Raw genomic sequence first — 72089 nt, 5'->3', positions numbered from 1 at the left:
TCCAGGCATGCTGGGAGTTGTAGTTTTGAAACATCTGGAGGTCCACAGGTTGAAGACCACTGCGGCCTTCGTCATCATCCAGACCCCCCTTTAGTTTTCTACTCCCCTCGGTGGGAAGGAAGGGTGAGCTGGTCCGGGCCATCTATGCTGCAGGGACCGTCCGGTGGGGAGGGTTAGTCATTCCGGGCTGTCCCTCTTCACCGAGAGGCCCTGTTCTCTGCTCCGGGCCCGGCCCCGGACTAGTGACATTGCCTTGACGACGACGCACAGGGATGTTCATGCACAGGGACATCACGGACATCTGCTGTGCGTCGTCATCAAGGCAACGTCACTAGTCCGGGGCCGGCCCAGAGCAGAGAAGAGGGCCTCCTGGTGAAGATGTATGATAAGACCCATCTTCTTTTTACTTTGAATAGATCTGCATTGCACCTCTACTCCCTGCTGAGAGGTAGAATTCACAGAGACAAATTTGGTAGAATTAAAATTAATTGTATATTAAAGAGGGTTGTCTCATGAAAATTAAGATATAAGGACGAATTAGAGATGAGTGCCCTGCTTGGGACCACACTATTATAACCAATACTGGTGAGCTCAAGCCATTAATGTCATACATTTACATTCAATTATATAAATAGCTGCCATGTAAAACGAAATTTTCCTTACAGGGTATTCCATTTTTTTCTTCAGCTTTTGAGACCATAATACTGTGCCATTTGCCTCTATTACCTCATTGTGCCGCTTTGCCCTGCTTTTATGCATGGGGCCTATACCCAGAAGTGTTGTAGTGCAAGTCTTTTTATTTTATAGTTGTCGTTGACCTTTCCCAGAATTCCATGTGGTCAGAGACACAATGGGGTTTATTCACTAACCTAATCCTGACTCTTTTTTTGTTGGGTTTTGCGCCCAAATTGTGTCGCACGTTCCATGCAACACAATTTGTGACCCAAAAAAACGAAACCCTCCATTTTACAAAAAAAAATCCGAAAAGGGGGTGGGGTCCTGACAAAATGGGGGTGTCCCCCACAGTTTTGAAAAATCCCAACATATTTGCTAAGGTTTCCACAGAAAATGTGGTGGATTTGAGCTAAGGAAAACCAGACAGATCAGAACATTTGTAAAAAAAAATAAAATAAATAAAATAAATTAAAAAAAAAAATAAAAAAAAAAGCAAAACGTAGGTAAAAGTGCAAAATGTAGGGAAACCTTAGTAAATACCTTGGGAAAATACCTGTCGGAAATCAAAACCCACAAAGAAAACTACACTCCACTCGTAGTAAATGAACCCCAATATGTCCCAAGTTACATGATCTCCATGGGGTGTGGCTATGCTGCAAAGGCTGGGTGCATGGCAGAGTAGAAGGGATTTACTGGAGTAATGCTATACAACCCCACAGCAAAGAAATGGTGAACATTAATTCTAGTTTTCATTATTTTGATTTGTATGTAGACAATAAATAAGGGGGTAAGTTACTCAACAAAAGTCTGAAATATTTCCACTAGCCACATTTTGTGGGAAAATGTTTAATTTTACTAATAGTTTACCCTTTAGGCTAGGTTCACACTGTGGAATTTCTGGGCAAAATTTCTGCCGGAGATCTAGCTGGCAGCACTAGGACCGTGCGGACTACATTGTCATTCCCATAGATGGCAATGCATTTCTGAGCAGATCTCCCAAAAGATCCACCCAGAAATGCATTGTAGTCTATGGGAGCAGCAATGCAGTCTGCTCGGTCCTAGTGCCGCCGGCTCGATCTCCGGCAGAAATTCTGCCCAGAAAGTCTGCAGTGTGAACCTAGCCTTACTCTGCCAGCATCACTTAAAAGTGGCCTGGTCTCTTGCTGCCCAGCAGATTTCACATAACTTACACCAGAAATCTATATAAGTTATGTCAGAACTGTACTTTAGCTCATGGCTGGAGTTCACTTCACAGTTTGGCACACAGGGAGGAAAAAGCATCAATCAAATTTATCAAGCTTGTGACTCTGAAAGGGACGCTGTCATCACTTTCATGTTGCCTGAATCATACGTCATTGGGGCAATACCTGCTAGATCTTTTCCTTTTTGGGTACAGAGAGAAACCTATCAATCAATCAAGGTTGGCAGGGAGAGAAAAAGCCACCAGGGACTGCTCCAATGAGATTCAGGAAGCAAGAAAGCGATGAAAGGTTCCCTTTAATAAATCTAGAGCATTATTTTAAAGTGCAGTTTAAAGGGGTACTCCCGTGGAAAATCAACTGGTGCCAGAAAGTTAAACAGATTTGTAAATTACTTCTATTAAAAAATCTTAATCCTTCCAGTACTTGTTAGCTGCTGAATACTACAGAGAAAATGGTTTTCTTTTTGGAACACAGAGCTCTCTATTGACATCATGACCACAGTGCTCTCTGCTGACATCTCGTTCCATTTTAAGAACTGTCCAGATTAGGAGAAAATCCCCATAGCAAACATATGCTGCTCTGGACAGTTCCTAAAATAGACAGAGATATCAAAAGAGAGCACTGTGGTCATGATGTCAGCAGAGAGATCTGTGTTACAAAAAGAAAACCATTTTCTCTGTAGTATTCAGTAGCTAATAAGTCCTCATAGCACACCTATCCTGCTCTGGACAGTTCCTGACATGGACAGAGGTGTCAGCAGAGAGCACTGTGATCAGACAGAAAAGACATTCAAAAATAAAAGAACTTCCTGTGGAGCACACACCAGCTGATAAGCACTGGAAGGATTACGATTTTTTAATAAAAGTAATTTACAAATCTGTTTAACTTTCTGGCACCAGTTGATTTAAAAAAAAAAAAAAAAAAAAAGTTTTCTATGGTAGTACCCCTTTAAGACTGTTATGTGAAACACTGGTCTTAATAAATTCCCCCAGTGTGTTTGGTCTTTTCTAATGTTGTAACAATTTATTTTTTCATTTTCCAAAACCTTCCCATGGAGCTGCCATATTGGGGACACGCTTTTTCCAGAATTTCCTGTTAGTGAATGCACCAGGGGGCATGTACGGCTAAGATTAATGAGTCAACTGAAAGAAAAAAATCTTATACATTATACAGACTCCAGGAAGTGCATACAGCATCCTCCTTCGGATAGGGGGGGGGCGGGATGCATACAGAGCTTTATCTTTATACACAGTATACCGTGTTAATATATAGCCTTGTCCAGGCTCCCAGCAATACAATGGAGCTATCATTAACTTGCTCGCCCCCTAATGATATTGAGATGTGTTTTTTTATTCTGTGCCTTTTCAGTATATACTAAGAAAAACAGAAGATGTGTCATATAGTACCTAGAAAATTAAAAACACCAAAAAGAAAAGAAAAAACAATGTGTACAGTAAAAACCTGATATAAATAAAGTAAAAATAATGTGTGTGCAATGGTAAGGCAGCTGGGGTGAAATGCTTTCTCCCATGGAAATTAGCATGCAAAATAGCTCCAATGGGGTTTCTGTTTATGTAGGATAACACATTTCTGGTTAACAACTTTTTATACAAGCTGCTAATGTGGGATCTGTAAGTCAATTATTTATCATTTTTCAGTAAATTTACTTCTGGTTGCTATCTGTGTGTGATAGAGATGGGAGATGAAAAAGGGAGATGTTCCAGCCCCTGGCACTACAGGGGATCGGGACGCCTCTATGACTCTTAGCACAAGAGAATGTGATATGGTTAGGCCAAGTCTGTTGGAGCAAAAGCTGACATTTCAAAGTGACTCTTCCCTCTACAGGTATCCTGGGTTTGGGATTGGACTTTCTAATGTGCAAATGCCCCAATAAGGCCTATGATCTGGGGTTCCTGCCAAGAGACAGTTGATTTAAAGAACAACAAACACGGAAGACAAGTTGGCTTAGACGCTAAAGCTAATGCCACAAAAGCTAATGCCTAACTAATGTCACTGAGCAATTTGCATATCAAAATGAAGGTAGTTGAGTCAATAGTTATTAGTCATTTTGTTTTGAAAATATTCTAACTGTCAGTATTTGCGGGTACCATCTTCTTAGCTAACATATCATTTGTTGAATGGACTATAGATTTTCACACAACTTCTCATGGTATGACAACTCAAGAGGAAATAAATCTAAAATTTTTTGTATTTAAACATATTGATTTGTTAACTGCTAAAAAAATTTGTCTAACATTTAAATTCCATAGAATTTGCTGTTCACTGCCTGTTGTTAGGCTTAGTTAAAGACTCACCAAGACAAACTGCAGGAGATGAGAGTGAGGCAATGCTTATCACAGGCTGCTGTTAGTTACATTTATCTACACTCATGTATGTGATATGGTTTGTCAGTGTATTTGTTTTATAGGCTTTTTTCTTGCTAAAAGTGACTGTCTATGCTTTGGATAGGATGCAGGTTGTAATATTAAAAACAAAACAGAAGAAGGAGTTTAATTATATCCAGAATACTCAGAAAAACCAGTCTAACAGCAATCTATGCATGTTCCCAATTTCAGATCCTGCTGGCCAACCCCTTTGTGTCTATGTTCCTTGTTTCAGCTCCTGATGAGGCCCCTGGTGTCCATTCTACTGGTTTAAGCTCTGACTGCGCCACTTATGTTCTTGCTCCTGGTTCTGGCTCTGAGTCACCCCCATGGTGTCTGTGATTCTAGTTTCAGCTTCTGGTTGTGCCCCCTGGTATCTGTACTCCTGGTCCCTGCTCTTGCCCATGCCCCTGCTGCCTAAGCATCTAATTCCTATTCACCCATGCTCCCACTTCCAACTCCTGGAACACCCCTGATGTATTTGCTCTTAGTTTCATCTCCAGGCCGCATCTCTTGTGTCTTTTCTCCTAGTTCCAGCTTCTGATATTTTTATCATATTCATGCTCATAGTCTGGAACCAGCTGTGTTCTTGCATGTTTTTTATTCTGTTTCACGTTCCATATCTGGCCTTCATGGTCCTGTTCCATCCTTTATGTCTGGTCTTCTTAGTTGTTTTCAATGCTTAACATGTGGTTCGATCCCTGTCTTGATATTAGTGCAGCATCAAGGGGCATAGCTATAGGGGTTGCAAAGGTAGCAGTCGCATCAAGGCCCTGGTGCCTAAGGGAGTCCCAAAGCACATCCGCCACAAAAAAAAAAACAGTATTATAATTGGCACATGGGGCCCTGTTGCAGATTTTGCATCGGGGCCCAGAAGCAACAAGTTACACCTCTGGCTGCCTCCAGCTGCCAAACAGTGACATGGGGATTACCCAACCTAATTTGCAGATGTGTTAACTATTTTTGATTAAATTGCACCTTTATTATGTTTGTATAAGACAAGAAATTACATTTTGAGCCCTATTGGGATAATTGACTCATGTAAATGGACCCTATCTCGTTACAGCTATGTGGAATAAATAAAGACGTGAAAAATAAATTGATTTATTAGCTGGTTTTGTCATCATGTTACAATTTAAAAATGTTTAAATATTGTGTTTTAATTAGTAAAGTTCTAACTAATTTTATGTGTAATATTAAAACTAAAAAAGGAAAAAAAATTACAAGAATGTAATGCCGGACCGGTCTCCAGCTACCCGAAAGGTATAGGATTTTGTAGAGGAAAATAGAATTGTACTTCAACATAGCTCTAAGTAGGAAAATCGTGCACATTAACAGTGGAATACGGTTTAAATTATCCATCTCATGTAATGAAAGGGTGAAGGGCACGCTTATGTGACCTTCACTAAATGCCGTAAGCCTTGATGGTTTTTTAATGTTGTGTGATTATACTTTTCATCACACTGATCTTCTTTACCTTCACTGCCAACCACACAGCTATGTTGTAAGCCTCTGAAATCCCCCCAGGTTGTAGATGGATTCCCACTAACATACTGAACATTACTTCTTTGATCCGTGCATACAGAGCAACCACTGTAAATAATGCCTTTTATTAATCAAAGAGAAGCGGCATCTTATTCTTTTCATGTATTCTTTCAACTTATTTTCCTGAAGTGAATTAAAATTTCCATGTGCCATGCTCTTAAAGAAACAAAGTGTCACTATTTATTCAAAATGTTATCTTTAGGAAACTAAAATGACCCTTATTATTTTTTTTTTCAATGTGAACAAGCTGAAAAGTTGTCTTCAATAAATACCTGACTATTCAAGCTCAGCGGACCGTAGAAAGTCATCCCCCTTAACTTCATCTTAATTATTCTCCTTAAAATGAAGTCGAGTTTAATGGAATTGTTTGGGAGTAAGCAGGAGCTGGTGAGTGATGACTACCGGTCTTATATTGGAAATCTCATTACATTTTTCTTCATATAATTTGTGAAGGAACTGAAAATGATGGGCACCGCAAACAACATGGCTTCTGTCCTGCTGGGAAACCAAAATAGAATAAAGACCTCACACAGAGTACTGGACTGTAAGAGACACTGGGGGTGATTTATCAAGGCAATTAACCATGTTTTCTCATGTAATTCATTGAAAAAAGTGATGTTTAACAGGTAAACCATATTTATAAGAATTTTACACAAATAGGGATTGTAGGGGATTGTGGCAGAAAACAGGGCATGGCCTTTCCTAACATTTTGCCAGCCGCATGTCATTTTGTAAGAATTAGCAAAGAATCAATAGTGGGCACAATTATAAATAGATTGAATGGATGTACGCCATCATGTAATAAGAAAATGCAAAGTCCAGCTCATCTTCCGAATAGCCGTGTGCACGGATCAAACACTCAGGTGTCAAAGCACAATGGGGACATAAGGAAAATTATATAGAAAATCAAAGGAATGTGCGGCTTTATTGAATTTCCATTTTATCTTTAGCATTGTGCTGTTTTCTTTAGGTACTACACTACTGCATATGACTTGTTATTCTGTTATTTGCATGATTGTCATCTAGAGTGTGGCAGTGATGTGCTGTCTAGCATTATAGCTATCTGGAGATTTATTGCTCTTTGCACATACATTCCCTTCATAGCACCAGGAATAATTCCAGGATTCAATATTAATATATATGTGTAATGCATGCACCTTCGTTTATCCAATAGGACCATGTGATTTATGCTTACACTCTTATTATCCACTCTTCTGCCTGAGTATTCTGCTGTGCCTTTGTGTATGTATTTTTATGTATTTTTTTTAAATCATTTTTGTAATCCAATAAAAACGTCAATTTTATGAATATTGGTTCACTATGGTCTCAATTGTTAGTGTGGATAGTTGTGAGGACCATGTGATATAAGATCTCAGATTGCCACTGATCCTTTTTGGGTAACTTTTATATTTAAATACTTCAGACATTTACACACACATTTATGTTTATGTTTATTTTTGTTTACATAATTTTTTTGGGGATAAATATTTATTAAGGGAGGGACTTATTCACATTTATTTACTCTTTTTTTTCACTATATTTTAGTTCCCATAAGAGACTATTATTTGCAATCTTTCGATTGAAAACCCTATTCTATGCCAAAGCACAGCACTGATCTGTCTTATCGGCCCTCTGCTACTCTAGCCTGCAGAAGTAGCCTGAAGGAGCAGAGAGAAGATTGGAAGGCATGGAGGTAGGTGGGGGCACTCCTGCCATGATGCAGGAGTCCAAATCTGCCCACCAAACGAACTGGCGACACTTTCATTTTAGGTACAATATTAGGTGTCAATTTCGATTGCGGTATCTGAAGGATTTATGTTGAGCATTGGCAATTTCACCAATGATTGGCATTAGCTGTAAGTCTCAGCTGCTGGTTGACTGCCTTGACTGTTAGATCTCTCCCTATAACCTATCACCTCTATATACAGTAGAAGCTGCCAAGAATTAATCCAATTCAGGCAGCATGAAAGTGATGACAGGTTCCCTTTAAACGGGTACTCCCCTGGAAAACATTTTTGTTTAAATCAACTAGCTCCAGAAAGTTAAACAGATTTGTAAATTACTTCTATTTAAAAATCTTAATCCTTCCAGTACTTATCAGCTAGTGTGTGCTCCACAGGAAGTTCTTTTATTTTTGAATTGCTTTTCTTTCTGACCACATTGCTCTCTGCTGACACCTCTGTCCATGTCAGGAACTGTCCAGAGCAGGATAAGTTTGCTATGGGGATTTGCTCCTACTCTGGACAGTTCCTAAAATGGACAGAGGTGTCAGCAGAGAGCACTGTGGTCAGACCGAAAGGAAATTTGAAAATAACTTTCTGTGGAGCATACAGCAGCTGATGAGTACTGGAAGAATTAAGATTTTTAAATAGAAGTCATTTACAAATCTTTTAAACTTTCTGGCTCCAGTTTATTTAAAAAAAATGTTTTCCAGTGGAGTACCCCTTTAAGAACTACACTGTAAATTTTTGATGCAGCAAAAATGGCAAACTATAGATGATGATGTATAGAAATGATGAGGATGTTTTATCATTTTAAATTATACAATCAGCTGTTCTTGTAGTTTTCATTGGTATTATTTTTGGGACCATACTACTTTTTTTTTTTTTTTAGTTGGAGGTGAGATGGACCGAAGATTGTGCTTTTAGGGTACATTCCCACACGGCGTATTTGCTGCGTATTTGCTGCTGCGTATTTTATTTTCTCTGTTGAAGTCAATGGGTAGGAAAATACGCAGCACCAAATACGCAGCAAATACGCAGCAAATACGCAGCAAAATACGCCGTGTGGGAACGTACCCTTAGAATGTTTTTTTCATTTCTATGGCTTTCACCAAATATTATCCATTCAGGGATAAGTTTCCCTCTGTTGTTGCAACTAGTAGGGGTCTTAGAGGTCAGACTCTGAACTATCAGCTTGTTATACCCTATTCTATGGATAGGGTCTACCTTTTGGAGATGGAATACCTCTTTAAATGGTTAATGCACTCCTAGCCTTGGCTCAAAATAAAACACTATGTGCAAAACAACTTTAAATAGTAATTGTTATTTCCACCAACTTCCCTCTATTTAATAGTCTATGTGATCTGTAACATATTTGTAAATCTTTTCACTGAAAAAGAAAAAAAGACACCTTACAGAAAAAAGTCTACAAGCTTTGCCACTAGGAGTCTTACTTCCCTGTTCATTGCCTCTTATTAAGATCAGTCTGTGTCATACAATTAAGTGTATTTAAAGGGGTACTCCGGCTCTTAGACATCTTATCCCCTATCCAAAGGATAGGGAATAAGATGCCTGATCGCGGGGGTCCCGTCGCTGGGGACCCCCGTGATCTTGCACGCAGCACCCTAGTTAAAATCAGTCCCCGGAGCATCTTCGCTCCGGGTCTGATTACCGGCGACTACGGGGACGGCAGCATGTGACATCACGCCTCCGCCCCCGTGTGACGTCACGCTCTGACCCTCAATGCAAGCCTATGGGAGGGGGCATGACAGCTGATTTTAACTGGGGTGCTGCATGCAAGATCACGGGGGTCTCCAGCGGCGCGACCCCCGTGATCAAGCATCTTATCCCCTATCCTTTGGATAGGGAATAAGATGTCTAAGTGCCGGAGTACCCCATTAATACTATGAACTCTTTATTTCCACATACCAGATAAAACCACATTTCAGCTGCTTCTTGCAACCTTTTGGTAACAGAGAAAGCAAAGTGCAACACAGGATGTGGGGAAGGCTTAGCTACAGTTATGCACAAGAGAAAGGGAGAGAGCCTTACAAAGCCTGGGCTGTGAACCTGAAACATGTGAGCCTGTCTGCTTCCTCCAGGGCCCACATTATGATTGAATGGTAAAATCAAGCCATTCCTCTTATTTCTGACCCCCCATAACTCTCTGGGCAGCTGTCCTGTGTTTAAATACCAATGTTCATATTACTGTATGTCAATAGTGCTACCTCCTGAAGGTAATTTACCTCTCCCCCTCCCCCCTTCCCTTTACTCTGAAGGCTTATTATCAGCAGCTGCAGCAACAGCAGTTTAGTCTTTAATGTAACCCCTTCCTTCATGTTTTTTTTCCTGTTGTGGTGGGCCACCGGTGTATGGCGGGACCACGAGTGTAGCAGTGTAGGTGGTGGGGCCAGATGGTACTAACCCCTGGGACAAGATGTTATTAACCCCTAGTTTTCATGATGCCAGAGTGTTTTTTGGTACCGGAACCACATGAACCGTATCTCCGCTATAACCAGTTATGGCTTAATGGAGGCTTTACTAAGTTAAGACAGCTGGAATTATCTTCAAGACTAGGACCAATTCCCAGAGAGGTGGCCAGGAACCCAGAAGGACCTCACAGCTTGCTGGGACCAATTATAATTGTAATAGACTTGAGACAATTATCTTGAGGCTTTACTATATGCAAATATATATTTACTATCTGTAGTGACAGCAGACATAGACTTTTGACTTACTGGAATGACTGTAGCTTTGTGGCCTCCCAGATGCTGGTCACTAACACTGAGACATCTGTACTGGCTGGTTCTCTGTAAAGGAAGAGAAGAGAGAAGAAAGTGAATTGTAATTGCCGCCCTTTTATATAGTGGAGGGCTGGACTAAGGCCCATTGGTCAAGCTGCAGCTCATAGGTTAAGCTGGTGCTCTCTGGGTAACATCATGTGACAACAAAACATGCAACTCGCAGATCCTTTAGACTAGCTGTACATTAGGACACTGACTACACATAAGGTAGGATAAATAAAATTATAGAAACAGCAGGGGAGACCCTGCAGGGGAGCCCCCAGGTCACCGAGGGACTCAACCTGACAGGGCCTAACTGCAGTGCAGGACCATGTCCTGTACTGGGACATTTCACTGTCTGTTCACATAGCACCTTGAAGACCCAGTGCATCAAAAGCTCTCTTCTATAGTAGTGGACTATAAATCATCCCCCAGCACAGTGCCAGCCTGTATAGTCCAGAGCTCTTTATCAAGCAGTATATCAGGGCATAGCAGAGATTAGTATGTGCTTCCCTATTATTAGCCAGACGATTAAGAAAAAGGAAAAGCTTATGTGTGTACTGCTGACAAAAAACCTAGCTCTAGTACTGTCCCCTTAATGAGAAATAGCTGTGCACCACAGTGGGGACTATTAGGTGCTCAATAACTAAAATCACCCTTTTTCACATCTATGAAGGGTTAATACAACAGAATCAAGCAGGATGTTCGAAATGTTTTAAAAGTACAGGTACACTTTAAAGTTGTATGCTTTCTTGTACAGCAATAGGAAACAGGAGCCCTCCTTAACATGTTAAGACCCAAAACATCAAGGCATAATAAATTCTGCTGAAGTCTCAAGAATGTATTTGGCTCTGGAATGATACTGTGGGAAAGTGACAAACACACCGTACGAGGACCTTTCTAGATCTACAGTGATTATAAACTATTTATTTATGGACCATAAAGTGCAGCTGTAATCCTTTGTGTCCAGTTCAATTGAGTATACTAAATCTTCAATACAATCTATTGGTTTAGAACTGATACATGAATAATGGCTTACTCAGTGATATATCAGATTTTCCCTTTAGTGTATATGTACTGACAAGAGATGAGCGAATCGAAACTGACGAACCCGAATTCTTTACGATTTTCACGAAATATTCGATTTGCAAAGAATGCGATTCAATCGCGCAATTCGCTTAATTATACTCCATTTATAGCGGTCCAGGCTACAGGGCATCTAAAATGGCAGATCCACGTCAGTACATGCGGCAAGGAATGCTGGGAAGGCGAGAAGGCAAGGCGGGAAGGGAGTTAGGCGGGATGACCCTGAATCATATGCAGGATGCAGCCTATCAGCAGGACATCGCTGTGTGTGTGTTACACAGAAAAGCTCATTCCAGCAGTGTTTCACATCCTAGTCCCAACCTAATAGTCTTTGACAGAGTGCAATTTTGTATTTAGTACACAGCTTTTTTGTGCTGCAGCACTGTTATGTACTGCTGGTGAAGTGCAAAAATATGTTTTTTTTAAGCATGCTGTACCACATTTTCTGCCCTCATAAGTGCATACCACATACCTACATCTAAGTAGTGTACTATTTTGTACACCTAAATCTGTCAGGGGCCTAGATACTGTGAAAGTCCAGGCAAAAGGACTCCTCGGCTGGTGTTTTTACTCAGATACTTTTTAAGTGTACTGTAGCGTATTTTTCTTCCCTCATAAGTGCATACCACATACCCACATCTAAGTAGTGTACTATTTTGTATCTGTTAATCTGTCAAGGGCCTAGATACTGTGAAAGTCCAGGCAAAAGTACTCACCTGCTGCTGTTCTAGACAAATACTGTTTTAAGCATAATGAAGCGTATTGTACTCCCCTAATGTACACACTAAGTATGTCAGGCAGAGAGATGCACAGAGGAGTGGTAGAGCCCTAAATTCATCAGGTAGTGGTCACAGCAGATTAGGGGCGAGTGGCAGCAAGAGTCGCAGCAAGAGGCAAGAGCTCGCGGTATCAGCTATCGGTCATGTCTCGACCAGCAATTCATCTGCCGTCATCGATTGGTTAACATAGTCATCCACTTTATCACAAGTGACATCTGATACCCCCAGTCAACAGTCGGTGGATTCTTCAGACACAACCATCAGTTGGCATGGCCCAGGAGCAGTCCCTGTCCTCCCATTGCCTCTGTCCTATGCTGTTCCCTCCCCTATAGAAGTATCTTATGCTGTGGGTTCAGCTCAACTACTAACTGAGGACGATCTAAAAGAGGACAGTCAGCAGCTACTGCCCAGCCAACAAGTGCAGGAGACATCCACCGCTTCCTCCGCTAGGCGGGCAAGTAGTGATGAGGAGAGTGACGTTGGAGGCGGTGTTGCCATGGTTCAAGGTCCTGAAGCAGACACTGTTGAGGAACCTGAGGAGGACATCAGTGACGTGCAGACACATGATGATGATAAAAACTGATCGCAATTGGGAGCCGGGTGCAGAAGGTGCTTCATCACCATCAGGAGAAGAAAGTTGCAGATTTCCCGTGAGGCAGCAGCTGAGCCAGAAAGGTGGTAGCATGGTTGGCAGTCAGCATTGTGGCTGAAGGGGAAATTCTGGAGCCAAACGTGCTCGGGCAAGACCACCTGCTTAGTGGCAGCCTACCTTCCCGGGAGATAGTGGAACAGGGGTGCCTGGAGACGGTGGAAGTAGCAGTCAATTAGTGCGGACTGTTGGAGGGAAAGTCAGCTACTCGGTGGTGTGGCAGTTTTTCATCAAGCATCCGGAGGAGGTTCACATAGCCACATGCAAGCTATGTCGGCAGAAGGTGAAGCGTGGCCAGGGTCCCAATGTTGGCACCACGGCCCTGCGTCAACATATGCTTCGCAACCATAAAGCAGCCTGGGAGAACTGTGGCTCCGATGTAGTGGTCCAGTCTGCTGCATCACCCAGTGGCACACCGCTCCCTGTTTCAGCCAGCCAAGGCTCCACCACCTCAGCCGAAGGGAGCTGTGTGTCATACCCTCCTTCTGTCGCTCCAGATGCTCCTGCTCCTCCTACTTTTAGTCAGCCATTCCGCCAAAAATCCATTGGTGAACCCTTGTCCAAGAGACAACCGTATGCACCAACTCATCCAATGGCGCAGAAGCTGAATGTGCTCATGTCCAAGTTGCTGGTGCTGCAGTCCCTTCCTTTTCAAGTGGTGGACTCTGCACCTTTCAGAGAACTGATGGCTCGTGCCGAGCTGAGGTGGAGAGTGCCAAGCCGTCATTGCTTTGCGAAGTAGACAGTACCAGCCCTGCGCAATTTTGTGGAAGAGAAGGTGGGCCAGTCCTTGAGCCCTTTCGGGGTGTACCAAAGTGCACGGCAGCACCGACGTCTGGAGCTGTAACTATGTTCAGGGACAAAACATGTCTTTTACGGCTCACTGGGTGAATGTGGTTCCTGCACAGCCAAAACACAAACTTGGACAGGTCATGCCGCTTCCTCCTCCATGCTCTCAGGCCGTTGGTCCTGTGACAGTGTGCCTCCTCAACCTCCACCGTGTCCTCAGCCTCCCCTGCCCAGACAAGTCTCAGTGGCCCTTCAGCATACCATGTGTGCAGGGCACAGCGGTGTCATGCTGTCCTTCACATGGTTTGCCATGGCGAAAGGAGTCACACAAGGGAGGAACTGCTAAAAGTCATTCGTAAAGAAATTGTAGCATGGCTTACTCCACGAAAACTGGAAATGGGAACCTTGGTGACTGACAATGGGAAAAACACCTTGTCAGTGCCTCGACTGGGGAGGCTGAGTCATGCGCCCTGCATGGCACATGTGTTCAATCTGGTTGTGAAGCAGTTCCTGAAGTGTTCCCCCCATTCGGAAGACATCCTAACAATGGGAAGGAAACTTTGCATGCACTTTAGCCACTGTTACACCGCAAAGCACACTTTCCTTGAGCTGCAGCGTCAGAACGGTATGCCCCAACATAGTCTGATTTGTGACGTTGCCACACGTTGGAATTCCACCCTCCATAAGTTGGACCTACTGTATGAACAGAGAAAAGCAATCACCGATTTCTTGATGATCTAAGTGGATAGGGGTACTCCCCTGTATAACTTCAATGTGAACCAGTTGCAGCTCATACGTGACACCTGCCATTTGCTCAGGCAGTTTGAGGAAGCCACATTATTTGTAAATCACCAGGATTACTGGATAAACAATGTCATTTTACTGCTTAATTTCTTACAACACGTGTTGGAAACGGTGGCTGGTCAGGGCGCTGGAGACATGGCGCCTACATCTCATGGCCATATGAGCCCTGTGGGGGCTGAACTGGAGGAGGAGCAGGAGGAGGGGGAGGGACACAGTAGAGCACAGTTTAGGTTTCGAGAAATGGGCAGTTTTTCTAGTAATCTGAGAGAAGGAGCAGGAGCAGCCAGAGGAGCTAGAGGGTTTTGAGGAAGGCGAGATAGAGGACCCAGACACACCGTGGCAGTATGCAGTGGAGATGGAGGCAGGGTGTCCCTCCAAGTCACTTGCACAAATGGCACGATGCATGCTCACTTGCTTGCGTAGTGACAGTTGAATTGTCACCATTCGGCAGCGGGATGACTTCTCAATCTCCACCTTAATGGACCCTCGCTACCACCACAAAATAGGGGCCTTTTGTACACCCACTGAGAGGGAGCACAAAGTGACCTACTACAGAAGCATCCTATGTAGTCAGTTGGCCATTGCCTATCGGCACCTTTGTCCATCCTCTCATAGGTCTGAATCAGAGGGCCCCCTGCGCTCACCTTCCACTGCCTTGACTGCTGGGGAGGGGTGGGGTGGCAGGAGCAGTACCAGCTCCATCAGCAGCAGCCTGAGTTGCTGATGAGTAGCTTTCTTCACCCGCATAGTTAAGTAACTTATCAGCAGCAGGTACACCTGGAGAAGGACCTGAACAAACAGGTGGTGGCATACCTTGAAATGCCCCCACCTTGAATTTCCGCTGGACTCCTTGGCAGCCAAATTTGATTTGTGGCCGCAACTAGCAGAGTTTGCCCTGGAAAAGCTGTCTTGCCAGGCCAGTAGTGTGCCATCAGAGCGGGTATTTAGTCTGTCCATGAAAAATTTGGAGAGACTGACCTTTGTGAAGATTAATCAGGCATGGATCAGCCAGGATTTCCAACCACCAATGCCTGATGCATGAGAGTAGATTGACCATGGTGCCACACCAACACTTCACAAATATGGATAGTGCCAAACAGATTTAAGGCGCAGCTCCCCAGTTACAAATATTCCTGCACAGTATTGCCACCCACCGCACCACTCTGTCACTGGGTCACTTTCAGGACTCCTGATGCTGCTGTTTCCACCTCCAGGCTGTGCCATTCAGACACTATATGGTCTCCTCATGCTTCAGCCACCTCCAGGCTGTGCCATTCAGACACTATATGGTTCCTCATGCTTCAGCCACCTCCAGGCTGTGCCATTCAGACACTATATGGTCTCCTCATGCTTCAGCCACCTCCAGGCTGTGCCATTCAGACACTATGTGGTCTCCCCATGATTCAGCCACCTCCAGGCTGTGTCATTCAGTCAATATATGGTTTACTCATGCTGCTGGGCCTAAAAATGTTATGGTAGCACTAGCTACCATAAATATTAAATTTAAATTTCAAAGTTAATCTTCTAATCTTAGGGATTGTGAAGCCCTAGTGTCTACTCATGCTGTTGCCAGCTCCAGGCTGTGCCATTCAGATACTATATGTCTCCTCATGCTTCAGCTGACTCCAGACTGTGCCATTCAGACACTATATGGTCTCCTCTCCAGGCTCTGTCCTTGTTAAATTTGGTCCTTTGTACCCACACGCCAAGGCCAAGGGCACTAAAACTTGGGAGTTAAAATTTCAATTTAAAAATCCTCAATTTCAATTTCAAAATCTTAAATTTAAATGGCAAAATCTTAAATTTCAATGGTCTCCTCATGCTTCTGCCAACTTCAGGCTGTGCCATTCAGACACTATATGGTATCCTCATGCTTCAGCCACCTCCAGGCTGTGCCATTTTGCCACTATATTGTCTCCTCATGCTTCAGTCACCTGTATGCTGTGCCATTCAGCCACTAAAGGGTCTTCTCATCATTCAGCCACCTCCAGGCTGGTGCTGGTGGGCCTAGCTACCATAAATCTTCAATTTAAATTTTGCAATTCCTCTGTTAATCTTGGGGATTGTTAAACCCTAGTGTCTACTCATGCTTCTGCCAGCTCCAGGCTGTGTCATTCAGCCACTATATGGTCTCCTCATACTGATGCCACCTCCAGGCTCTGTCATTGTGCTGCTTGTTGGATTTGGTCCTTTCTACCCACACGCCGGGGCCCACGACACTAAAACTTGGGAGTTAAAATTTCAATTTAAAAATCCTCAAGTTCAATTTAAAAATCTTACATTTCTATTTAAAAATCTTAAATTTCACTGGCCTCCTCATGCTTCTGCCAACTCCAGGCTGTGCCATTCAGACACAATATGGTCTCATCATGCTTCAGTCAACTCCAGGCTGTGTCATTCAGCCACTATATGGTCTCCTCATGCTTGTGCCAACTCCAGGCTGTGTCATTCAGCCACTTTATGGTCTTCTCATGCTTCAGCAACCTCCAGGCTGTGTTATTCAGCCAATATATGGTTTACTGATGCAGCTGGGCCTGGGCCTAAAAATATTATGGTAGCACTAGCTACCATAAATCCTCAATTTAAATTTCAAAATTCATCTTTTAATCTTAGGGATTATGAAGCCCTAGTGTCTACTCATGCTGCGAAAAGCTCCAGGCTGTGCCATCCAGCCACTATATGGTCTCCTCATGCTGCCAACACCTCCACGCTGTGTCATTCAGCCACTATATGGTCTCCTCATGCTGCCAACACCTCCATGCTGTGTCATTCGGCCACTATTTGGTCTCCTCATGCTGCCAACACCTCCATGCTGTGTCAGTCAACCACTATATGGTTTCCTCATGCTGTCAACACCTCCACGCTGTGTTATTCAGCCACTATATGGTCTCCTCATGCTTCAGCCACATCCAAGCTGTGTTATTAAGCCACTATATGGTCTCCTCATGCTGCCAACACCTCCACACTGTGTCATTCAGCCACTATATGGTCTCCTCATGCTGCCAACACCTCCACGTTGTGTCATTCAGCCACTATATGGTGTCCTCATGCTGCCAACACCTCCATACTGTATCATTCAGCCACTATATGGTCTCTTCATGCTGCCAACACCTCCATGCTGTGTCATTCAGCCACTATATGGTCTCCTCATACTGATGCCACCTTCAGACTGTGATTCTAAAAGCGATGCCTGTAATCTGCATGTTATACTGAATAACAGTATTATTTCACTACCCCAACACACTCCATATGCGTGTTAGAACAAAGCAAAGTGTTCTACACCACTATTGAGGTTCTCTGTAGGTCAGAAATAGCTGTTTTTAATATAGATTCGCTACAAATAAATTAGGCGAATCGGCCAAATCGAATTTTCAAAAGTTTGCTCATCTCTAGTACTGACCTTTGTAAACTTTGATAACACTACAGAAAAAGTGTCTATCGTCTGTTTGTCATATATACCAAACGTGTACATAGGTGCTGGGTTAAGTTCCACAGTGTCTCATATCAGATAAACTATGTTTTTTTTGTAATGACAAATTCCTCATCTACGAGAATGAACCTAAAGCTTCAGCCTGGAGCATAAAATGATGCTGCATATTGAATGAGCGGATGCCTGGAAGAAATGAATACTAGTGTGAAGCTACAGACTGAATATTATGTTTTCTAGTACAGTATCATAGCTCCTCCTGTTTTGTTAAATCCAGTCTGCAAGATCTGATGATGTGGCAAGTAGAGCAACATAGAACATAGTTACAGCAAGAGAAAAGAAAAACCAAATATTTGTGTATAACAGTAATGAGCATTCATTTCCAAGACACAATGCAGCTAAACTACAGTGTATAGTTCTTAGTACAATAATATTAATTTCCATTAATTAGGCATGGATGATCTATAAACACTATTCATCAAGGGACAACTATCTTATTCTGAGGTAATTGTTTATAATTTATGTGTTGAGGGATTATTGTTATCAGATCTTCCACATATAGTAGCAACCAGAATTTTTTAAGAATAATGTTTTGCACTTCTGTTCCATTGGGTTTATGTTGGTTTTGAGGGTTAGAAAAGGAACTATTCTAATGTGTACAAAAAAAAAGATGAAAAAAATTCAATCTTTTAAAACTATTGTAAATCCTATGGATCTTAGAATCCATCAAGATCTGTAACAAAACACACCAAATAGATCTGTCACGTCAGATAGAGAACCCGTCAAATTAGCAGCCACAGCACAGTAGGCAATTCTAGGTGTATGGACTGTGTCTGACAGCCTGAAGAGTCCTTATGGGTCCAAAAAAAATTGTCATATACCCTTCTAAATGTTATGTTTGCATGTTATATGCAAATCTGTGGCACAAATAAAGTTGTGTAAATGATTTGTTCTACAAAAAAAGAATAAAAAAGGATAAAAAAAAAGAAATAAAAAAGAATTCAAAACATGCAGGAGTAAATACAACAAAATAGTGTAAAACCTAAATTTAAGTAATCTTACATCACATTATTAATACAAGGTTATGTAAGTAGGTTGCTGTCCTAGTTTTAAGTGTTGTTTGTTTTTGTAATCCACAAAATGGTTTCAGCATAGCATCAAATAACATAGCACAGTTGTGTCCTGACAAATCACACTCATATGAAACCTTTCCACAAGTCCCATAGGTTTCATATACGTTTATCCCCATTGACCTAGAGCCTTAAGTCTTTCCAGTGTTATGTCTACCCATCCTTTAAGGTCACATAGGCCTCATTACTCTCACTTTATAATCCCGCCATCTGGAAAAAGGCACAAGTCAAATATTATGCCTTTTAGTGGATTTGTGTGGGAGACGGTCTTCTTGGCACTACAATTAGGAACTTTTTGTGTCTTCATTCAGGACAGATACTATATTTTGAAGTTCAGTTTCTCTTTTCGCTTTATGATATGTGTCAATTAAACACATATTGTATTATTTCCTTATATAGTATATTTTATATACATATTTTACATGATGATGATGATTATTATTATGTATAATAGTTAAAATATTATAATCATATATTATATATATTATAATCATATACTGCAGTGGCAGTTTTTCAAAAACTGCCAGAAAAAAAAATTAAGTGGAAACCTAGTCTTAATATGTTGGGTTTTTGTGAAAATGTTGAGAACACGCCCCTTTTCAGAGACCACACCTCCTTTCCCCAGCGACAATGCCCCCTTTTTGGGGTTTTCTAAGCAAAATCGGTATTTAGTCGGGATTTTTTCAATACTGGCGCAAATTCTAGCGCAAAATCTGGCGCAGACAGAATTTCTGGCGCAATGCGGCAGAATCTGGCGCACGACCTGACAAAACATGTCTGGTTTGCAATAGTAAATGAGGGTCAATGTGTGTGTGTGTGTGTGTGTATGTGTGTGTGTATGTGTGTATGTGTTTATGTGTGTATGTTCCAGCATCACGTCCAAATGGCTAAGGATATTACCATGAAACTAGAACATATACACACACACACACACACATTGGCCCTCATTTACTAAAGTCCAACGGACTCTTTTTCTCGGTTATTGTGCCTAAATTTTAGTCGTTTTTTTTTTCACTCTGAAATGGGTGTCTTTTATGCAAAAATGGGCGTTTTACCGACAAAAAACAAAAAATACTCAAAGTACTTCCAAAATCACTCGAGAAAAAGTGTGAGTTTGCCTCAAACAATAACCGACAGCCAAGAGGCCGAGTGAAATTCCAAAAATGGAGTGATTTCTAACAAGGGACTGTTTGCCATTGTGTGTTTTGTGAAAGTAACTTGTTTTATAACCTGAAAACATTTTGTACAGTTAAACACTTTTATGAATAAAATATTGAATGCTTTTGTGATAGTTAATGTTTCTATATATTTTTTTCTTTTTAACACATTTTCAATATTAGGTTTAAATCAATTTAACACCCAAGCTGATAAACAAGGATAATTGTTGTAATGTTTGAAAAATTATAATACATGAATACTTTTGATTCATGGAAACATTTTTAAACGTCTAAACCATTTTGACTCACACAACCAATTTCTTTGGCTCGAGTTTGTGTGACACAATTGACTAGTGCGACACAAAAAAACGTGCGATGGAAAAATAACCGACACGTGTGACAGAATAGTAAATAAGCCTGAAAAAAAAGACGAGTGATATTGAAATCACTCCAGAATAAACACTCCACTCTTTGTAAATCAGGGCCATTGAGTTTTATATATATAGATTGCAACAAACATAGGATCGGTAATTTAAACCTTACTCACCCCCATTTGCCAGCGTTTTTGTTTAAAGCCCCATACAAGTCTATGGGAAATATACGTATAACTGCATAACTATATACTGCATAACTTTCAAATGGCTGGAGATATTTCGATATTACTTGGTCACATGTTACTTATATGTCCACTTAAAATATAAGATATTTAATTTAACCCTTAAATGGGTACTACCGTGGAAAACTTTTTTTTTTTTTTTTTTAAATCATCTGGTGCCAGAAAGTTTAACAGATTTGTAAATCACTTCTATTAAAAAATCTTAATCCTTCCAGTACTTTTTAGGGGCTATATACTAAAGAGAAATACAAAAAAAAAGAAATGCATTTCCTGTGATGTCCTGACCACAGTGCTCTCTGCTGACCTCCGCTCTCCTCTCCTCTGCAGAAAATCCCCATAGCAAACATATGCTTCTCTGGACAGCTCCTAAAATGGACAGCAGAGGTCAGCAGAGAGCACTGAGGTCAGTACATCACAGGAAATGCATTTCATTTTGGATTTCTCTTTAGTGTACAGCCCCTAAAAAGTACTGGAAGGATTAAGATTTTTTAATAGAAGTGATTTACAAATCTGTTTAACTTTCTGGCACCAGTTGATATAAAAAAAAGTTTTCCACAGTAGTACCCCTTTAACCACCCCCATTTGTGAGGGTCAGGGTTTTTATTTAAAGTCCCATGCAAATCAATGGGAAATGTATGTTCCCACATAACTTCCGTACAACTGGAGATATTTCAATACCCGGTACAAATATTACAGGTTGGGATATTTGGACTGGATAGGAGGTCGGGATAGCAGGTTGAGAAAGGAGGTCGAGATAGGAGGTCGGGATAGGAGGTAGGGATAGGAGGTTGAGATAGGAGGTCGAGATAGGAGGTCTAAATAGGAGGACGGGAAAGGTTGAAAGGATAGGAGGTTGGGATAGGAGGTTGAGATAGGAGGACAGGATAGGAGGACGGGATATGAGGATGGGATAGGAGGTCGGGACAGGCGGTCGGGATAGGAGGTCGGGATAGGCGGTCTCGATAGGAGGTCTCGATAGGAGGTTGAAATAGGAGGACAGGAAAGGTTGACAGGATAGGAGGTTGGGATAGGAGGTCGGGATAGGAGGTCAAGATAAGAGGACAGGATATGAGGACGGGATAGGAAGGTCGAGATAGGAGGTCAAAATAGGAGGACGGGATAGGGGGTCGGGATAGGAGGTCGAGATAGGAGGTCGGGATAGGAGGTCGAGATAGGAGGTCGAGATCGGAAGACAAGATAGGAGGCCGGCATAGGAGGTCTGGATAGGAGGACGGGATAGGAGGTCGGGATAGGAGGTCGAGATAGGAGGTCGAGATCGGAAGACAAGATAGGAGGACGGGATAGGAGGTCTGGATAGGAGGTTGGGTCAGGCGGTCTTGAAAAGAGGTCGAGACAGGAGGACAGGATAGGAGGATGGGATAGGAGGTCAGGATAGGAGGTCGGGATATGAAGTCAAAAGCTTCCTCCTTTGTTTATTTTCCTCTATCAACAAGGATTAGGAAGGAAAAACCGGGCAACGCCGGGTACTCAACTAGTCTATATATATATAAAACTCAATATGTGTGTGTATGTGTTTGTGTGTGTGTATGTGTATGTTCCAGCATTATGTCCAAACGGCTAAAGATATTAACATGAAACTTATATGTCAACAACAAACATATGGCGACACAAGACTTCTGGAGGTGATGGGATTCAGCGGTGCTGGTCAGGAGTGGACATGTCAGGTAGGTAAAGGAATAGTTTTTATTTCAATAATGCATACAAACATAGGATAGGTAATTTAACCCTTACTCACTCCCATTTGCCAGGGTCGGGGTCTTTGGGAATTATATGTTACTGCATATCTTCCAAATGTCTAGAGATATTTCTATAATACTTGGTCACATGTTACTTATATGTTCACTTAAAATATAGGATCATTCATTTAACCCTTAACTACCCCCATTTGTGAGGGTCAGGGTTTTTGTTTAAAGTCCCATGCAAATCTATGGGAAATGATTGGAAATGACAGGATATAAGGATGGGACATGAGGATGGGATATGAGTTTAAGATAGGAGGATAGGATAGGAGGTCGAGATATGAGGACGGGATATGAGGTCGGGATATGGGGAGAGGATATGGGGATGGGATATTTGGTCGGGCTATGAGGACGGGATATGAGGACAGCATATGAGGTCGAGATGGGAGGATGGAATTGGAGGTCAGGATATGAGGAAGGGATATGAGGTCGGGATATGAGGACGGGATATAAGGTCGAGATAGGAGGTCGGGATAGGAGGTCAGGATATGAGGACAGGATATGAAGACGGGATATGAGGACGGAATATGAGGTCAGGATAAGAGGACAGGATATCAGGTTGAGATATGAGGACGGGATATGGGGATGGGATATGGGGTTGAGATATCACAACAATGTATGAGGATGGGATATGAAGTCAAAAGCTTCCTCCTTTGTTGATTTTCCTCCCCAACAAGGATTAGGAAGGTCTATCTATATATATATAAAACTCAATATGTGTGTGTATGTGTGTGTGTGTGTACCAGCATCACATCCAAACGGCTAAAGATATTAACATGAAACTTGGCACACATGTTACTTATATGTCAGCAACAAGCATAGGATAGGTAATTTAACCCTTACTCACCCCCATTTGCCGGGGTTGGGGTTTTTGTTTAAAGTCCCATACAAGTCTACGGGAAATATGTTACTGCATAACTTCCAAACGGCTGGAGATATTTCAATAATACTTGGTCACATGTTACTTATATGTCCACTTAAAATAAAGACTAGATAATTTAACCCTTAACTACCCCAATTTTTTAAGGTCGGGGGTTTTGTTTAACCCCTTAAGGACTGAGCATTTTCCCGTTTTTGCACTTTCGTTTTTTCCCCCTTACATTTTAAGAATCATAACCCTTTCAATTTTCCACCTAAAAATCCATTTGATGGCTTATTTTTTGCGCCACCAATTCTACTTTGTAATGACATCAGTCATTTTACCCAAAAATCTACAGCAAAACAAAAAAAAATCATTGTGCAACAAAATTGAAGAAAAAATGCCATTATGTAAAGCTTCCGTTTGTACGCAGTAAATTTTTGGGTAAAAATGACACCTTCCCTTTATTCTGTAGGTCCATATGATTAAAATGATACTCTACTTATATAGGTTTGAGTTTGTCATACTTCTGGAAAAAAAATCAAAACTACATGCAGGGAAATTTATATGTTTAAAATTGTCATTTTCTGACCCTGATAACTTTTTAATATTTCCGCATACAGGGCTGTATGAAAGCTAATCTTTTTATCTGTACCATTTTTGTATTGATCAGACTTGATATATGATATATTTTTTCATGATATAAAAAGTAACCAAAAATACGCTAATTTGGAGTTTGGATTTTTTTTCACGTACGCCATTGACTGTGCGGTTTAATTAATGATATATTTTTATAATTCGGACATTTTCGCACACGGCAATATCACATATGTTTATTTTTATTTGCACAGTTTTTTTAAATGGGAAAAGGGGGGTGATTCAAACTTTTATTAGGGAAGGGGTTAACTAAGGACGCAGCCCTTTTTCACCTTAAGGACTGAGCCCTTTTTTCGCAATTCTGACCACTGTCGCTTTACGCATTAATAACTCTAAAATGCTTTTACCGAATTTTCTGATTCTGAGATTGCTTTTTCGTGACATATTCTACTTTATTTTGGTGGTAAATTTTCGTCCTTGCATCCTTTTTTGGTGAAAAATCCCCAAATTTCATGAAAATTTTGCATTTTTCTAACTTTGAAGCTCTCTGCTTGTAAGTAAAATGGATATTCCCAATAAATTTTATTTTTATTCACGAATACAATATATTCACTTTATGTTGGCATCATATAATGGGCTTCAAAGTATAGCAGCAATTTTCAAAAATGTCATGAAAATTGCTAAATCTGAAGGGACAGATGTTACAAAACTACAACTCCCAGCATACCTGGGCAGTCTAGGCATGCTGAGAGTTGTAGTTTGGCAACATCTGGAGGGCTACCGTTTGGGCACCACTGTAACAGTAGAGATGTCACGAATTGTTCGCCGGCGAACAGTTCCTGGCGAATTTAGCATGTTCGCATCGCCGGGTGAACATATGCGAAGTTCGATCCGCCCCCTATACTTTAACATTGCAGTAAACTTTGACCCTGTGAGTCAGAGTCAGCAGACACATTACAGCCAATCAACAGCAGTCCCTCCCTTCCAGACCCTCCTACCTCTTGCACGGATGCCATTTTACCATCATTCAGCATGCTGCAGGCTTAGGAAGTGGAGGGTCAGAGAAGCTGCTCCTGCTGTATAGGGAAAGCGACAGCTAGGTTGCTGCTAGGTGGTGTATTCAGGGTCCAGTTTACTCCAAAAGCACTAGTATAACATCTGCTTTAGGGACAGCACCCAAAAAAGCCCTTTTTAGGGCTGAAAAATATCAGTCCGTCTGTCTTGCAACAGCTGGAGGCACCCTGGTTGGGAGGGAACCGCTGGTTAAATGGGGTACTCCAGAATCAAACTTAAGTTCCTTCAAGCAACTAACTACTACAGTATTCAAAGGGCTGAAAGATATCAGTCCTTGTGTCTTGCAACAGCTGGAGGCTCCCTGGTTGGGGACCACTGCTTAAAAGGGGAACTCCGCTGGCAAGCTTTTTTTCTTTAAAGCAACTAACTACTACAGTATTCAAAGGTCTGAAATATATTAGTCCGTGTGTTTTGCAACAGCTGGAGGCACACTGGTTGGGGACCACTGCTTAAAAGGGGAACTCCGCTGGCAAGCTTTTTTTCTTTAAAGCAACTAACTACTACAGTATTCAAAGGGCTGAAATATATCAGTCTGTGTGTTTTGCAACAGCTGGAGGCACCCTGGTTGGGGACCACTGCTTAAAAGGGGAACTCCGCTGGCAAGCTTTTCTGCTCATTGTCACACTAGTGCAAATCACATTTGGTGTGACATTTGTGCAAATTTAAAAAAAAAAAAAACTTTTTTGGCTGTTAAATAAAATCAGTCGTCACTGTCAGTTCACGTCACAGTTGCCAGTTTTTTTTGCCTGCAGGGCAAATTGTGTCACCCTGGTGCAAATCACATTAGGTGTGACAGTTGTGCAAATAAATAAAAAAAAATACCTTTTTTGTCTGTTAAATAAAACCAGTCGTCACTGTCAGTTCACGTCACAGTTGCCAGTTTTTTTGCCTGCAGGGCAAATTGTGTCACCCTAGTGCAAATCACATTTGGTGTGACACTTGTGCAAATTTAACCAAAGAAATGACAGGCAGAGGAAGGCTACCCCGCAGGGGCCGTCGTGGTGCTGGGATTCCCTTTGGCCCTAGAATGGCTAGTGTTCAGAGGCCACGTACCCTGAACCCCCAAAGTTCTGAGGACTTAGTTGACTGGCTATCACAAGACACCCAATCTACTACAGCTTCCGCTCGGAACCTTGATGCACCATCCTTCTCCTCCTCTAGCTTAGCTTCGGGCACCTCTCATGATACCACTTGCCCACCTGCCACCACCACCAACACTAGCACCACAGCAGCTTTACTTGATCCGTCAGAGGAGTTATTTACACATCAGTTTGAAGACATGAGTGATGCGCAACCATAATTGCCAGAGGATGTAGTTAACAGGGATATGTCTCAGTCAGGCAGCATTACACACATGGACGTACGGTGTGATAATGATGTTGTACCCACTGCTGCTTCCTTTCTTGAGGTGTCAGATAGCGGTGAAGGTGTTGATGATGACGATGTGTCCGTGGATGCCACGTGGGTGCCCGCTAGAAGAAAAGAAGAGGGGGAAAGTTCAGATGGGGAGACAGAGGGGAAGAGGAGACGAGTTGGAAGCAGGGGGAGGTCGTCGCAAGGAGCTAGTGGCACAGTCAGACAGCATGCATCGGCACCTGGGGTCAGCCAGATGGGACGCCAATCAACGCATGCTGTTGCCACCGCCAGAATGCAGTCATCGCAGAGCTCAGCAGTGTGGCATTTTTTTGTGTGTCTGCCTCTGACAACAGTGAGGCCATTTGCAACCTGTGCCAGAAGAAACTGAGTCATGGGAAGTCCAACACCCACCTAGGCACAACTGCTTTGCGAAGGTACATGATGTCACATCACAAACATCTATGGGATCAACACGTCAGTACAAGCAGCACACAAAGTCAAAGCCGCCATACTACTCTTGGTCCAGCATCTTCAGCCAGGTCGACCACTGCTGCCCTCCTTGCCCCCTCTCAACCATCCACCTCTCCGTCTCTCGCCTTTTGCAGTTCCTGCTCATCTGCCCACAGTCAGGTGTCTGTCAAGGAGATGTTTGAGCGCAAGAAGACAATGTCTCAAAGTCACCCCCTAGCCCGGCATCTGACAGCTGGCTTGTCGGAACTGCTAGCCCGCCAGCTTTTACCATACAAGCTGGTGGAGTCTGAGGCCTTTAAAAAATGTGTAGCCATTGGGACAACGCAGTGGAAGGTACCGGGCCGAAATTTTTTTGCACAAAAGGCAATCCCCAACCTTTACTCCATTGTGCAAAAGGAAATTATGGCATGTCTGGCACACAGTGTAGGGGCAAGGGTTCATCTGACCACTGATACCTGGTCTGCAAAGCATGGTCAGGGCAGGTATATCACCTACACTGCGCATTGGGTAAACCTGGTGATGGCTGCCAAGCATGGAATGCGTGGCTCTGCTGAGGAGTTGGTGACACCGCCACGACTTGCAGGCAAGCCTGCTGCAACCTCCTCTACTCCTCCTACTCCATCCTCTTCCATAATATCCTCGGCCGAGTCCTTTTCCACTGCTGCGTCTTGTTCCACATCACCGGCACCCCCCCAGCTCCGCAGGTGCTATTCCACATCCCGGATACAGCAGTGTCACGCCATCTTGGGGTTGACTTGCCTCAAAGCAGAGAGTCACACCGCACCAGCGCTCCTGCCGGCCCTGAACGCACATGTGGACCAGTGGCTGACTCCGCACCAACTGGAGATCGGCAAGGTGGTTTGTGACAATGGAACATATTTGTTGGCGGCATTGAGGTTGGGCAAGTTGACACATGTGCCGTGCATGGCACAAGTGTGTAATCTGATTGTACAATGCTTTGTGCTCAAGTACCCAGGCTTACAGGATGTCCTGAAGCAGTCCAGGAAGGTGTGTGGCTATTTCAGGCGTTCCTACACGGCCATGGCGCACTTGTCAGATATCCAGCGGCGAAACAACATGCCAGTGAGGTGCTTGATTTGCGACAGCCTGACACGTTGGAATTCAACACTCCTAATGTTCGACCGCATGCTCCAACAAGAAAAAGCCATCAACGAATATTTGTATGACCGAGGTGCTAGGACATCATCTGCGGAGCTGGGAATTTTTTTGCCACGTTACTGGAGGCTCATGCGCAATGCCTGTAGGCTCAGGCGTCCTTTTGAGGAGGTGACAAACCTGGTCAGTCGCACCGAAGGCACCATCAGCGACATCATACCGTTTGTTTTCTTCCTGGAGCGTGCCCTGCGAAGAGTGCTGGATCAGGCAGTAGATGAGCGTGAAGAGGAAGAGTTGTGGACACCATCACCACCAGAAACAGCCTCATCAGCATTGCTTGCTGGACCTGCGACAATGCTGGAAGAGGATTGTGAGGAATAGGAGTCAGAGGAGGAATGTGGCTTTGAAGAGGAGGAGGAAGACCAACCACAGCAGGCATCCCAGGGTGCTCCTTGTCACCTATCTGGTTCCCGTGGTGTTGTACGTGGCTGGGGGGAAGAAGATGATACCTTCCCTGACATCACTGAGGACGAGGAACAGGACATGAGTGGCTCGGCATCCGTCCTTGTACAAATGGGGTCTTTCATGCTGTCGTGCCTGTTGAGGGACCCTTGTATAAAAAGGATGAAGGAGAACGACCTGTACTGGGTGTCCACGCTACTAGACCCCCGGTATAAACATAAAGTGCCTGACATGTTACCGCATTACAGCAAGGCGGAAAGGATTCAGCAGGTCCAAAATAAATTAAGAAGTATGCCGTACAAAGCGTATAAGGGTCATGTCACAGCACAACAGGGATCTAACAGGGGAAGAGGTGAAAGTAATCCTCCTCCTCCTCCCACGAACACGCCGGCAAGGACAGGATGCTGTACAGACATGCTGTTGATGGAGGACATGCAGAGCTTTTTAAGTCCTACACATCGCCACAGCCCTTCGGGGTCCACCATCAGAGAACGATTTGACCGACAGGTAGCAGACTACCTTTCCTTAACCACAGATATTGACACTGAGGAGCGATGAACCCCTTGACTACATGGTGTGCCGGCTTGACCTGTGGCCTGAGCTATCCCAATATGTGCTCGAATTTCTGGCCTGTCCCGCTTCAAGTGTCCTGTCAGAAAGGACCTTCAGTGCAGCAGGAGGTATTGTCACTGAGAAGAGGAGTCACTTTGGTCAAAAAAGTCTGCATTACCTCACCTTTCTTAAGATGAATGAGGGATGGATCCCGAATGTACTGACACTGGGCGATACATTTGATAAACAAGGCCTGATCAGATGAGCTGCATTGGGCTAAAAATGGTCCACATGCTGCTGTATTTGAACTCAGCAGCGGCTGCGACAATACTCAATTTTTCATCCATGTGTACATGCCTAATTTTTCTGGCCTCTGCTTCTGCACTTGGTATAGTGCTGCAATTTTTATGGCCGCTGCTACAGCTGCGACAATAGCAAATTTTCCAGCCAGGTGTACATGCCTAATTATTCTGGCCTCTGCTGCTGCCCTTTTTCTGGTGCTGCAATTTTTCTGGCTGCTGCTACAGATGCGGCTGCAACAATACCAAATTTTTCATCCATGTGTACATGCCTAATTTTTCTGGCCTCTGCTGCTGCACTTGTTATGGTGCTGCAATTTTTCTGGCCGCTGCTACAGAAGCGGCTGCAACAGAAGCGGCTGCAACAATACCCAATTTTTCAGGCATGTGTACATGCCTAATTTTTCTGGTACTCTCTGCTGACGTCTCTGTCCATTTTAGCAACCGTGGATATTAGATGTATGCTAAGGGTAGCATGGTGGCTCAGAGGTTAGCATTGCTTCCTCGCAGCGCTGGGGCCTTGGGTTCAAATCCCACTATGTGCTGCCTCAAGTGGGGCGGCTCTAACTGTGTGCTGCCTAATATGGGGCCTTGGGTTCAAATCCCACTATGTGCTGCCTAAAGGGAGGCTCTAACTATGTGCTGCCTTAAGGACAGCCTTTTGCTGTCTGGGCATGCTGGGAGTTGCAGTTTGGCACCCACTAGGAAGGGCAGCAGTAAATATCACTTACATCCCCCTTCCTTCCCCCCCCCCCCCACCGTTGTTTCCCTACCTGTGCCTGTCTCTAGCGACGATCTGTGGTCCCCAGGCATTTTCTTCTCAGGTACCGGCCTCAATCCTCTACCCCCCATTCTGCCCGACATCCAAGGGTGGGCAGAACGGGGGGTTGCCTTGGCAACCCAGTATCCTGCGCTGCCATTGGTCAGAATCAGTTCTGACCAATGGCAGGGAATAGGAGGAGATCGCAGCACTGCGACCTCGCTCCTATCCCTCAGGATTATCGGGGCTGTCAATGACAGCTCTGATCATCCCTATTTTCCGAGTGATCGGGTCATGCGATTGACATGCGATTTTCTGCGATCGCCGACATGGGGAGGTCTCAGGACCCCCTCGGCGATGAGCCGGAATGCCTGCTGAATAATTTCAGCAGGCATCCCGGTCTTGTCCCCTAGCTAGCGGCAGGAACCGAAATTCCCACGGGCGTATGCATACGCCCCACGTCCTTAAGGACTCGGGATGCAGGGCATATGCACACGCCCGGCGTCCTGAAGAGGTTAAATGATCTTTATTAACTTTTTTTTTCACTTTTTATTTGTAATGTTATAGCTCCCATAGGGGGCTATAACACTGCACACATTGATCTTTTACATTGATCAATGGTTTCTCATAGGAAACCATTGATCAATAATTCTGCCGCTTGACTGCTCATGCCTGGATCTCAGACATTGAGCAGTCATTCGGTGATTGGACAGCGAGGAGGAAGGTAGGGGACCCTCCTGCTGTCCTACAGCTGTTCGGGACACTGCGATTTCATTTCAGCGGTCCCGAACAGCCCCCTGAGCTAACTGGCAACATTTTACTTTCACTTTAAGGGGGGATATGATAAACGTATATAAGTATATAAATGGCCCATACAAAAAATATGGAGAAAAACTGTTCCAGGTTAAACCCCCCCAAAGGACGAGGTGGCACTCCCTCCGTCTGGAGAAGAAAAGGTTTAGTCTAAAGGGGCGGCACGCCTTCTTTACCGCGAGGACTGTGAATTTATGGAACGGTCTACCTCAGGAACTGGTCACAGCAGGAACAATTAACAGCTTTAAAGCAGGGTTAGATACATTCCTGGAACAAAATAACATTAATGCTTATGCAGAATTATAAAACTACATCCCTTTCCCTTATCCCCTTACATCCTTCCCTTCAATCCCCTGGTTGGACTTGATGGACGTATGTCTTTTTTCAACCATACTAACTATGTAACTATGTAACTTTAGACGCGACGATCAACTTTGAACGCTGTGTCTAAAGTGTTAATAGTGCACGGCACCGCGATCAGTATGTATGTTCCCACATAACTTACGTACGGCTGGAGATATTTCAATACCTGATACACATATTACGGGTCGGGATATGAGGTCGGGATAGGAGGTCGGGAAACGAGATCGAGATAGGAGGACGGCATATAAGGACGGGATAGGAGGTCGAGATAGGAGGTCGGCATAGGAGGTCGAAATAGGAGGACAGGAAAGGAGGACGAGATAGGAGGATGGGAAAGGAGGTTGAGATAGGTTGGGATAGGAGGTCGGGATAGGAGATCGGGATAGGAGGTTGGGATAGGAGGATGGGATAGGAGGTCAGGATAGGAGGTCAGGATAGGAGGTCGGGATAGGAGGACAGGAAAGGAGGTCGGGATATGGGGTTGGGATATGAAAACAATATATGAGGACGAGATATGAAGTCAAAAGCTTCCTCCTTTGTTTATTTTCCTCCCCAACAAGGATTAGGAAGGAAAAACCGGGCAACGCCGGGTACTCAGCTAGTATATACATAAAACTCAATGAGTGTATGTGTGTGTGTGTGTGTGTGTGTGTGTGTGTGTGTATGTTCCAGGATCACTTCCAAATGGCTAAAGAAATTAACATGAAACTTGGTACAAATGTTACTTATATGTCCACTAAAAATATAGGATATTTTATATAACCCTAACCTACCCTAATTTGCGAGGGTCAGGGTTTTTGTTTAAAGTCCAGTGAAAATCTATGGGAAATATATGTTCCAGCATAACTTCCGTATGGCTGGAGATATTTTGATAATACTCGGTCACATGTTACTTATATGTCAAATTAAAATATATCATAGTTAAATTAACCCTAACCTACCCCCATATGTGAAGGATGTTTTTTTTGTTTCGAGTCCCCTGCAAGTATATAGGACTTCTGATGCCTTACTCCACAAGCCCCGCTCTACATCTCCTGGTGAATGTGTCAGTCACTGGCAAGCCACACCATCCCCGCATGCCATGCCCCATCTTGCAAAGACACACCCACCCTTTAAGCCACACTACTTTTATTTTCAGCTTACAATATCTTTACCAAAACTCAGCCCCACCTGAGGACGGGATATGAGGATTAGAAATGAGGATTAGATATGGTGACAGGATGTTGGGACAGGATATGAGGACAGGATATGAGGACAGAATATGAGGTCAGGATATGAGGATGGGATATGAAGACGGGATATGAGGATGGTATATGGGGGTGGGATATGGGGGCAGGATATCGGAGCGGGATAGGATGTCAGGATATGAGGACGGCATTAGATATGGGGACAGGATATGAGGACGGGATATGGGGTCAGGATATGAGGTCAGATATGAGAATGAGATATGGGCAGGGGATATGGGGACGGGATATGAGGTCGGGATATGAGGGCGGATATGAGGACGGGATATGGGGATGGGATATGAGGTAGAGATATGAGGACAAAATATTAGGATAGGATATGAGGAGGGACTATGAGGAGGGGATTTGGGGTCGGGATATGGGGGTGAGGATTTAAGGACAGGATATGAGGACAAGTACTTCCTCTTTTGTTACTTTTCCTGCCCCACTAGGATAAGGTAGGAAAAACCGGGCAACGCCGGGTACTCAGCAAGAGAGCTATAAAAATTTAGCTTTATGTATCTTTATATTATGATATACTACATGTAATATTTAAACAATAATTACAGCAACTTTTCCTTTCTAGCTGTAATACTGTTAGGCTATGTTCACACAGCGGAATTCCGCCTAATTTATAGACCATTAACTTTAATAGAATTCTGCAGTGTCATTCACACAGCAGAATTTTTGCTGTGGAATGATGGATGTGGAAATGCCGACTTCTATGGTCCAGAAAAATATACGTCTGGTCTTATATTTTTCTGGACTTTGGCTGCGGAATCCCATTGAAGTCAATGGGGCTTGATTTCTTCCGAATTTGTGTGGAATGTGCACAATGACCTTTGACTGTCCATTTAAATAAATGAGCTGCAGAACTTGTGTGGTAATTTCTGCACAAGTTCCGCACCGATTACGCAAATGTATGGGAAAAAAAATGCAGAATTCATGCAGATCGGCAGAATTTCCATTGTGTGAACAGGCCTTAGAGGATATTCTCCTAAGAAAGATTCCTCTGGTAAAATTGTCACTTTCCCATTCATCTGAATTAGATAAAAAAAAAAAAAAAATGAACAACAGCAACAACCTATTCTAACAAATCAAGTTGATTTTCTGCAACAAATATCTGCCATGTGTTAAATCATTCTTTGGCTTCCTTCTCAAATACTTTTTGCACAGTTTTTTTTTGCCCTTAAAAAAAATACTTTTTTTTGTCCTCTATGATACAGATTTTGTGGCATTTTGTTTTCCAAAATTGCAATTATTAGTACATTACAGTTTTTGTGGCATTTTTCCAATAGCGTTTTTATTCCTACAAGGCAGATCATGTGATTCATATATTTTGCTTGAATGAGAGTAAAAAATGAACTATGGGGAGATTTATCAAAACTTGTGGAGAGGAAAAGTAGACCAAGCAACAAATCAGATGTTTCTTTCATTTTTTGTTAAAGGGCCTCTAAAAAATAAAAGAAGCAATCTGTTTGGTTGCTATTAGAGATGAGTGGATGTGTTGGCAGCATGAGGACACCAAATAGTGGCTGAATGACACAGCGTGGAGGTGTTGGCAGCAGGAGGACACCATATAGTGGCTGAATGACACAGCGTGGAGCTCATGGCAGCATGAGGACACCATATAGTGGCTGGCTGTCACAGCGTGGATGTGTTGGCAGCATGAGGAGACCATATAGTGGCTGAATGACACAGTGTGGAGGTGTTGGCAGCATGAGGACACCATATACTGGCTGAATGGCACAGCGTGGAGGTGTTGGCAGCATGAGGACACCATATAGTGGCTGAATGCCACAGCTTGGATGAAGCTGAAGCATGAGGACACCATATAGTGGCTGAATGACACAGCATGGACAGGTTGTCAGCATGAGGAGACCATATAGTGGCTGAATGGCACAGTGTGGAGGTGTTGGCAGCATGAGGACACCATACAGTGGCTGAATGACACAGCGTGGAGTTGTTGTCAGCATGAGGAGACCATATAGTGGCTGAATGACACAGCGTGGAGGTGTTGGCAGCATGAGGACACCATATAGTGGCTGAATGACACAGCTTGAATGAAGCTGAAGCATGAGGACACCATATAGTGGCTGAATGACACAGCATGGACAGGTTGTCAGCATGAGGAGACCATATAGTGGCTGAATGGCACAGTGTGGAGGTGTTGGCAGCATGAGGACACCATACAGTGGCTGAATGACACAGCGTGGAGGTGTTGTCAGCATGAGGAGACCATATAGTGGCTGAATGACAAAGCGTGGAGGTGTTGGCAGCATGAGGACACCATATAGTGGCTGAATGACACAGCATGGACAGCTTGTCAGCATGAGGAGACCATATAGTGGATGAATGGCACAGCCCGGAGTTGCCAGCAGCATGAGTAGGCACTAGGCCTTCACAATCCCTAAGTTTAAAAGATGAATTAAGAAATTTAAACCGAAGATTTTGTATAGCGGGTGCTACCTATGAGAAAATTAGAAATTCCCAGACCCAGGCCCAACAGCGGCATCAGTAACCCATATATTGCCTGAATGACACAGCCTGGAGTTGCTTAATGCACGTGTACACACCAGGGCTTCACAATCCCCCCCAAGAAACACCACAATTTTAGAAATTTTCTAAAAAGATTTTGGATACCGGGTGCTACCTATGAGAAAATTTGAAATTCCCAGACCCAGGACCAACAGCGGCATCAGTAACCCATATATTGCCTGAATGACACAGCCTGGAGTTGCTTGATGCACGAGTACACACCAGGGCTTCACAATCCCCCCAAAAAACACCACAATTTTAGAAATTTTTGAAAAAGATTTTGGATAGCGGCTGCTACCTATGAGAAAATTAGAAATTCCCAGACCCAGGCCCAACAGCAGCATCAGTAAGCCATATATTGCCTGAATGACACAGCCTGGAGTTGCTTGATGCATGAGTACACACCAGGGCTTCACAATCCCCCCCAAAAAAACACCACAATTTTAGAAATTTTTGAAAAAGATTTTGGATAGTGGATGCTACCTATGAGAAAATTTGAAATTACCAGACCCAGGCCCAACAGCGGCATCAGTAACCCATATATTGCCTGAATGACACAGCCTGGAGATGCTTGATGCACGAGTACACACCAGGGCTTCACAATCCCCCCCAAAAAACACCACAATTTTAGACATTTTTGAAAAAGATTTTGGATAGCGGGTGCTACCTATGAGAAAATTTGAAATTACCAGACCCAGGCCCCACCACAGCTGCATCAGTAACCCATATATTGGCTCAAGGACACAGCCTGGAGTTGGTTGATGCACCAGTACACACAGGGCTTCACAATCCCCCCCAAAATCAACAAAATTGTATAGTAAAAAAAAATGTATACCTTTGTGTAAAAACAAGCGCATATCCAACAGTTCAGAAGACTCTATAATGCAGGACGGTGGACCACCCAAAGTCTTCTCAAAAATAATAAACCACACAATGATTGAAATAAAAAAAAATAATTATGACATATGTGTGTAAGCGCATCTGTCTCCAAAAGATCAGATCACCAAAGGAGTTTTTTCGCCAAATATGATTAAGCAGAGTTAATCCCTCTCCATATTTTTTTTTTTAATTTTCATTAAAAAATCACACGCAACAAGCGTTCCGTTGTGTAACGGTTAGCATTCTGCAAAATTCTATTTTATTACTGATAAAATTATCAGTAAATTTTAAAATAACACTACCCAAGAGTGTTTAATTGCCCCATACATTGAACCAGATGTCCCCCAGATTAGGAGCATAGTTGTCCCCAAGATTAGGCAGCATAGTTGTCCCCCAGATTAGGCAGCATAGATGTCCCCCAGATTAGGCAGCATAGATGTCCCCCAGATTAGGAGCATACTTGTCCCCCAGATTAGGCAGCATAGATGTCCCACAGATTAGGCAGCAAAGATCTCCCCCAGATTAGGCAGCATAGATGTCCCCCAGATTAGGAGCATACTTGTCCCCCAGATTAGGCCGCATAGATGTCCCCCAGATTAGGCAGCATAGATGTCCCCCAGATTAGGAGCATAGTTGTCCCCCAGATTAGGAGCATAGTTGTCCCCCAGATTAGGCAGCATAGATGTCCCCCAGATTAGGCAGCAGAGATGTCCCCCAGATTAGGCAGCATAGATGTCCCCCAGATTAGGAGCATAGTTGTCCCCCAGATTAGGCAGCATAGATGTGGACACCCGAAGACTTTCTTCTCAAAAATAATAAACCACACAATGTTTGAAATAAAAAAATTAATTATGACATATGTGTGTAAGCACATCTGTCTCCAAAAGATCAGATCACCAAAGGAGTTTTTTCGCCAAATATGATTAAGCAGAGTTAATCCCGCTCTGTATTATTTATTTTTTTTTTTCATTAAAAAATCACACGCAACAAGCGTTCCGTTGTGTAACGGTTAGCATTCTACAAAATTAAATTTTATTACTGATAACATTATCAGTAAATTTAAAAAATACACTACCCAAGAGTGTTAATTACCTCATACATTGCACCAGGAACAGTCAGGAGTAGACCTCAGCAGTACCCAAGAGACTTTAATAACCCCTTACATTGCACAATCAATTGCGAGATCAAGCAATAACAGGTGTGTTATGGCCTCAGATGTCTGGGCCGCACTAGCGCTCCACTGAACGGATAAGCGTGTCTCTATCTTTCACCAACAGGTGCGGGTAACCCACTACCTCTCTGAAAGGTAAGCTGCCTCGAAGCAGGTGGTCTCCCCCAGGCACGTTTGTCTCCTGAATTTTGCCAGGAAAGAAGAATCACAACTAAATGCGGGTCATAAGCTAGGGTTCATTAAGTCCCTGCCCCTTGTACAGACCGCATGTCTCTACTAACAATTGGATGGTTTAGTGAGGTCCTCGGATCGGCCCTGGCGGGGTAGGAGAAGGCCCTGGCAGATCGCCGAGAATTTAACGATCATTGTTGAAATTTGCATTAAGCATGTATTTAGCTACTGCTAAACTTCAAAAAATTATAGGCCCAAGGTCTGAGGCACCAGGGAGGCAAGTAGTTAATGAAAGACACAGAATGATTCTAAAGCAGTCATTCGCAGTACCCAAGAGGGTTTCATAACCCCTTACATTTAAAGATCAATGTTGACATTTGCATTAAGCATGTATTTAGCTACTGCTAAACTTCAAAAAATTATAGGCCCAAGGCCTGAGGCACCAGGGAGGCAAGTAGTTCCTGAAAGACAGAATGTTTCTGGAGCAGTCATTCGCAGTACCCAAGAGGGTTTCATAACCCCTTACATTTAAAGATCAATGTTGACATTTGCATTAAGCATATATTTAGCTACTGCTAAACTTAAAAAAATTATAGGCCCAAGGCCTGAGGCGCCAGGGAGGCAAGTAGTTCCTGAAAGACACAGAATGATTCTGGAGCAGTCATTCGCAGTACCCAAGAGGGTTTCATAACCCATTACATTTAAAGGGAACCAATCATCAGATTTTACCCTATATAACACTTGGTAAAGCGTTATATAGGGTAAAATCTTTATTTTCACCATTCCCGGGGGACACTCCTGCCCCCAGGGATGGTGAAGATATGAAATTATAAACTAGTCACCGCCGCCGCCGTAAGTAGTCACCTGGGCGGGGAGCTCTTCTCATCTACTCCCGTTCTTCGGCCGGCAGCCACGCCCCCTCCGCTTGATTGACGGGCCGCGTCATCACTCTGCTCCGTCTGTTCAGTGAGCGGAACGATGACGCGGCCCATCAATGAAGCGGAGGGGGCGTCGCTGCCGGCCGAAGAACGGGAGTTGGTGAGAAGAGCTCCCCGCCCAGGTGACTACTTACGGCGACGGTGGTGACTAGTTTATAACTTCATATCTTCACCATCCCTGGGGGCATCAGCGTCCCCCGGGAATGGTGAAAATAAAGATTTTACCCTATATAACGCTTTGCCAAGCGTTATATAGGGTAAAATCTGATGATTGGTTCCCTTTAAAGATCAATGTTGACATTTGCATTAAGCATGTATTTAGCTACTGCTAAACTTCAAAAAATTATAGGCTCAAGGCCAGAAGCATCAGTTTCCCCCATATTAGGAGCATAGTTGTCCCCCAGATTAGGCAGCATAGATGTCCCCCAGATTAGGAGCATAGTTGTCCCCCAGATTAGGAGCATACTTGTCCCCCAAATTAGGCAGCATAGATGTACCCCAGATTAGGAGCATAGTTGTCCCCAAGATTAGGAGCATACTTGTCCCCCATATTAGGCATCATAGATGTCCCCCAGATTAGGAGCATAGTTGTCCCCCAGATTAGGAGCATAGTTGTCCCCCAGATTAGGCAGCATAGATGTACCCCAGATTAGGCAGCGTAGATGTCCCCCAGATTAGGCAGCATAGATGTCCCCCAGATTAGGAGCATACTTGTCCCCCAGATTAGGCAGCATAGATGTCCCCCAGATTAGGAGCATAGTTGTCCCCCAGATTAGGAGCATAGTTGTCCCCCAGATTAGGCAGCATAGATGTCCCCCAGATTAGGCAGCATAGATGCCCCCCAGATTAGGCAGCATAGATGTCCCCCAGATTAGGAGCATAGTTGTCCCCCAGATTAGGCAGCATAGATGTGGACCTGGCGTAATCCAGGCGACTCACAAATAATGTGGCTTCCTCAAAGGGCCTCAGCAAACAGCAGGTGTCACGTATGAGCTGCCACTGGTTCACATTGAAGTTACACAGGGGAATACTCCTATCTGCTTGGATCATCAAGAAATAGGTGATGGCTTTTCTTTGTTCGTATAGTCTGTCCAACATATGGAGGGTGGAATTCCAACGTGTGGCAACGTCACAAATAAGACTATGTTGTGGGATACCGTTCTGACGCTGCAGCTCAAGGAAGGTGTGCTTGGCAGTGTACGGGTGGCTGAACTGCATGCACAGTTTCCTTGCCATTTTCAGGATGTTTTGCAAATGGGGTTAAGACTTGAAGAAGCGCTTGACAACCAGATTCAACACGTGTGCCATGCAGGGCGCATGTTTCACACTTCCTTGTCGCAGCACGGACACAATGTTCTTCCTGTTGTCGGTCACCATGGTTTTCATTTCCAGATTTCGTGGAGTAAGCCATACTCAGATTTCTTTACGAATGAACTTTAGCAGTTCCTTCCCTGTGTGACTCCGTTTGCCAAGGTAAACCATGTGCAGAACAGCTTGACACCGCCGTGCCCTACACACATGGTACGATGAAGGGCCATCGAGATTTGGCCGTGCAGTGGAGGCTGAGGACACGGTGGAGGATGAGGAGGCGGCGTCGCACACTGTAACAGCCGTTGGATGAGTGGGCACATACTGTTGTCTCTTGGACATGGCTTCACCGATGGATTGTTGGCGGAATGGCTCACTAAAAGCGGGAGAAGCAGGAGCGACAGAAGGAGGGTTTGACACACAGCTCCCTTCGGCTGAGGTGGTGGAGCCTTGGCTGGATGAAGGAGGGAGCGGATGGCCACTGGGTGATGCAGCAGGCTGGACCACTACATCGGAGCTACGGTTCTCCCATGCCGCTTTATGGTGGTGAAGTATGTGTTGACGCAGGGCCGTGGTGCCGACATTGGGACCCTGGCCACGCTTCACCTTCTGCCGGCAGATCTTGCATGTGGCTACGTGAACCTCCTTCCTCCGGATGCCTTATGATAAACTTCCACACCCACACCGCCGAGTAGCTGATTTTCCCACCCGCGATCTGCACTAATTGACTGCTACTGGCGCCCTCTCCAGGAACCTCTGTTCCACTACCTCCCGGAAAGGTAGGCTGCCGCGAAGCAGGTGATCTCGCCCGGGCACGTTTGGCTCCTGAATTTCCACTACTGCCACCACGCTGACTGCCAACCGTGCTACCGCCTTGCTGCCTCAAGGGCAACCTGCAACTCTCTTCTCCTGATGATGATGAAGCCCCTTCTGCACCCGGCTCCCAATTGCGATCGGCTTCATCATCATCAACAGTTGTGTGCACATCACTGATGTCCTCCTCCGGTTCCCCAACAGTGTCTGCTTCAGGACCCTGAACACTTGCAACACCGCCTCCCACGTCACTCTCCGCATCACTACTTGGCCGCCTAGCGGAGCAAGCGGCGCATGTCTCCTCCCCTTCTTGGCTGTCCAGTAGCTACTGACTGTCCTCTATTGAATCGTCCTCAGTAAATAGTGGAGCTGAACCCACAGCATAAGATACTTCTTTAGGAGAGGGAACAGCATAGGACAAAGGCAATGGGAGGACACGGACTGCTCCTGGGCCATGCCAACTGAGGGTTGTGTCTGAGGAACCCACCGACTGTTGACTGGGGGTGTCAGATGTCACTTGTGATGATGTGGATGAGCGTGTTAACCAATCGACGATGGCAGATGGGTTGCTGGTGGAGACATGACCGCTGGCTGATAACTGGAGCTCAGGCCTCTCGCTGCGACTCCTGCTGCCACTCGCCCCAAGTCTGCTGCCAACTCTGCCTGAAGTATTTAGGCCTCTGACACTCCTCTGTGCACGTCCTGGCACTTCTCTGCCTGACATACTTAGTGCATTTATGAGGGTATTACAATACGCTACACTATTCTTTAAACAGTATTTCTTTAGAATAGCAGCAGGTGATTACTTACGGCTGTCCTTGAACAGTATGTAGGCCCTTGACAGATTAACAGGTACTAGATGGTACAATACTTGGATGTACGTATGTGGTATGTACTGATGAGGGCAGTAATATGCCTAACTATTAGCAGAAAAAACTCTGTATTTTTGTAAAACACCAGCCGGTGGATACTATTGTTTGGACTTTGACGGTTTGGAGCACCTTGACAGCTTAAAAGGTACTAAATGGTACAATACTTGGATGTACCTATGTGGCATGCACTGATGAGGGCCTATTAGCAGAAAAAACTCTGTATTTTTGTAAAACACCAGCCCGTGGATACTATTGTTTGGACTTTGACGGTATGGAGCACCTTGACAGCTTAACAGGTACTAAATGGTACAATACTTGGATGTACCTATGCGGTATGCACTGATGAGGGCCTATTAGCAGAAAAAACTCTGTGTTTTTGTAATTCACCAGCCGGTTGATACTATTGTTTGGACTTTGATGGTATGGAGCACCTTGACAGCTTAACAGGTACTAAATGGTACAATACTTGGATGTACCTATGCGGTATGCACTGATGAGGGCAGTAAAATGCCTAACTATTAGCAGAAAAAAAAAATCTGTATTTTTGTAAAACACCAGCCGGTGGATACTATTGTTTGGACTTTGACGGTATGGAGCACCTTGACAGATTAACAGGTACTAAATGGTACAATACTTAGATGGATACTATTGGATACTATTGTTTGGACTTTGATGGTATGGAGCACCATGACAGCTTAACAAGTACTAAATGGTACAATACTTGCATGTACCTATGCGGTATGCACTGATGAGGGCAGTTATATATGCGTAACTATACGCAGAAAAAACTGTTAAAAAAAATAAAACAGCTGGTGAATAGTATTGTTTGGACTTGCACAGTATGTAGCCAGACCCTTGACAGATTAACAGGTACAAAATGATGCAAATGCACTACAGTCCACTGAACAATCACGTATTTCTGAACAGCAGCAGGACCCAACAGTGCAGCACCACAAAAAAAAAAAAAAGGCATTAAACCCTAAATTGCACTCTGTCACACAATTCAGAGCAGTAGATGATTTGTGGAGCAAAAAAAATACTGAATTGCACTAAAAATGAGGTGGTAAGATGGTTGATAAAGTTCAGGCAGCTTGTTGATCTGTATGAGGCAGCTGACAGCTATCTGCCCCTCTCTGCTGCAATACTCAATAACGTGAATAGGAGGTTTAGATATCAATGATCCTTCTCAGTGTAACAGCAAAGCACTCTGCACTCCTGTCTTTCCCTAATGCTGATGTGACTAGCAGTTGCAGTGTAACACTGTGGTATGAGCTATTCACACACACGCAGTCCCGTCCTCTCCATCTGAGTGCATAGATGAAATGAAGAGAGGCAAGATGGCGGCCGATTATATAGGGGCTGTGACATCACAGGGGTCAGTGAACACTGATAGGCGGCATCTCACATGTGGTTTAGGGTCAGCCTGCCTACCTTCATTCCTGCCGCTGTTTCCTCCCATAATCCCCTGCCCCATGTACTCACATGTGGATCCCCCATCTTAGGTCCCCAATAGCCTGGAACGCTGTAAAATGGAGTTTAATGAAGCGATTCGTGCGATAGAATCGCAGCGATATTCGTATTCGTTGCAAATCAAATTTTTCATGAATTTCGTAACGAATTTGGGTTCGTCAACTTCGATTCGCTCATCTCTAGTTGCTATGGACAACTGGTCAACTTTTCCTCTGGACAGGTAAGAAAAATCTTTCCATATGCAAAAAAACACAAGCACCTATGAAGGTCCTTTGAAGGTCTATAGAAGGAAAAAAATACCCCAAACTAGATGAAAAAACATAACTACATGATGTTTTTTGGAAAACTGCCACTAACCCAGAAAACCCTACTGGAGGGAAAAAAATATCCTAAACAAATAAACATTGTATGGTATAGTATTTTAGGTTTATCTGTTGACTTCCAGCTAACTGGCTTCAGTGTTTTTGCATTTAAAAAATGTAATTCATTGTCCATTACATTTTTCCAGTGTATTTCCAGAAAAATGCCATGTGTGCTCACTCCCAGTACTGTTTTTGATGTAGTTTTTGAGCCAAAGCCAGGACTAGATCTAGTATTAATGAGAAGTATAAAACATCACAAAACAACTCCCATCTTTGTGGATTCACTTTTGGCTGAAGAACTGTACTTTTTTTTTTCCAGACAATGGCCCTGATTTATCAATCTGTCTGAGACAGCTCATGTTTTATATCTTATGGAACTCTGGTAAAATGAAAGTTTAGCCGTGATTGGTTGCTTGGGAAAATCACTCCAGTTTCTGTCTCAGACAGATTGATAGATCAGGGCCAATGAGTGTTATTTACTAATGTGTTCCCAATGGTTTTTTTTTATCAGGCTTTGCGGACGAATTTTGGCTCATGTTCCATGCAACAAATTTTGCACCCATACAAATCCAATAAACCTAATCAACTCTTCACTTTTCTTGGAAATCCCAAAAAAGGGGGGTGTCCTCCAGGGAGATGGGCATGACCGCCACAAAAGGGAGGTGATCCTGACAAAAGGGGACTGTCCCCAACATATTTAAAAAAATTTGGTGAATGAGAATTTGACCTGACAGATCAGAACATCAGAACAGTTGTAAAAAAAAAAAGGAAAATGTAGGGAAAAGCAAAACATAGGGAAAAATTTGTAAATACCGCAGAAAAAAACCTGTCGGGGAAAAAACCCACACAGAAAACTACACTCAACTCTTAGTAAATCAACAGTACAAATAAGTGTGATACGGCAACTCAGATGTACAGTGTCCAAAATGTGAACTTCTTTATTTCAAGTACAAAAACAGGTAACAATGCAGGTAACGGGACAATGTGGGGAGAGACAAACATAGGTGGCTATGGAGCAGTCGATTCAGACAGCCGTTTCATGCCCATAATGCACTTAATCGGACCACCTATGTTTGTCTTTCCCCACATTGTCCTGTTACCTGCATCATTACCTGTTTTTGTACTTGAAATAAAAAAGTTCACATTTCGTACATCTGAGTTGCCGCGTCACACTTCTTTGTACCGAGGATTTTGGACGCCGAGCACCAGATGAAGATCCTTATAGGACTGCAATAACACGGCAGCCCGGCCAGAATATTGCAGCACACATCCGTAAGTAATGGCGGTGCTCAGCATTTTCTATATATCTTTCTTTGATTTTCTTATTGTATCTTAGTAAATCAACCCTAATGTTGTGTATGAAGTTTCCCTTAAGCCACTTTCAGATGGTTTCCTACAAGTTTTAGTCAGTATTTTGTATCAGTATTTGTACACCAAAACTAGGAGTGGGTCCAAAATGCTAAAGAGGTGCAAATCTTTCCATTATAGAGTTTTGTTATAGTTTTACTTGTTTAGGTCCAACCCTAAAGTAGTTTTGGCTTAGAATACTGATGTAAATACTGACAAAAATACTGCCATATCAAAGCGGCCCACTGATGAAGCAGCCAAGAAATCTGTATTCTGGTCATACGGTTTATCTGTTTCTCTGACTTCATCCTTCCATAAAGTAGTGGCTCTAGGAAGGCAGAAATAAAATAAAAGGCATTTTTGAATATGAAAACAGTTACAGAGTTCTTTTATTTCTAGTAAAATGGCCAATTAAAAAAAAAAAAAAAACGTTATCCTTGGCAACTTGTTCAAGTAATTTGTGGTTAGGCTGCATACACATTACGGTTGCAGCCTACAGCTGCCGGATCCAGCTGGGGGAGGGGAAAATTGGGTGCTCCAGTACCCCAGCTGGACCGGTGCCGAAATCCATTCACTTTAATGAGCTGACCGGAGTCAAACAGTAACAAATATTTTTGCCCCGTATCCAGTTTTCCGACCGGACACGGGGCAAAAATGAGCCAAACAGAGTCACCATTTAACTACGGTCATCTCATTGAAATCAATTAGATATGGGCCAGGTCCGGCTGGGATACAGAAGTGCCCGGTTTTTGCTCCACCTTAGCTGTATTTGGTTCCCGTATAGTAAAATTGTAGTGTGAACCCAGCCTTACTCATGTTTATTTTCACTGATGTATTATTAACACCAGGCAAAAAGTCCCCTTTGTAGGTGTCTGGGGGCTGAGACCCTCACCAATGTCCTTTATTACTGGATTCCAGCAATGTACATTGGTTCATGACATTAGGGGCTCAACTCCTGTATTCCCACTAAGGTATGTGACCTTGTTTAAGGAAGTTGAGATAAGATGACATCTTCCACACCATGACATCTAGAAAAGCAAATGTGAAGAAACTAAGGATGAGTTATGTGTTTTGCATCTGCCACTGACACTTTCTATGGCTTTGCTACTTAGATTTCCATCTCTAGGTCCTCACTTCTTTAACCTAAGCACTTTAAGGGTTTGGGAAACTCCTCTTTGACACTTGGCAAAAAGGAACAAAAGCACTTTTCTTCATTATGGAAGTCCAGGCAGATGTATAAGAGGTACAATGTGTCTCGTTGCCCTAACAGCGTCACCATTTAACTATGGTCATCTCATTGAAATCAATTAGATATGGGCCAGGTCCGGCTGGGATACAGAAGTGCCCGGTTTTTGCTCCACCTTAGCTGTATTTGGTTCCCGTATAGTAAAATTGTAGTGTGAACCCAGCCTTACTCATGTTTATTTTCACTGATGTATTATTAACACCAGGCAAAAAGTCCCCTTTGCAGGTGTCTGGGGGCTGAGACCCTCACCAATGTCCTTTATTACTGGATTCCAGCAATGTACATTGGTTCATGACATTAGGGGCTCAACTCCTGTATTCCCACTAAGGTATGTGACCTTGTGTAAGGAAGTTGAGATAAGATGACGTCTTCCACATCATGACATCTAGAAAAGTAAATGTGAAGAAACTAAGGATGAGTTATGTGTTTTGCCTCTGCCACTGACACTTTCTATGGCTTTTGCTACTTAGATTTCCATCTCTAGGTCCTCACTTCTTTAACCTAAGCACTTTAAGGGTTTGGGAAACTCCTCTTTGACACTTGGCAAAAAGGAACAAAAGCACTTTTCTTCATTATGGAAGTCCAGGCAGATGTATAAGAGGTACAATGTGTCTCGTTGCCCTAACAGCTATCTAGCAGTGTCAGCAGTTTGACAACCACAGGTCAACAAAAACAGGCTACAGGCGAGCAAGGGAGGAAAGTAGAAACTATCTTTGTTTTACTATGCAGCTTGAACTGGACACCATTTTTGCTCATAAATATTCAGTAGGAATACCATAGGAACAGAGGGTTATGGGTGCTCCAGAATTGCTAGTACTTACAAAAAGCAGACAGGTCAGGAGAGTTGACAGGTCCTTATAGTTTAGAAATTCAGGAATGTCTTCATGATCATCATCCATCCTGTGAGTATGCTTTTTGTAATCCCTTAAATGAATAATTTATCATCCTAAAATGTGTATGACTCAATTTATCATGATATTTCTTATTACAGAATACCTTAACGCAACCATGTAATCGCTCATGTGTTTTATTTATTTTATTATAATGAGATTTTAAACTCATGCCCTTTGGAGAAATAACACTCTTAAGATTAGGCTATTTTCCTGAAGGTGTTACACATGATCACGGATATGATGTGTGGTTTCTGTCAAAGTGACAACTTAAATATAGCCAAAGCTTAAAAAGTCATCCAACCGCTTAAAGGCAAAAAGACTTTCAGGAACACAAAGGGATCTTTAAGAGTTTGGCTTCTTGTTACCGTAGAGAAAGTCATTTACTTCCTATTTATTTACAGTTTGATACTTGCACTGAGGGTATTTGTTATATTAAGAGATACGTTCTTTCTTTTGGTATTCATTCCACCAAGGACTGCAGAAATGCAACAGATAACCTAATCTCTGTTCTGTTATCAGTCCAGGCTTTTACTTGAAAATTCCAGACAGATAATAAGTGTTCCAAATCCACAAAACCTGAGAAAGAAAGTGAAGCTAACTTTGCTTTTTCTGTGTTTACATTCTGCTATTGTCATACTTACAATTCAGAAATCAATAAAATCTCACATTGTTTCTTAAAGGGGTACTCTGCCCCTAGACATTTTATCCTCTATCCAAAGCATAGGGGATAAGATGTCTGATCACGGGGGTCCTGTCGCTGGGGACCCCCACGATCTCCCTGCTGCACCTGGCGTTCGTTTGGAGAGTCGGGTGCAACACCAGAGGCTCATGACATCACGGACATGGCCTCCTCGTGACATCACAGCCATGCCCCCTCAATGCAAGTCTATGGGAGGGGCGTGAGAGACATCACGAGCCTCCGCCTCATATCGCCAGTCAACCAGCACGGAGCGAAGTTCACTCCGTGAACCGGATGTCTGGGGTGCCACAGCCGAGATCGTGGGGGTCCCCATCGGCAGGACCCCCACAATCAAAAACCTTATCCCCTATCTTTTGGATAGGGGATAAGATGTCTGGGGCGGAGTTCCTCTTTAAGGACACTCACAACCTAAATTCTCCTATCTTGTCAATTAAACAATACTGCAGATTTTTATAACCAAGTTACAGGGGTGCACCCAATCTTCCTACTGTCTCTTGTCCAAAGCTCACTTTTATGTTTATAAATTATGGAAATCTGTTTAGCACAAGTGTATAGTAGATATATGTTGTATCAGACACAAGCACATTAATAAACAGAGAGTCAGAACAAAGCTCACTAAATGGATACGGCACTTGAACTAAGCTTAGTAAATAAATAGGCCACCAAAATAAAGTTGCAATTTAAAGGGGTACTCCGGTGCTAAGACATCACATCCCCTATCCAAAGGATAGGGGACAAGATGCCTGATTGTGGGGGTCCCGCCGCTGGGGACCCCACGTGATCTTCCATACCACACCCCGTTAGCATCAGCCCCCTTTAAGTATAGAAAGAATATAATAGAGAGCAGTCAATAAATACTGTTTAATGTGCATCTGTCACCCCCAACTTCGGTTGTGAACCGCTATTACTGTTGCAAAGAATTTAGTTAAAGCATTCCTATGAACCTTTGTCCGTGTCTTTATTTTGCACAAAAAAAAAAGCAGTTTTATGGGCCGTGCCTGTGTCAGGGAGGTGTGGCATAGGCCTACTATGCTCTAGGCCTGCAATGCTTCTTTGCGCCAAATCTCTGCCCTCTTGCTGCTTGATAGACAGGGCTCAGCTTACAGTGGCGAGCCCTACTAGAATCCAATATGTTTCCCATTGCAGCACAAGAGCAGTGAGCTACAGAAGCAGCAGCATCATTCGCCACACACAATGCGGCTGCGCCTCCAGAGAAGAAAACAGATCTCTCTTGGCGCTATCTTGATGCAGCTGCTTTAAAGGGGTACTGCCCTGGAAAACATTTTTTTTTAATCAACTGGTGCCAGAAAGTTAAGCAGATTTGTAAATTACTTCTATTTAAAAATTTGTATCCTTCCAGTACTTATCAGCTGCTGTATGCTCCACAGGAAGATCTTTTATTTTTGAATTTCCTTTCTGTCTGACCACAGTGCTCTCTGCTGACACATCTGTCAATTTTAGGAACTATCCGGAGCAGGACAGGTTTGCTTTGGAGATTTGCTCCTACTCTGGACAGTTCCTGACATGGACAGAGGTGTCAGCAGAGAGCACTGTGGTCTGACAGAAAGGAAATAAAAAAAGAAAAGAACTTCCTGTGAGCATACAGCAGCTGATGAGTACTGGAAGGATAAAGATTTTTAAATAAAAGTAATTTACAAATCTGTTTAACTTTCTGGCACCAGGTGATTTAAAAAAATGTTTTCCAGTGGAGTAACCCTTTAATAGCTCACTGCTCCTGCACCGCTATGTGAAACAAAGGCTACAGAATACAATGCGTACTGGATTCTGGCAGGGCTAGGCGCTGAAAGCTCTTTAAGAAGCAAGCTCAAGTCATGATTATGGTTCAAGGATAATAAATATAGTACCATAATTAAGCCCAGTAAATAAATATGGCATTACATACAACATCAACGCAGGACCTTTGTAACATGTGTAAAACATCCCCACTTTTGGTTTTTCTGTGATTTGCACAAAATTTTAACAAAAGTACAGTGGTTCTGCTTATATTTATTAAAAACCACATCAGAAACAAGGCGATTCTGTGCCAATAGGTAATTTTATGCCATCAAGTCCTGACAAAACTAAAAACAGAAAACTTGGCAAAGGCAGCCATATTTTATGACTTTCCTGGAGCCAGAGAACATCTCTTGAGGTGAGATGACACATTGGTCGATGGTGCAGCCCTTTGAGTCTTGCACAAAAACAGTGTGCGCTTGCAAACGTGCTGAACGTAGTCACTTTTAGACTATGTTGGGCACATTCAACTGAATAGGTCCGGCAGGGATGTGTTGTGATATACATCGGCATCCTAATATCCTGGACTGCTGATGTTTACCACATAAATTTGTGTTAAATAGGTCTAAACCTTCTCTAACTGATCTGTTATGATCCATTATTGCGTATGATCAGTTTTTCTCCATTTAAATAGAATAGGTTTCTATCCATTCTGACATCCAAAGCAATAGAAATCTGACAGAAAAGAAGACCAAGAGTTTGAACAGAGCTTACAAATAGAAAAAAACTGGTTTGTGTCACTTTACAGTGAAGGAGAACTGATGGCAGAAATTATCCAATTACAGACTTGTCATTAGCTTAGTGACAGATAATTAGATAAGTGTCCTGCCATATGAGCACCAAAAAGACCTTCTGTGCATTGTATGGGCTCTAGAATAGTCTTTTGTTCCCAGTTGCAGTAATCCATTTATAAAATGTTGTGTTACAAACAACCTCCCCCCCCCCCCAAATCTGAAAATGCTCATAATCCTAATATGAGTAGACAATAGATGAATACAATAATAGCTATTACATTCTTTAAGAGTCAAGACTGTGATATTTTATTCTAGTCCTCAAATAAACAATGTAAGTTAAGGGGGTATTCCGGCCAAAGACATCTTATCCCTATCCAAAAGAAGAGAGGATAAGATGTCTAATTTCAGGGGGCCCACGGCTGGAACCTCCCACAGTATCCGTGCATCACCTGCATTCTCTGCAGGGCTGCTTCTCCAGTCTCGGAAACCTCTGTGTTTCCAGGACTGGAGAAGAGATGTCACGTCACGCCCCCATCATGACTTCAAGGTGGGGGCATGGCGTGACGTCATATCTCCAGTCCCGCAAACACAGAGGTTTCCGAGACTTGAGAAGCAGCCCTCCATAGAATGCAGGTGATGCACGAAGATCCCGGGGGCTCCCAGCGGCGGGCCCCCTGCGATCATATATGTTATCTCCTATCCTTTGGATAGAGGATAAGATGTCTTTGGCCTGAATACCCCTTTAATCTGTGTGTTAAAGGGTCACCGTTCTTTCAACAAACGATGCATAAATCCGTAGTACAAGAGAATATAAGAAACGTATTTCTCCTCTCATGAAGTTTCTTCTCTCCCCCTTCCTACTAAACTTCCATTTACAGTACTCTGAAAAAGCAGCCAAGATCTGTCCTGTTACAAAATGGACTAAGAGCTTACTGAAACATAAAATAACATGTTGTTCATACAGGTCAATTGAGAAGGGAAAGTTAAGGAGTGCATGGGGTGGGGGATTAAATTCAGATAGCAAAGGCAAAGAGACTACACAAGCTAACTGTAAGTAATAGATTTCACCCCAGGGTTTGATTCACAACTTCAACTGTTCACTACTACTCTATAATGTCTTCCGTGCTTCTGTTACATCTTAAGGTGTACTACAAAGAGATAGGAGAGCATGATTCTCTTCTGTATCTGTGCTGTGTATGGAACATCATAGAGGCTAGGCTGGACCCACTAGCGCAGGGACAACTTAAAATTACAGAAATCTGTATAGAAATAGTGCTACTCCTCATGTACACACTCAGTAGCATCAATATCTAAGAAGTAGGGTTCTTAACTCAATGGGGGGAATTTACACACTATGGGGGGACACACTAGATGTAATTTCAGACTTATTTATTAGATTGGTATATGCATCTTGGTAAATTTGTCCTGTCAGGACATGGACTAAAATGTATCCCCTTGTAAGCCAAACTTTGTTACAATTCATTGTAAACTTGCCTATTTTAGACCATGTCTCTTTAAGGCCAGGTTCACAATACAAGGAAATTCTGTATGGATTTTTTTAATTGCAACACTCTGCCATTGTTTTCAATTAGGTTCTTGGTGCTCTGGGAAAATGTCTTTGGTTGTCAAAGCACCGCTGTGCTTGCCTAGATCAATTTTGCCTGCTCCTGCAAGACAATGCTAGACCTCATGTGGCTGGAGTGTGTCCGCAGTTCGTGCAAGAGGAAGGCATTGATGCTATGGACTGGCCTGCCCATTCCCCAGACCTGAATCCGATTAAGCACATCTGGAACACCATGTCTCCCTTCATCCATGCTCCATGCTTTAGTCCATGCTTTAGTCCCGGCCTAGGAGGACATGCCTCAGGAGACCATCCGCCACCTCATCAGGAACATGCCCAGGCATTGTAGGGAGGTCATACGGGCATGTGGAGGCCACACACACTACTGAGCCTCATTGTGACTTGTTTTAAGGACATTACATCAAAGTTGGATCAGCCTGTAGTGTGGTTTTCCACTTTGATTTTGAGTGTGACTCCATATCCAGACCTCCATGAGTTGATAAATTTGATTTCCATTGATAATTTTTGTGTGATTTTGTTGTCAGCACATTCAGCTATGTAAAGACGAAAGTATTTCATACGATTATTTCATTCATTCAGATCTAGGATGTGTTATCTTAGTGTTCTCTTTTTTTTTTTTTTTTTGAGCAGTGTATGTTAGAAAGGTTAATATTTTACCAAAATGTACAGCATATCAAGAGGAATTCAGCAAGAAAATTGTTCCTGTTAAATGCCATAGTGGGAAAAAATATATGTATCAGATGAAAACAGTAGTTTTTTTTTTCGTTGATGCACAATGATAGCAAATCGGTCATAACATGCACCACAAACAATGTGCCATTACTAAAAAATATTTGTCCGATGACCAATTATTAATTTCTCCCTATGCTCCCAATCCGGAGTGTTTTGTAGTTTGACAATGAAGTATATCACAAACATGGGCTTTATTGCATGAAATCCATACTCTCACTCCTGATACTTTTAGCAGAATTGTTACAATATCAGTTTACACTGGACACAGCAGAGACTCCCCAGTCATTTAATTAGGTGTGGAAAGCCGAGGATAAGGATTTGCTTATGAAAGCAAAATGACCTGTTAGTCCAGTGAATGAGCACAACTTTGGACAAGAAATTTGGCAAGACAGACACCTCTGAAAATCAATAGGAAGAAGCAGCTCCATCAGCCTTCAGGATATGCCTGGGGGACACCGAAGGGATTAGAAAGAGACAGTTGGACATGAAGATGCATGTCAAAGCAAGAATGTGCTAAAAAGGAAAAGCATGCCAAAGGAAATAGGGTGGTCTGCATTATGTGATTAATGGGATAAATGTTCAGCTACAGGGTTTGTGTTCATTCCTCAAAGCTGTTTCCATCTACACAGTACAGAATGAAGCATTTGAATGACACAGGGTTATACAAACCATTGTCTAAGGGCAAATTATCCTCAGAACACAGGGTTATACAAACCATTGCTAAGGGCAAATTATCCTCAGAAAATGTGCAGATCATTAAAATAAAGTCCTATACGTTCACTGTAACTGAGTATGAAGTCAGTTTATCACTATTAATCTCAATATTGCAGAACATTACAGGAGACTCTCAGTCCCAGGTATCCATTATACCTGCCCTGCAATGCTGTTGGTACACATCAGACCGTATACTCTCCAGTACTATTTAGTTATTATTTTACGTATTAAAAAAGATTAAACATTGTTTTAGTAAGTCCTCAGCACAGTGTTTTTCCAACCAGGGTGCCTCCAGCTATTGCAAAACTACAACTGGGAGTTGGAGTTTTGCAACAGCTGGAGGCACCCTGGGTGGGAAACATTAACTTACCAGATGATCATAGACATAAGAGTGAAAAACCTACAAAAAAGCTACATTATTAAACTATAACATAACATTTTTGTTTCATGATTTCAGCCCCTTTAATGGCATAACTTATTAAATGTTGCATTAAAAGAATGCTTTACTATTCCAATCTTGTATTGGCAAAGTTTTCACCTTTTTTTTTTCAAAATCGCCACAAAAAACGCCACAAACGACGTACTGTATTTTATTTTATTTGTTTTTTGTAAAAAAAAAAACACTGCAACCAGATGTTAGCTGAAAATCAATAGGGATTTATGAAATGCCATGCTCACTTGGCCTTTTTTTTTCTTAGTTTTTTTTTCTCTCCTCTAAAGTGTGTTAAGATTATGGAATTTTTTTTCACAAAAGGACACAAACTGCCTTTAAAAATACAAAGTGGGTTTTACATCGAAGTTTTTTCTGGCATCTTTGTGTGTGTGTTTTTTTATTTTTTATTTTTTTAAACAAAGCACAAAGTGCCAACAGCACTAGATACCCTATAACTACCTTTATATAAAACTTAAAAGGAAAATGGTCATCCTATTCACCCACATCAAACCCAAAGCACTGGGTTATAGTGTGGGTGAATAGGAAACCGATGAGGGGTCACTGATAGAGATGAGCGAACTTACAGTAAATTTGATTTGTCACGAACTTCTCGGCTCAGTAGTTGATGACTTATCCTGCATAAATTAGTTCAGCTTTCAGGTGCTCCGGTGGGCTGGAAAAGGTGGATACATTCCTAGGAAAGAGTCTCCTAGGACTGTATCCACCTTTTCCAGCCCATGGGAGCACCTGAAAGCTGAACTCATTTATGCAAGATAAATCATCAACTGCCGAGCCGAGAAGTTCATGACGAATCGAATTTACTGTAAGTTCGCTCATCTCTAGTCACTGACTCCAATACGTACCTTCGCTCCGGAGATATGTTCCTCCAAAGATCCCCTTCTATCTTCTGTTTAAAAAAAAGTCTATGAAAGTCATGGAATCTAAGATAAAATGTCTAAAATAGACAAACAATTTAAATTGGCACTGTCATAGAGACATATCAAAAGTTTTAATTGGTCAAGGTCTGAGTGTTCAGACCCTGACTGATCACTAGTTGGGAGAAGTCCACACTTTCTCTCCTGGCTCTATGATCAGTATAGTCTCATAATGTAAGTCTTATGGGTCCATCATCTAGGTCTCTAACACAGAGTGGGATCCACAGTGCTGTCGATACAGCTAGAAAAAGATGTCTTTAGGCGCTCTCCAGGGCAAATAAATAATATTTGTAACTGTAAAACGGACTTGTAAAACAAAAACATTTATTCAAGATAAAATAAGTACAGACAACGCGTTTCGAGGGGCGGGGCCCCCTCCTCGTCAGGTCAGTGATCACTGACCTGACGAAGAGGGGGTCCCACCCCTCGAAACGCGTTGTCGGTACTTATTTTATCTTGAAATTTTTTTTTGTTTTACAAGTCTGTTTTACAATTAAAATTATTATCTATTTGCTCTGGAGAGCGCCTAAAGACATCTTTTTCTAGTTGTATCGAAATCACTGTAGATTCCATATCTTTGACCTTCAGAAGGATGGGAGTAATGCCGGCTGCACTCCAGGTTTATCAAGCCACCTTTGTTGGCTATATGCGCTGATTGGTTTTGTGCCCACAGTACAACACACCCAGGTGAGCATACCCTGTTACAGCACATCTAACCTGCTAAAGGAAATAACAGCACTTAGTTGCACTTTTCTGTTTCTTTTCTGTTTTTTTTAAATTAATTTATTCTAACACAGAGTGGGGAGAGAAGCACGCTGCTGCCTGCTTCACTCCCTGCTCGTTCATTAATTCGGTCAGGGTCTGATCACTCCCTAAGACTTTCCAAAGTTTATTTCGCCAACAGGAATGCTTAAAGGGTCACTCTCATTAAAACTAATTTTTGCTATTGCACTCCTTATGGTAAATGAAAAATATTTCTAATGTACTTTGTTTAAAAAAAATGAAGTTTTCTATGTTTTATTTGTGCTTTAAAAAGCTCAAGAGCACATTTCCCCCCAACTCATACACAGACTTTGGACCAAAGTCCGAACACAGGAAGTGCCGCCTGGAGTGCTGAGGGGGTGGGTATCCAGCCTCATCCAATCATAGCTCCTCTCACACATAACTGCCATATGCTGTTGGCTGCCCCCCCCCCCCCCCCCCACACACACACACACCCCCACCCCCCTTCAGCACTCCAGGTGGCACTTCCTGTGTTCGGACTTTGGTCCAAAGTCTGTGTATGAGTTGGGGGAAAATGTGCTCTTGAGCTTTTTTAAGCACAAATAAAACATAGAAAACTTAATTTTTTTTTTTTAAAACAAAGTATATTAGAAATATTTTTCATTTACCATAAGGAGTGCAATAGCAAAAATTAGTTTTCATGAGAGTGACCATTTAAAGTTTCAGATCTAAGTAGGAATTTAATTGAATAGAAGACTTGCAAAGATATAAGCATTATTAAGCAATAAGCAATATTATGATGTTATCGTGACACACCAAATTGATGTTGATCAACAGGTCAGTGAAGGGTCCATTGGTCACTAGTGTCTAGTACAATGTATTATTTTCTGCTCCATTAAATAGCCTAGTGTTTTTTTGTTGGCAGGGATTTAGCCGGTTGTCTTTTTCAATACATCCAGACATGTTTTTATCTTACCCTGATTTATAACATGAATACTTCAAACATTGCAGAATGATTGACACGACTGTTCAAACAAACCAATACAATCTTTTCAATACTAAGGTCAAGTATGAAGCATCGACATGAAGTTTTGTCATTCTGTTACAATATTTCCATCTAGGAAAAGGTTGCTAGCTGCGTGTGCTGCCGTGAATTAAGCCTTCCTTTTATTATTGTAACCATACAATCTAGCTTTGTGGTTTTACAATTATGTTGATACACCAACACTTACCTTTTGAACTTGGAAGGATCAGATGTTCCTCCCCATCCTTTTTAGTGGAATCACTGACTCATGTGTGTTTGCCAAATAGAATTTAAGAGGAAGAAAAGAATAGAAGTGAAGATGGATATTTAAGTATACAATTAACTGTGATATAATAGGAAACCAATGCAAAATAAAATCATTAGATGCTGGTACCCAGACATAAGTGCTTTATATACATTACTTAATTTGAGGCTGTGATCATATATAACTTGCTTATTGTGATAAGAATCACAAACCACACTTTACTTTGCATTGTAGGGATTTGCTAATAAAAACAACCTTTCACTGTTATTTCTTGAGGTTCAAGAAAAGTTGACTACTCTTAAGGCTTTGAACACATTTGCACTGAAATCTTTACATTGGTCCTTTCCTTAATGCTCAAGTAAGCAACTTTTTAAATGATCTTTATAAAAAAAGTTACCCCTTTTTTGCTGTAGAGTCTGAGCAATTCATTCACACAGCTGGTTATCCTGCTCCTTCTCACATAAATAGATAGCACTTTCTTCTGGATGTCTGGAAATAACAGATAGGAGGTAGTGTGTATAACAAATCAGAGTGTGGAGAGGAGTAATAGCAACCAAGTTTTCAGGGAGGGCAGAATACACAAGCTGTTGATCGATAGAGAAGCACACACAAGGCAGTCTGGAGGTAGGTAGAAAGAAATGAAGGTAGCCTGGTAGGTAGGTAGATAGGTGACCAGGTAGTTGGGCTTAGATACACATCCCTGGGCAATATCACACTGAGTTGCCTTAGATACAATGTTCTTGGCAGTATCCCACTGAATCAGCTTAGATACATGGCTCTGGCAGTATTACACATTATACGCTGCAGTAAGTATCACTCATAATATACTTAAATACACTGTTGTAAAGTCAGTATCACACATAATAGGCTGCAGGCAATATCACACATAATATACTTTGTATTTGTGATACTGACCTTACAACAGTATATCTAAGTATATTATGTGTAATACTGCCTGCAGCCTATCATGTGTAATACTGCAAGCTCTCAGCTGCACATCTAAGCATATGTATGATACAGCCTGCAGCCTAGTATGTGTGATACTGTCTTTACAACAGTGTATTTAAGTTTATTATGCTATACTGCCTGCAGCCTATTATGTGTGATACTGAAAGCTCTCAGCTGCATATCTCAGCATATGTGTGATACTGCCTACAGCCTTTAAAAGAAATCTGTCATCAGTATGACCCACACTAACCTGTCATACAGGCTTGTAGTGCGGGTGATACTAATCAAAATGATACTTACAGCGTCCCGAACAGTCCAGCCGTACCGCCGTAATTCTTTGTTTACTGCATATTTAAATTAGGTCCTTGGGGCATGGACAGGGCTACGACACAAGCTACGGGCACTCAGACGTAATCTTCGACGAGTACACCCGAAAGGGGTTCATGCACCGTACAGTAACATGGCCGCTCCAGAAGGGAGCAGGATTATCAGAGCTCGGGTCATAGTTCCGCCCATGCCCCAAGGACCTAATTTGAATATACAGAAAATGAGGAATTATGGCAGAACGGCTGGGCAGATCAGGAAGCCGTATCATTTTGATCAGTATCAGCCATACTACAAGTCTATATGACTGTTTAGAGCTGGTGATACTGATGACATATTTCCTTTAAGGTGAGATAGTGAAAGCTCTTAGCCACGTACCTAGGCCTAATATATATGATACTGCCTGCAACTTAGTATTTGTGATGCTGACTTTACAAGAGTATATCTAAGCTGCAGGCAGTATCATACATATTAGGCTTAGATACGCAGCTAAGAGCTTGCACTATCTCACCTAAAAGGCTGTAGGAAGAATCACACATATGCTTGGATATGCAGCTGAGAGCTAGCAGTTTCACACATAATAGGCTGCAGGCAGTATCACACATAATATACTTAAATACACTTTTGTAAAGTCAGTATTATGCATACTAAACTGCAGGCAGTATCAAGCATATTATGCTTAGATACATAGCTGAGAGCTATGTGTACATGTTCCCTTAGCTGCTGCTCTGAGCTGCTGGGAGAGCTGAGCAGGTCACATGGTTAGGAAAGTAGTCAATATAGATGAGGGAGGTGCGTGCAGCCTCAGCCAATCACAGTAAAAGCAACAGGTGCGACTCCAGCTTCTCCAACAGGCAGCAATATTTACCAATCGATTAAAACATCCCTTTTAATGGAAACACGATAAACATGTTAAAATCTTGTGGATACAAAAACAAACATGGGGTAAAAAGTGCTCACTCTGCTACACACAGCCCAGAGCAGTTCAGTGTGAGAGCAATAAGACACACCGCCATGTTCAGACTCACTAGGATGGTGTGTATTAGTGGTGAACAATATCTTTCAGAAGAATCAGCATGGAAAACAAATGGAATTTCTGATCCTCTTGAGAGTCATACATCTCCCTTCAACAGATCATAGTATTGAGTTGTCTACCAGCCCAGTCTATGGTTATCCAGACTGTCTTAGACCATAAATACTTTATAGATTGATTGAATTACTTTGCAGTATATTATATAGTACCAACATATTTCACAGTACTGTACTGAGATTTCTCGCTGACCCCAATGCTGCTCATGATTTACAAATGTCCAACCAACCATCCAAAATGTTTGAGGAGTGTGGGAAGAAACCAGAGTTCCTTGAGGAAACACAAACATGAGGGGGACATAAAAACTCCATGCAGATATTCCCTTGGTCATAAATCTCTTTAAAAAACAACTACTCACGATGATTGATGTTAAAATGAAAGCAGTGCAGACTCCTAAGCCACTTATACTGCTGAGGTGGCCCAGTACAGAAGGTGCACCCCTGTAACTTAGCTGCCCAGTCTGGCAGACTCCATCCTGTGACCCCTGGGCCCTCCCTCACCCATGTCTTGTATATATCACCTCCAGTGCCTATGTTATATAATGTATTGTACTTATGTGTTATGCCTTTAAGTAATGTTTCATGTGATTGTAACTAGGGAAGGTACCAGTGACTATGTTACCTACAGAGTGACCTATGGGACCACTCCTAGTCTCGCCCATATAAGCCCTGGGTGGAGCTAGTTCACTCTCATATGCTCTTCTCTACTGAGTGCAGCAAGGTCAAGTCCTAGGTGTGTGTCTGGAGTCCAGAGGAGGCCTAAAGCCTACCAAGCAGCCACGGATCCACAAGTCCACTACCCCCCCAGGTCCAAGTCAATGCCTGGTAAGCTACAAACGGGGTATAGTCAGTCTCAGTTAAGTCATTCCAAGTCAATCTGTCTCAAGTCAGCGTGGCTGTGCATCAAATTGTCCAAATCCCCTATAACTCTCAGCAAGTTCTGTGGTCTCTGAAGTCACTGGTCACCACCTTGGGACTGGCTAAGCTGTATAGACTGTTACACCTGTCTGACTCAGTAAAGCTGCCGTTGTTCTGTAACTTGGCGTCGGAGTCATTATTTTCCCCCATGCCTAGCCCAGCATCCAGCAGCCTACCTTCGGGTGGTGAAGCGGTTAAATCACGCCCTGGTGTCACAAACACAAGGGGTTAATGCCATCTTCCCTGCATCACACCTTCACCACACTGCAAACAGCACAACTTACATATACTTATATACTTATATATACTTAGTTCAGTGACAAAACAGCATGCAAAAAAGGTCCTAATGCCGATCTCTGCTGTGACAATGGCTACATGTGGAAAGGGGAGAGCAATTGTTAGTTTGGAATGGTGGGTAGGCACATGCTCTACACATTGTTTAAGGGAGGGCTGGAAATACAGTACTCAAGTATCTCTAGCATTCACGTAGTCAATGAATGGACCATGTGCAGACCCTCCTCCCCCAGATCAAGCACTTATCCCTCTCCTGTGGATCTTATGTGTGAACCTAGCCTTACATGTTGATAATGAAAATATGTATTCCTGCAAAACAGGACAGATTGGTTTACATGTTTGTTCACAATGCCGGCATGCGCCTCTAAAGGGAGCTTTGTCGCTCAGTTGGTTGGAGGGTCAAGAGTTGAGCAGAGAAAAAAGAACAGCAAGTCTGGTCTTTTTTCTACGTTTATCTTCCCTAAAATACTGGACACCTGACGGACCTCATTCAAGTTAATGGGATCTGTCGGGACCCGGTAGTGTCCACTGTACATTAGTTTAGAGTCCATTTGTTGCAAAAATGAGGAGCCGAACTGACCCTGAACGGGTTGGAGCACAATAGCCGTGCAAACCTAGTTTAAGATGTTTTACATTTAACTTCAGATTTTTACAACTTAATCCAAACCTACAACTGAAAAAAAAAAAAAAAGAATCCTGCCAGCGATCCCAGTTAATGGGTGAGGTTTATATGAGAACACATATGCTGTACACCATATCTGACCCTTAGCTGACTTTATTCTGCATATTTCCAAAAGTAGATAAAGATACAATTTAAAATTAGCTGCCAACTACAACAAATATTTGCTGAAATATCACCAACAATAATTTGACTTGATGTCAGGCATTAAAATCTGAAACACCCAGATTTTATCAGTAAATGTATCCCAGAAAACCAGACAAGATCATTATGGTAGGCTAGCTATAAATTGTCATTTTGCTCCATTTCTCAGGAAATAGCTTTTTGGATTGAAAATGGTGTCTAATCCACAGAACAGCACATTTACAACAAGGTTATTTGAGAGCACTTGCCCATAAATGCCTCTTGTAGAATCATGTCGGCTCCTAGAGTTTAATTATGTCATTGAGTAAATATACTTTTTATATTTTTCCTTTTCCATGTATTCTCACAGTGCTTTGTCTGGGCAATACATACGGTGCAGTAAAGCTGGGGCTACACAACGATTTGAGTCATTGCATGACAGCTAGTCACATCTCGCGCAACCAAAAGAATTTGTGCAACTAACTAAAACCCTGTCACATGTGACTTGTATTAAGGTCAATATGATCATGTCTGACTTACAACCTGGGACATGTCAGAGTCACATAGTGCCGTAAATCGCAATATGACCACATTGACATTCATTAGATGCAATGCAACATTGAGATCTTCATGCCGTGTAGCCTTAGCTTTACAGGCCCACAAATCTGTTCATGTGGTGCTGGGAGAAACAGTTTTTTCCCTTGCTTCATTTTAATTACAATATGGCATAGTTCATAAGTTGAAAAAAGACTAGAGTCCATCAAGTTCAACCTATATACCTATTGTGTCCCTACTGTGTCGTTCCAGAGAGAGGCAAAAAAAACTTGTGAGTGATGCCTGAAGATGAGTGAATTTTTGAAAAATTCAATTTGCCCGATTTGCCGAATTTTCCCAAAAATGTTCTTCAGTCCGAATATATTTGCAGCGAATCAATTAGCGAATTTTAAAATTGTCTATTTCTGGGGTACAGAGAGCCTTAATAGGGGTGTAGAACAATTTGCCTTACTGTAACACGCATAGAGTGTGTGATTAGTGAAATAAAAGTGTTATTCAGTATGACATGCAGATCAGAGGAGTCGCTATTAGAATCACTGTCGTACATCAGCACAATGACAGAGCCTGGAGGTTGCATCAGTATGAGGAGACTATGTAGTGGCTGAATGACACAGCATTGAGGTGGCGGCAGCATGAGGAGACCATATAGTGGCTGAATGACACAGCGTGGAGTTGGCGGCAGCATGGGGAGACCATATAGTTCCTGAATGACACAGCGTGGAGGAGGAAAAAGCATGAGAAGACCATATAGTGGCTGAATGACACAGCATGGAGGTGGCGGCAGCATGAGGAGACCATATAGTGCCTGAATGATACAGTGTGGAGGTGGCAGCAGCATGAGAAGACCACAAAGTGGCTGAATGACACAGCCTGGAGTTGGCGGCAGCATGAGGAGAAAATATAGTGGTGGAATGACACAGCCTGGAGTTGGCGGCAGCATATAGTTGTTGAATGACACAGCCTGGAGTTTGCGGACGCATGAGGAGAATATATAGTGGCTGAATGACACAGCCTGGAGTTGGTGGCAGCATGAGCAGACCATATAGTGGCTGAATGACTCAGTGTGGAGTTGGTGGCAGCATGAGGAGAATATATAGTGGCTGAATGACACAGGATGGAGTTGGTGGCAGCATATAGTGGCTGAATGACACAGCCAGGAGTTTGCAGCAGCATGAGGAGAACATAAAGTGGCTGAATGACACAGCCAGGAGTTTTCAGCAGGATGAGGAGAACATACAGTGGCTGAATGACACAGCCTGGAGGTGGCGGAAGCATGAGGAGAACATATAGTGGCTGAATGACACAGCGTGGAGTTGGCGGCAGCATGGGGAGACCATATAGTTCCTGAATGACACAGCGTGGAGGAGGAAAAAGCATGAGAAGACCATATAGTGGCTGAATGACACAGCATGGAGGTGGCGGCAGCATGAGGAGACCATATAGTGCCTGAATGATACAGTGTGGAGGTGGCAGCAGCATGAGAAGACCACAAAGTGGCTGAATGACACAGCCTGGAGTTGGCGGCAGCATGAGGAGAAAATATAGTGGTGGAATGACACAGCCTGGAGTTGGCGGCAGCATATAGTTGTTGAATGACACAGCCTGGAGTTTGCGGACGCATGAGGAGAATATATAGTGGCTGAATGACACAGCCTGGAGTTGGTGGCAGCATGAGCAGACCATATAGTGGCTGAATGACTCAGTGTGGAGTTGGTGGCAGCATGAGGAGAATATATAGTGGCTGAATGACACAGGATGGAGTTGGTGGCAGCATATAGTGGCTGAATGACACAGCCAGGAGTTTGCAGCAGCATGAGGAGAACATAAAGTGGCTGAATGACACAGCCAGGAGTTTTCAGCAGGATGAGGAGAACATACAGTGGCTGAATGACACAGCCTGGAGGTGGCGGAAGCATGAGGAGAACATATAGTGGCTGAATGACACAGCGTGGAGGTGGCGGCAGCATGAGGAGTACATATATTGGCTGAATGACAGCTTGGAGTTGGCGGCAGCATATAGTGGCTGATTGACACAGTCTGGAGTTTGCGGCAGCATGAAGAGAACATATAGTGCCTGAATGACACAGCCTGGAGGTGGCAGAAGCATGAGAAAACCATATAGTGGCTGAATAAAAAAGCGTTGAGGTGGCGGCAGCATGAGGAGACCATGCAGTGCCTGAATGACACAGCGTGGAGGTGGCTGCAGCATGAGGAAACAAAATAGTGGCTAAATGACAACAGCCTGGAGGTGGCGGAAGCATGAGGAGACCACATAGTGGCTGAATGACACAGCCTGGAGTTGGCGGCAGCATACAGTGGCTGAATGACACATCCTGGAGTTGACGGCAGCATGAGGAGAACATATAGTGGTGGAATGACACAGCCTGGAGTTGGCGGCCACATGAGGAAAACATATAGTGGCTGAATGACACAGCCTGGAGTTGGTGGCAGCATGAGCAGACCATACAGTGGCTGAATGACTCAGTGTGGAGTTGGCGGCAGCATGAGGAGAACATATAGTGGCTGAATGACACAGCCTGGAGTTGGTGGCAGCATATAGTGGCTGAATGACACAGGCAGGAGTTTGTGGCAGCTTGAGGAGAACATACAGTGGCTGAATGACACAGCCAGGAGTTTGTGGCAGCATGAGGAGAACATACAGTGGCTGAATGACACAGCATGGAGGTGGCAGCAGCATGAGGAGAACATATAGTGGCTGAATGACACAGCTTGGAGTTGGCGGCAGCATATAGTGGCTGATTGACACAGTCTGGAGTTTGCGGCACCATGAAGAGAACATATAGTGCCTGAATGACACAGCCTGGAGGTGGCGGAAGCATGAGGAAACCATATAGTGGCTGAATAAAAAAGTGTGGAGGTGGCGGCAGCATGTGGAGACCATGCAGTGCCTGAATGACACAGCGTGGAGGTGGCTGCAGCATGAGGAAACAAAATAGTGGCTAAATGACACAGCCTGGAGGTGGCAGAAGCATGAGGAGACAGTAGAGTGCCTGAATGAAAGCCTGGAATTGGCGGCAGCATGAAAAGATTACATAGTGGCTGAATGACACAGCCTGGAGTTGGTTGCAGCATACAGTGGCTGAATGACACATCCTGGAGTTGACGGCAGCATATAGTGGCTCAATGACACAGCCTGGAGTTTGCGGCCGCATGAGGAAAACATATAGTGGCTGAATCACACAGCCTGGAGTTGGCGGCAGCATGAGGAGACGATATAGTGGCTGAATGACACAGCCTGGAGTTGGTGGCAGCATATAGTGGCTGAATGACACAGCCAGGAGTTTGCGGCAGCATGAGGAGAACATACAGTGGCTGAATGACACAGCCAGGAGTTTGTGGCAGCATGAGGAGAACATACAGTAGCTGAATGACACAGCATGGAGTTGGAGGCAGCATATAGTGGCTGATTGACACAGTCTGGAGTTTGCGGCAGCATGAAGAGAACATATAGTGCCTGAATGACACAGCCTGGAGGTGGCGGAAGCATGAGGAAAACATATAGTGGCTAAATAAAAAAGCGTTGAGGTGGCGGCAGCATGAGGAGACCATATAGTGGCTAAATTACACAGCCTGGAGTTGGCGGCAGCATGAAAAGACCACATAGTGGCTGAATTACACAGCCTGGAGTTTGCGGCAGCATGAGGACATATATGGGTTTAATGACACAGCCTGGAGGTGGCAGCAGCATGAGGAGAACATATAGTGGCAGTATGAGACAGCTTGGAGCTGGCATCAGCATGAAAAGAACATATGGTCGCAGTATGAGACAGCTTGGATCTGGTATCAGCATGAGGAGAACATATGGTGGCAGAAAGAGACAGTCTGGAGGTGGCAGCAGCACAAGGAGAACATATGATGGCAGAATGAGACAGCCTGGAGGTGGCAGCAGCATCAGGAGTCCTGAAAGTGACCCGTTGTGACTTGAGTAGTGTGGTTGGTGGCAATACCAGTACCCAATGACAAAGGTGCGTGAAAAAAGGAGAACTTGGAATCAGATGTGTGGCATCAGGCGGGTGGCAGGATCAGAATAGTAGCTGAGGCAGGTAGGCAGAAGAAAGCAGTCTCTTTTGTAAAAGTGCTAGTGTGCACAAGTAAGTATTGAGGATATGCATTACGTAAAACATAGTTTTTAATATGCTTAGGATAAAATATATGGCCCCCAATTTTTTTTTTAAATCAAACAAAAAGAAAGGCATGCAAAAAATACCATGTGCCACCTACACCACGAAGTATTGATGTGATGCAAAAACCTCTAAAAGGTGGAAGGGAACAACGTATGGTCCATTGTAACCAGTGGGGGTAAAAACTTGTAACCCCTGTAACCCCCTACTCTTGCATTATTAATTCCCTTCTTGGCAAGTGTTACTCGCCCTTAAAAGGGTGGCACCACACAGGAACCTCTCCCTATTTCCACCTACAAACACTGCCATTTCTGAGGGTGTTCCCTTGCCCCATTAAAATATATTGTTAATGATCCTGTACGGTGAACAGCGTAAACCTAAAAAAAAAAAAAAATTCCCAAAATTACTGCTTTTTTGTCACATTTTTTTTTTTATTTATAAAAAAATGTATATAAGTTTTACATATACAAAGGTGGTATCAATAAGTACAGATCGTGTTGCAAGTTAGCCCTCATACTGCCACTTATATGAAAAAATGAAAAAGCTATAGGTCGTCAAAAATAGAGGGATTTTAAACATACTAATTTGGCTAAAAAGTTTGCGATTTTTTTCAAGCGCAACAATAATAGAAAAGTATTAAATCATGGGTATTATTTTAATTGATATGATTAAAATGATACCCATGATTACATACTTTTCAATATGACCCACAGAATAAAGAAATCATGACAAAGAACAACTGCTCGTGCAAAAAACAAGCGTTCATACTAGTCAGTGGATGAAAATATAAGAGAGTTACGATTTTTAGAAGGCAAGGAGGAAAAAACAAAAATGCTAAAATTTTATTGGCCTGGTCCTTAAGGTCAAAATGGGCTTGGTCCTTAAGGGGTTAATGGGCTTTGTGTAAGGGGAACAGCTTGGTTTGAAAAGGACAAAAATGCTAAGAAATGATCTGGCACTGCTAGAGTAATAGGACATTGTAGGCACAAAGAGGGATTCTGGGTCACAGAACTTTCAAGCGGTATTCTAGGAGTTTTTTTTTTATTTCACTATGTTAAAGGGAATGTAAAATTTGTGTAGTTCATGATATAGTGTCTGTACCTGTACTTAATGTATGGTCTGACAATTCTTATGTGATCTTTGCACCGATGTTGATTTTTTAGCTTCATACAAAATGAGTGTTGTCTCAGCTTTTCCCATATTGCAATGCAGCCCAAGACATTACATCACTAGTCAGGTATTAAAAGGGAGCCTGTCCTTGCTTCAGTGGGTGGAGCGACCACTGGGTGGGTGGGGGATCATTCTCCACAGACCTGCAGGGAATTATAGTTTCAAGCACAGCACATGTGCTGCTGCAATGGGTGGGGTAGCTGATGTCTGGGAGGGAGAAAAGGGACATCACAGTTACAAACAAGGAATCCTGGGACTTGTAGTTGGAGGGAGGGAACTTCAAGAGGAAATAACCATTTCACATAAAGAAAGCAGTAACATTATGGTGGACTCACAACACAGCCATTTAGCCCCAAGACAAGCACAGATTTTTCCTAAGCATGTCTATTACTGTCTGGCAGGTAAATTCTAAAGTAAAGTACCTTATTTTGGATAAACCCTTTAATGGTCAAACCATGAAGCTTTTATTAAGTCTCAAGTTAGCAGTACAATTCAACAGAGTAATAAAATAGGGAAATACAGAAACATAGTGGAGGACACGGACCACCATTTAAGCCAGAGCACTGGTCATGAGATAAGCACATGTAGGGTATATACAAAAAAATTAAGTTACATCAGATCACTGTCCTATAAGACAGCAAATAAAAGATGGCTACCCCTAAACCCAAACCTATTGGAGCCTTCTCAATAGAGAGATGAGTGATGTTGCATGGGGAAACAATGGGAAGACGAAATCCAGGGCGACCACAAAACATTTGCGACCATAAAACAGTCCACTGCATCTTCTCTAATAGCTGATAAGTTTTCATTCAAAAGGATCAAGTTTACTCTTTCAAAAACCCTCGCTAAAACCAATAAAGTTTTTTTCACTGGGAAGCTATATAGATGCAGGTGGCAAATAAAATAAATTGGGCTAGTCGGAAAAAACGAAAAGGCATCCTGCAGGTTTGCAACTTAAGAGGTAAGAGGGAGTCCTAGGGATTCAGCACTCCAGAATTTCTGTCAGGATGTCCAACACCTGCCTCCAAAACTCAGCAACCACTGGGCAACTCCACCATACTTGATAAATGGGGCCTCTTGCCGAACAACCACAGAAACAAAGCGGTGACACCAGAGGGAAAAGGGAATGTAACCTAACGGGAACCATATAGACTCTATGGAGCACCTTAATGGGGTACTCCGGTGGAAAACATTTTTTTTAAATCAACTGGTGCCAGAAAGTTAAACAGATTTATAAATTGCTTCTATTAAAAAATCTTAATCCTTCCAGTACTTATTAGCTGCTGAATACTGCAGAGGAAATTCTGTTCTTTTTGGAACACAGTGCTCTCTGCTGACATCATGAGCACAGTGCTCTCTGCTGACATCTCTGTCCATTTTAGGAACTGTCCAGAGCAGCATATGTTTGCTATGGGGATTTTCCCCTACTCTGGATAGTTCTTAAAATGGACAGAGATGTCCGCAGAGAGCACTGTGCTCATGATGTCTGCAGAGAGCTCTGTGTTCTAAAAAGAAAAGAATTTCCTCTGTAGTATTCAGCAGCTAATAAGTACTGGAAGGATTAAGATTTTTTTAATAGAAGTAATTTACAAATCTGTTTGACTTTCTTGCACCAGTTGATTAAAATTTTTTTTTTCTACATGAGTACCCCTTTAATGGATGTCTCCATCAAAGAGAGCTGACAACTTTCCTTACTCACTGCGATAAAACAATCACGCCACTGATTTAAAGAGATAGTAGACTGCATGTCGGCTTCCCATGCCTCCATAAATTTCAATTTTTTATCCTTAGGGGGAACATTGACATGGGCATACAGCAATGACAACAAGCCCTGTAGAAGAAAAGAAGATGGACACAAAGCACTCCTATGTGCAGGACCAGTTAATACTCAAAATGGGTAGTGTTGGTGCTCATATACGCTTACCTTCTCAGGTTGTGCAAAGTAAGGCACAACGCTTGTAAGCGCAGATCACAGATGATATTCAAGGCTGCAGCAGACTTCCCACGCTGACTAAGCGTGCAAACAGGTACATATAATTCACACAGCAGATCTTGGAATTTTGGCGTCCGTGCTGCCAGTCGATGGATAATGTCAGGTTCCTATTCTATGCAGTCTTGTTGCTAAGAAGGTTACATTGGCAAAACCTCTTTTTTTCTTAGCATTAACCACACACTTATTTCCTTGGCAATGCTCCTAATGCATTGCCAAGGAAACAAGTGTGTGGTTAATGCTAAGAAAAGAGTTTTTGCCAATGTAACCTTCTTAGGAACAAGACTGCATAGAATAGGAACCTGACATTATCCATCGACTGGCAGCGCGGACGCCAAAATTCCAAGATCTGCTGTGTGAATTATATGTAACAAGCCCTGTAGGGCTGGACTATGTAGGATGAGAGCCTCGAAGAAAGTCAGAGTAACCTCGAAGCCCTTGGGACCTTCTGACTAATAGTAGGAGAGTACCTGGAGCGCTCTATAATATTCTCCCTCCAGTAAAGCAAATCGAGAGCGTAATAGTTCAAGGGAAATACATTATTACCCACCAATAAACCATTCAACCAAATAAGTTTAGCTTCTCTCAACCATAGAAAAGGGGTAAAAACATCTTATCCTCTATCCAAAGTGGCGACGGCAGCGGTGGCATCTGGAAAATGGAAGCTTAGAGCTTCCGTGTTCGTGACGCCACGCCACCTCCATTATGTAGCTGTCACGCCTCCTTCCATAGACATGAATGGAGGGGGCATGGCGGCTGTCGTCGCCAGTCATCCGGCACGGAGTGGCGTTCGCTCTGAGCACGGATAAAAGGGGTGCTGCATCGGAGATCATGGGGTCCCCAGTGCCGGGACCCCCGCGATCAGACATCTTATCCCATGTCCTTTTGGATATGGGATAAGATGTTTTTTGGCAGAGTACCCCTTCAGGGTAAAGAGGGGTGAGATAGGAAGGGTAAAAGAGGAGAAACTGCATAACTCCTTTAATCATGTACAGTAACTAAAATATCAGGGACTACTACCCTCATTATACCTACACACTTTATCATCAAATACAACTCCCTCAGACTACCGCACATTCTCAAATCACTTTCACAGTTATTCTTTCATATTATACGAGCGAAAATGTTATTTCTTTCCAAGAAACAATTGGATCTGGTGACAGATTTACTGGAAGAATTTGATGAGCGCTATAAATAAGGCTTATTTTTATTACACCGATTCCATACAAAACCATGGGTGAAATACTCGGATTATGACACTAGGGAAAAACGTGTTTCCTATTCAAATATGTTTTTTATTGAATACACCTGATCCTAAACTACCTTCTAGAATTCACTTAAAGGGCCTTAATGAGGAACAGCAACAGTGTTCTTTTTGTGCTCACCATTTGGCGAGGTGCGCAGCTGACATTCATATTCTCCGGTGCGCAGGGAATCGGGGGAACATAATTAGAGCCTTTTGTGCAAACAAATATATGAAACCCATGTGGCCTTTACTAACAATATGTTTTCACAGTAGGCTTAGAGCATTGAAAATGAAGGCTATGAAAGATTGCTCATACGCTTCCAACTAAGATAGTCATGACTTGCATTTAAAAAAAAAATTATTCCAAAGCTGACGAAGAATTGAACTTTGATCTTGTCGGTTTCCTATTCACATCAGTAGCAATTGACATGACCATTTAGTTCAGAAGGGCAGGACGGAGCTTATTATTACAGGGCCGTACTGTCCTCTTCCCATTGTAATTTAGGATAAGTGGCAGGTGCAAAGCTACATCCTAAAAGGGGTCCTAGGAGGCAGAAGAGTTCTCACACGGACTGAAAACGAATTGGAGTGTCTATGTACAAATCTGTGTAAAAAGATCAAAAACATTTATATAAAAATGTAGAATAAATAATAAAAAGATAAATAAGCTGACTTTATTTCACAAAAGCAACACCAAGCTATGCTTTATAGCAGAGTTTCCCATCCAGGGTGCCTCCAGCTGTTACAAAATTACAACTTCCAGCATGCCCGGACAGCCTTTGGCTGTCCGGGCATGCTGGGAGTTATAGTTTTGCAACAGCTGGAGGCACTTTGGTTTGGAAAGACTGTTTTATAGGGTACTATGAAAAAAATGCAGTCATGTAAAATGTGTGTGCTGGTATTTTAAACAGAACCTGACAGTTATTTCATACTGTCTGAACCTCGGGCAGCATGAAACTGAGACAGAGCGCTGCAACAGGATAAACTGTGATCTACACTAAAACAGTCAGGCACTTTAGAGAAATATAGCACAAAAAAGAAAAACCAGCTCACCTCCGTACAGCCAATATAGGAATCAGAGATGTCTGTAAGGGTGCGTGGAGCACGGAAAATCATCCAACCCGCATACCTGATGTGAATAGATACCAATGGAGAACGTTGCAAAAAAAAAACCACAGGATTTCTTGCCAAAATTCCAGCTCCTCCAAAAAATATAGTTAAAACATCCAAAATTTATTGAAGCATGATGAAAAGTAAAAAAAAAAAAAAAAGAGCTAAGGGTAAAAGCTAGGCAGAAACTTTGACGTGTTTCGAACCGGTCTGGTTCTTAGTCATCGCACAACACTACTGACCACTATCCTTCATTTAATATTCTTTAGTCAGCTCTGGGAACACCCCCATTACAACGTACTTCCTAGGATGTACCCATGACGTCACATGCAAATCAAATAAACCAAAAAACAAAACAAATCAAAAGCAAAACACAAGTCAAAAGACACAAAAAAATCCATAACGAGACATGTATAAAGGAACATGAAGGAAGAGAAATCCTTCACTTCAGCTTTTACTGCACACAGCGCAACTTGATCATTATACGGCTCAATACACATAAGATACATTTTTCTAAATTCAAACCTTAAAGGGAGTGTCCAATCTAAGGATCCAAAAAGCCTTTCGCATCAGAAGCTTATGGGTCTAGTCACCTCCTCGTCGTGGAGGGGAAAAACGCTCAATACCCATAATATTCAAAACGGAAGTATTACCTCCGTGAACTTCCTGGATATGTTTGCTTAAACCTGACATGGATCTTGAGGAAAAGGACGGGTTTGCAGGTATGTGTAAGTGTTCATATATTCTTTGTTTTAGTTTCCTATTGGTGCAACCTATGTACTGCAACCAACATTCATTACATATTGCTTAATAGATAACATGGGTCGTGTCACAAATAACATGGGTCGTGTCACAATAAATAAAAGCTGAAGTGAAAGATTTCTCTTCCTTCATGTTCCTTTATACATGTCTCGTTATGGATTTTTTTGTGTCTTTTGACTTGTGTTTTGCTTTTGATTTGTTTTGTTTTTTTGGTTTATTTGATTTGCATGTGACGTCATGGGTACATCCTAGGAAGTACGTTGTAATGGGGGTGTTCCCAGAGCTGACTAAAGAATATAAAATGAAGGATAGTGGTCAGTAGTGTTGTGCCATGACTAAGAATTAGACCGGTTCGAAATGCATCAGCGTTTCTGCCTATCTTTTACCCTTAGTTATTTTTTTTACTTTTAATCATGCTTCAATAAATTTTGGATGTTTTAAATATATATTTTGGAGGAGCTGGAATTTTGGCAAGAAATTCTGTGTTTTTTGCAATGTTTTTCACTGACTTCAGAGAAATCCTAGCTTTAAAAGCTGGCAAGAATGGGTTACCTACTGTATTCATGGGGGCGATCCCTAGAGGCTGTTCTATGCCCCACCAGACTCGATTGACACGTCTTACCTATATGAGTATGAGTTACTC

This window comes from Hyla sarda, chromosome 5 (genome assembly GCF_029499605.1).
Source record: "Hyla sarda isolate aHylSar1 chromosome 5, aHylSar1.hap1, whole genome shotgun sequence".
Lineage (NCBI taxonomy): Eukaryota > Metazoa > Chordata > Amphibia > Anura > Hylidae > Hyla > Hyla sarda.
This window is presented reverse-complemented; position numbering follows the sequence as displayed.